Source organism: Temnothorax americanus, unplaced genomic scaffold, assembly GCF_048541705.1.
Source record: "Temnothorax americanus isolate GAGA-0224 unplaced genomic scaffold, ASM4854170v1 Scaffold90, whole genome shotgun sequence".
Taxonomy (NCBI): Eukaryota; Metazoa; Arthropoda; class Insecta; order Hymenoptera; family Formicidae; genus Temnothorax; species Temnothorax americanus.
In genome coordinates, this window is record NW_027509813.1 from 20,785 (window position 1) to 92,002 (window position 71,218).

The following is a 71,218-nucleotide window of genomic DNA, read 5'->3' on the forward strand; positions in this document are numbered from 1 at the left end:
TATATGTGTGCGTAAGTGAAAATGTGCAGTACACATGCTGTAGGTAACCCGTAAAAATAAAAAAAGTGTTAATATTTCGAGACTTACAATAACTTTACTCCAAAATCAACGTCTTGGTACGTCTGTCTTTCAAACACGAGTTATTCCTTAGCGATAAATTCTGCTAAAAACTTTTCTTTCTGTTGCAAAAAGCGTAACTAGGTAGCTGATTGCTTGCGAATTTGTCTGGCACTGATCTATTAATAGGTAAACGTACCTGTTGCGTCAGAGAACTCTCATTTGAGAACGTTTGTTGGAGAACGCTCGAATACTCGCGGCGCGCACCAAAATCGCACTGGTGGAGTTATCAGCGTCGAATGCGGTACATGCATGTGAACTATATACGCTGATCCTATATAGCGGTTTCTCTGTTCAATTCGAGACAGAATGCGGGTTTCGCGTGGATGGGAGATTGTATTGGCAAATAAACAGACGTCACGGAGTCGCCACGATATCACTGATCCGGAACGGGATCAAACCATCGAGGAAAGATTAAAATACTTATATTACTTCGAACTGCGCTCTTTGACTCTTTCAAATAAAAAACTGAGAAACAATGCTTAATATATATTTAGATATACACTACTAAAAAAAAATAGGGAACATTTCTTATATACTAAAAATTGGGCTATTTTCAAACTGCTGAAACTCGGAAAACATTCTTGCAGACAAAAAATTAAAAAAGCTTTATGAAGCTTAAAGTTCCAACTGTAGCGCGCTATTGGTGGTTTTTTAATATTTTTTTATCTTCCTTGTTCCTTGTTCCAACATAGAGTCGCCATATTGATTTACATAAAATGCTCATTGGTCCAGCGGTCTTATGCTATGCTTATGCAGCCTATGCAATTTTGTGTGCGATGGCCTTAAAGGTCAATCCAGATAAACTTGCTTAGGTGCATAAGCATATATGCATAAAGAAATGGATTAGTCTATTTCCTTATGCACATGTATATGGACCAATCAATTTCCTTATGCTTATGTTTATGCGCTATACAAGTTTGTCTGGATAGACCTTTACTATTCAATGTATGCACATACATATAGAATCTATATATATAAGTCACGTCGTCTGTCTGTCTGTCTGTATGTACGCGAACTACTCATTTGTTAGTGGACCAAATTTTTACCAAAAGTATATGAAATAGGAGTAGAATTTCCCGGGGATGAAAATTTCGCGGCCAATTTTTTGCTACCGATTTTCTGGAAACCGATTTTTCTAATTTGTCTAATTTTTCGGGAAATAATTGACCGAATTTAAAAGAATTATATATGAAACAGGGGTAGAATTTTTCGGGGAGTGCTATAAAGTGTATAATTTTTTGTTACCGATCTTTTTGGAAGCCGGTTACAAAATTTTTCCAATTTTTCGGAAATTAATTGACCGAATCTTAAAGAATTATATGAAGTACGGGTAGAATTTCTCGAGGATTGCCATAAAGTGTATAATTTTTTGTTACCGATCTTTCCACCCACCTACGTACGCAACATATGCACCTATGCGCATTTACTCATTTGCGGACCAAATTTTTACCAAAAGTATGTGAAGTAAGGGTAGAATTTCCCGGGGAGTGCCATAATGTGTATAGTTTTTTGCTACCGATTTTCTGAAAACCGGTTTTTTTAATTTTTTCAATTTTTCCGGAAATAATTGACCGAATTTCAAAGAATTGTATATAAAACAGGGGTAGAATTTTCCGGAGAGTGTTATAAAGTGTATAATTTTTCGTTACCAATCTTCTAAAAACCGGTTTTTTTAATTTTTCCAATTTTTCGGGAATTAATTGACCAAATCGCAAAGAATTGTATATGAAGTAAGGGTAGAATTTCTCGGGGATTGCATTAAGTGTATAATTTTTTGTTACCGATTTTTTTGGAAACCGGTTCCAAAATTTTTCCAATTTTTCTGGAAATAATTGACCGAATCTCAAAGAATTGTATATGCTGACACACACATACACGCGCGCACACACTAAATTTTGCTAAAATCACTCCTTAAAGGTGATATAGTTTATATTTTTTACGTGAGTCATTTTATAATAATTGACTATATACATAAGTAGCTGGTTTCACATGTTAAATGTCATCAGATGAAATAAAACCGAATGAAATAGATGTCATCATGGATATGGAAAATGTGATAAGTGAAACAAATGGACATAAAATACAAAGTGTTATCAGTGGTGAAATAAATCAACAGAGTGCATTAGAAAATGGCAACACAAACAGTATAAGTGAAATAAGTAGAAGAGAAATCGAAGAATCTAGAAATGGTAAATACTAAAAATAATATTTATTTCTTTTTTCAGTTTATATATCTCTCTATTCTTTTTTTCTCCCTATTTTAGTAAATATATACTTTTTTCCTTCACCCTATTTTAGTAAATATACTTATACTTATATATATAGATAGATATATTTATAGATATATAAAGATCTATTTATAATTATAGATATCAGCATGGATGAAATGAAACTGAGTAAAACGGAAAATGTGAATGAAACAAATGTATATGAAATACAAAATGGTAATGAAATAGCTAGAAGAGAAAGCAAAGAATTTAGTAATGGTAAATATTAGGAGAAGGGCGAATGGAAGAAGGGCCCGGCACGTCACCGGGCGGCCTCAAGTCGAACTCACGTTTGAAGGAGAAATACGAGCCGGACGTGCCGGTGAGAAACGCAAGACGAAATAGACCTTCGAGAAAGGTTCAGTGTCGATCTATGGGCGAGAGCGTAGTCGAAGTTCCGCTAACACGGAAACGCAAAATCTGCTTCTTGGTACGATTAAGGAAAGCGACTTAAATAAAACGACAAACGTATGGTCTCGAAAAGATTATCCACACGAGACTGCTTCTCGGTCCGTTACGGATTAGCCCATGAACAAGAATGAAGCTACATACAAGGTGCAGCAGCCCGGTAAACGCATGAAATCTAACGCGATCACGACTCTCGAGCTGTGAAGGAGAAACTCCGATCCAGCTACGAAAATTTCGGGTTTAAGTGAAGATAAAACGGGTTTGCAGGAAGTGGTAAAACCTACTTATTTAACACATTTCTAAGTGTTATTCGAGGAAGAAACGAGATAGTTCTTCCATGTGCCTCGACTGGAATTACAGCAACACTTCTAAAAGGAGGAAGAACTTCACTCTCTATTCAAGCTTTCAATTCCAATTGATGATAGTGCTAAATCTAATATCAGAAGAAATTCTCAAGCTGCACAAGAACTGATCATTGCCAAACTAATCATATGGGATGAGGTGAGCATGACTGTTGGACATGCTTTAAGCGGTTGATAAACTTTTAAGAGATTTAATGAAGAATCCTCGACCATTTGGAAGAAAATTTAGCCCCGAACTTTGAAAGAAAATACACAATATATGATATTAAATTTTTGTCAACTTCGTTACATTTTAACTAACTCTTTAGAACATCCTTAAATAATTTCTATTTGAATCGCAACTTTGTCTAAACGTTAGACGATTGACTTCAATCAAACTTTTGTTAACTTAATCGATTCAATGGACAGAATTATCTACATCAACAACAAGATTTCTAACTCTATATGATTCATCATTGTTAAACTGGATTTTTTTCTCCACGTGTCAAACAATAAATTAATATCTACAGTCTTATTAGGCATCCTTATGATCATTATGTTATACTGAATCTAATACCAGAAAAAACTTCTATTGTTTAAACGCTGTTTACTAGAGTGTTCATTATTATAAACGCGTTTATATGTTTATTTTTTATTTCTCTCAAAAATAAAAGTTATTTTCAAAAAACTTTTAATACGATATACCTAATAATTTTGGCCAAAGCTGTATATTAATTCTATTTTAACAAAATGATAAACGTGTTATTTAATAAATTAATCATTGATTAAATTAATCATAATTTGATCAAAGTGTTAATTGTTGACCCAGACAGCACCATGTCCAAAATCGGAACATAAGACGTCTTTTGGCCATCTTTCAGTAAGATATCGCTTTTGGACAAGTGTGCTGTATGGAAAGTGTTAATTCGTGGATTTTGTGGATTATAAAAATGCGGTATCATATATCATATTTTTACTTACGGACATAGCGATGAATAATTCTTCGCCTGTAAGCTTTACATTTCCAGGTAGATAACGCAATTACGATAACAGATATTTATGATAAGATGTTATATCCTTTTTTACTAAAATTAAAGTGATATTTATTATCATTCTAAGAGAACTGATAAAGATAGATAATAAATGAGAGATAACAATAATATATAATGTCGATAATAAAATAAGAATAAATTACTCTTAAATGCCAATTTAGAAAATTTTAACTTCAACAGATATCTACGATCGTTAATTTTCAGTTTTTAATTCAGAACATCATTATAATTGCATATTCCTATTCACAAATTTTAAATTTATGTTTAAAAGATTTGTCATTATTTCGTAGATTGTAAATATATTTTTTTTTTTTTTTTTTTTAGAAAATTTATGGTTAATTAATCTCTCCATCATAGATATAGTATATTTTAATATTTAGTTTAGATTTACTTTTAATTGCATTTGTTTCGGATCAATAACAATCCCACAATGCTCTTGTTAATTTTGTAATTATTATTGAAATTTGTTAATTCTTAGAAAATTCTTTAATTTAAAGAACATTTAGAAATTATTAAAAAACGCTCTTTATCATGTACACATTTTTATTTGTGTAATATTTACACATTGGAATTTCTTACACTTCACGACATTCTCGTAACATATGACATATCAACAATTTGGTCCGACCATTTTCAAATACAAACTGTGTATTTAAAGGACTGGCTCTATTATCGCAAACAATATAATATCACTACCAGTAGGTATAAGTAAGAACAGTAGGTATGTACATACATACATACATACACTTCGTCAAAAAGTTGGAAATGAATATGGCGATTTACACAACTAATAACATTGCGATTGTCATGGTAACTGCATGGTAACTGAGTATGGGATTATAATAAGGTATACAAGGTAATAAGATCATACACGTCTATGGATAACAAGATAATAAGATATATTATATAATATTCTGTTAGCAGGGCGTATTAAAAGAACACAGGAACTGGATACATTTTTATTATGCGTTCTTTGTAACTTGAGAGACAAAACTTTTTTGATACATACGATAGTAAAGATAGTAACAGCGCGAAGAAAAACATGACAGTAGAGACGCGGTAGCGCTTCGAGTATTCTATAGTGACTTTAATTGCAAACATACAAGTACGGAAATTACATCCTCCACATATTCTCAAGAAAGTAGCATTACGAATTAAATCAAATTTTGTACATAAGCTAATGAAACTATAATAAATATTCGTACAGAAGTTCATTTGGATCTACTTACTCGTTTAAAAGTTATTTACCTAAAATTTGTAGCAAAATGTGGTCAGTACGCTGCATAACCCATTTTAGTCTATGAAACTTGGCAACATCGCAGTGAGGCAGTACAGATCGATGTATTGAAAGTGTAAACACTTTGAGTCAATATCGAAATTTTATCGAAATTTTTTACGATATTCAACATTTTTCGGCATTTTGATTCCGCGCTTAAAAGGTGACAGGCAGTAATGTCAACGTAGAAAATAATGCGGTGTTGCCATATTTAAAGCTGACATTAAATGGTATATTTTAGGTTTACATTTTGTTTTAAAATTATTAATTAAATATATATAACTTATTATATATATATATATATATACTCTTATATTAAATATATATTTAAATTATTTGATACCTATATATATATATATATATATATATATATATATATATATATATATATATATTTATATATTTACTATATATATATATATATATATATATATAGTAACCGAAAATCGTTATAAATTATTAGTTTTTTTGTTTTTTGCAGTTGATTTTAGGGCATTTTTAAGACCAAAAGTTTCTGTCGTTTTGATTACAAAAAATATTAATTATAAATATTCCCTTTCTTGAAGACGTTAAAAATCATGTTATTTTACGATAGTTGAACTTCTTATGTAATATAAATTTATTTATTTTGTATTTCAAACGATATATATAAACCTAAGAAATCTGCAGTTTTCAAATTTTAATCACTTTTTGCTGGTATTGTACAACCTAAACATCCTTAAATTGCCCTAGCGATCAAACTATACATCCTATAAAAAAATGAACTAGACAAAATTTGTTCCTCTTTTTGCGACGAACAAAACTGGCGTTTGAATTTTTCCAAAATCTTGATTATTGACGAAAATATGTCAATTTTTAGGTAATTACTGCCTACGCGTCGCGGAGTACCCTAGGCGTGCGCGCTTGCGCTCAATTTTATTGTTAAAACTCTGAAATTGTCTGAACTTGCAAAAACGCGCCTTGTGTTGTACAATTGAGCGCGAGCGCGCACGCCTAAGGTACTCCACGACGCGTAGGCAATAATTACCTAAAAATTGACATATTTTCGTCAATAATCAAGATTTTAGAAAAATTCAAACACCATTTTGTTTGTCGTGAAAAGAGGAACAAATTTTCTCCAGTTCATTTTTTTATAGAATGTACAGTTTGATCGCTAAAGCAATTTAAACAAATAAATTGTTAATAACTTTTTATTGCATCGACTTACAAAAAAACTATTTACAGATTCTTGTTCTACGACCCAAAAAACATAAAATAGTTTGAGCTTAATATAGTACATAAAGGGATAATATAAAATGCTCAGTTATTTTTTATTTTGCTCAGTTAATTAAAAAAATATTAAGTAAAAATAAAATCAATGCTCAATAGATTTTAATGATAATGCTAAGTTAGAAAATGCAAATGCAAAATAAATAAATTTGTTTTGTTATGGGAATAATGCACAGTTAATAAATCTAATTTGCATTGTTATTTGCCCAATCGTTACGTTTATTATTACTCTAGTCATTCGAAAAAATAAGAACTGAATGCAATAAGTTTGGTCGACCGGGCGATTTTATTATCCAACGAATGTTCTTCATAAAACAAAATAACAATACAATTAACCTACAGAAAGACACGGATAATTTGACCGGGGCATATGATATAATAACAGAACATTGAACGTGTCGATCGTGATCAATGTGCCTTTGTCACTCGTTGGTTGCTGACATACTTCTCCCTCGTATACCATTCTTTCTTCGTTAATTTAAAATGTCGATTCCACCGCTTTACAAATCGTTCGAAGATAACCAAGAAGCAAACTGCATATTCTGTAAGTCGTCAACAAATGACGTTGCTTTGTATGGCAATAAATACACTAAGAATGGAATCACCATACATAACTTTTGTTTGGTAAGTTTTTTAACCATTCATTTTGATTTTATGATAATTTTTCCTATTTTTCACATTTGTTTACATTTGTATCAGTTGTTCGCATCGGGATTGCAGCAAAAGGATGAAGCTAATGTTGGAATTGTAGGATATTTGGAGGAGGACGTCAAACGTGAATTGAAGCGAGCTTCAAAATTGGTATGTTTTACAATTATTTTTAAATGCGTTTACTCAATCAAAAATAACTATTTGCAGACTTGCTTCTACTGTAAATTGCGTGGTGCAAGTATTGGATGCTGTAGACGTTCGTCGATTTCACTCAGTGACATCGATCGAGCTTCCGTGTTGCAATAGCAGATGGTATCATAGTCAATGCTTGAGGGATTTGGTAAACAAACAAAATATTCCCAGGTGTCAAGCTTGTGGAGATGAGGATGCATTCAGATAATTTATGCTTTTGAATGGAATTTACATTTCGGAAAGGTGAGTTTGAGTTTTGAAACTTGTGCATATTTTTACATCATATTTCGTCAATTATTCTCATGTTTGTTTCCATTTGCAGATGTTAAAAGACCAGACTGAACAAATCGCCAGTATGATGCCCAGTACGTCCAGTCATGAATCATCTCCAGCATCAACTAGTATTATTGACGACTTCGCAAGTGAAATTAACGATAAAGCATCGTCAGGATGCTCTACTTCAAACAACGTCGATGAGCAAAAGGGGGATGTAGCACCCGAATTAGCACGAAAGAAACGACGTGTTCATAAGTCTTTTGTGCATGTAAACAGTTTTGAGACTGAAACAGATGCCTTAGCTGTCATTCAAGCGGAAAATTGTTGGTCAAAATATTACAAGAGTAAGTCGAATAAAGGCGATCGGCAAATGTTCCGATGCAACAAAGTCAAATTCCGTAGCAAGCAATGTTCGGCGAGCGTGTATTTGTTATTTGATTCGAGAAATCCGACTGTGCATTTGTACCGATCAGTAGGTGAACATGATCACGACGAAAATGTAAATTTTGTCTATGAAATACCGCTCGAAACGAAGGAAGTGATCAAAAATATGTACGAACTTGGCGTGATGAAACCGGCAGTGATTTTGAATAAGTTAATGATGAAGAAAATTGAGCTACCAGACAGAAGAAAATTTGATGCATATTTGAAACAATTGCGCAATGCAAAGTTCGGTGCCGACAAAATAAACTTGATCGACTTGAAAAATTGGCTCCAAGATAATGTGATTGTTCCAATGGATAAAAACATGCCATTTATTGTTGATTTCGAAGTTAGTTTGAATGAAAGAGAGCCATACTTCAGATTCATCGTATCAACGAAATTATTGCTTGCTAACGCCACGAATTCTGAAAGATTACATACAGACGGAACCTATAAATGTGTATGGCAGGGGTACCCGATCTTGCAAATTGGAACAACTGATATGTATCGAAGTTATCATCCATTTGGTGTGGCTGTAACTAACGTTCGAACGAGCTAGCGACTATGCGTTTATTTTTGCGGCGGTGAAAAAAGGGTTGAAAAATTTGTATAACCTTGATTACAATCCGGAAATTCTAATTAGTGACGCTGCAAAGAGCATCCACAATGGTTTCGAGCAAGTGTTTGGTGAACAAGATTTCATAATTATGTGCTGGGTGCATATGCGTCGGGCAGTTGTTGATAACCTAACCAAATATGACATTCGCACAACCAAAGATCAAAAACAACTATTACACGATCTCGATCGACTTCAATTGAGTCAAAGCACTGAAATTTTCAACAAAACTGCCGAATTGTTTGTTGCGAAATAGGAAAAGGTGAGCACCGCATTTACAAACTATTTTGAATCCGAATGGTTGCATAGCCATCGATATTGGTATGAAGGTGTGCGACAACTTACGCCATCGATGGATAATGCGCTTGAATCGGCAAACAAAAGGATTAAAGATGAACACACGTTTAGAGAACGTTATGAATTGAGCCGGTTCCGTACTGTTATATTTGATATGGTGCAAACATGGTCTTTAGCGTATTTTAATGGTAAAGTGGAGGTTCATAATAGTCCCGCAATTACATTGGAACAATGGACTACGGCTTATGCTTGGGCGAAAACGGATTTTCATATGGCAGTCAGCGAAAATGGAGGACGCACATTGTATACAATTCCAGCAGACCCAAAAGTTAATATAATTGGACCAGATGAGGAATGGAACACCTTTGACGAATTTATGTCAAAGAACTTCAAGTACTACAATGTGACTTTTCCGACTCCTTTCACGAAACACAATTGGCTCCAAAAAAAATGTGATTGCAGCGATTTTTTCAAGCTTTACATGTGTCAACACATCCTTGGTATTTCACTTCGTATGAGGTTCGATATCGCACCGGACGAAGCAAAGGCTATACCATTGGGTCAAAAGCGAAAACGTGGTCGTCCTGCTCGAGCAAAAGCGGCGTTGGTTATTCAATAATATGACACGATGTTGACTATTTGATTATATTTTGAAACAGTTTATGTAGACTTTGTTTATGTAGATATTTGATTTTATTTTTACTATCCCTATTTAAACACATCAACCTATTTATTGTAATTTGTTACTTTAAAAAAAAAATCTGAGCAAAATATGATTTTTTATCGAGAAATATTAAATGTTTAACCTATCAAAATAACAATTGGCCTTGCGGATACATATAATTGCTATGAAATTTAACTATTCTACTGATAAATAATTCGACTTAACTGAGCACTATAGAAAATATAACTTGAGCAGAAACAACATTTACTGAGCTAAAATAAGTTTAACTGAGCATTTAAATGACACCCGTACATAAATATAAAGCATACACAGAGAAAAATAAATTTAATAAAAATCCGATAAATATGAAATCTGTGATTATAAAATATATACCTTGTCAAGTTGTGCTCTTTAGTATAAAGGTTGGAAATAATACCTTTCAATTATACGATTCTAACATGAGTGATCTATAAAAATGACACAAAATATTCATACTTGATATATTCCAAAAAATTAATTATATAATATAGATAAAAATATGTAATGTATAAAATAATAAAAATTGTGCAAATTAGAAATTTGCACTTGGCTTCCTCATAGAGGAAGTAATGTCTTAAAATGCTAATACGGCCCTCTGATTGGCTGATGACGCCTTAAGACTATATTTAAGACGATCTTGGATATAAGACCCGATTATGAATACCGGCCTTAAAGAATTATATGAAATAGAAATAGAAAAAAAAACTGAAGAATATATAATAAAAATAAAAATTTTCGGTAAACTTGATTATTTTTTTTAACAGAAATTGGTAACCCCTTTATTATTAACCATTTTTATTAATTCTGTTATATTCTTCAGTCTTTTCTACCCCTATTTCATATATAATTCGTTAAGATTTGGTTGATCAGTTCTGGAGTTGTAGAAATTTCTGTAAATTTGGCACAGACATACATACATACATACACACATACCGACATTTTTTTAATGCAATATTTCGACGTTTTAGAACACACTGAACATATTGACATTAAAAACTCAAAAAACAATCTTTTCTTTGGTTTCTTTACCTTTATTTTATATATAATTTTTTTAAATTTGGTTGATTAGAGACAACTTTATACGCAAAGGTTCATATACGAATTTACGAAAACAAAGCTTCCTCTATGAGGAAGCAAAATAACTTAAGCCATCAACCTCGAAAAAAATACTCAATTGACTTAGCGACCGGACTATTCATGCAGTTTACAAAGACCTTGCTTCATTTCGAATAAGTGTATTAATGTCGAATCTGTACAAATAATTCATTACGGTTCATCAGTCTTGCTTATTCCTGAGGAACGGTCGAGTTTATTGTTCGATTTCCGCTCGAATAGTCACGAAAGGAGGGAGTCTATCTCAAACGAATAAGTCAGTTTCTTCCACTCGCACTCTGATCGTCGATTTCGTTGCTGTCTAATAACTCGCTGATATTTCTGCTCTTGCCACTGCTACCACTAGTACTACTGCCAACGTTGTCGAAACATCGCGATCTACGATTTCCTATATATCTTCGAGAAAAATCTGAATAAAGAATATGATTATAAAAAAACAGACCCCGGACTTTTATTATTGTCATCATCATTATTGTAATATTTGTTTTGTGGATTAAAGAAAACCTGAATTCAATGAAAAGGCCCTGGCTGTATACGGGACGCTAATAGAAGTTGCCGACGAAAGAGAAGATTCAGCTATTGGAGTGCTCGGATATGCATCATCGTCATTAGCATTATTGCTGCTGCTAATAATGCTACTGCAGCTGCGGCTGTTAATTATACAGCCGTTGCTGCTACTATCGGCACTGGAATTGTCGATGTAAGAAATTTCCCGACAATGGGTGATTCGATTTGCGTTCTGATCGAACTACACCCGCATACGACGAAAAACCGATTTCCGTTGTTGTTCGAGTCGATGCTGCGCCTCTATATAATTGTCCTTCTCCGCCTTGGCCCGTTCGATCTGCTCTTATTCTTCCAGTCGCAAACTTGGTTCTAGCTGCAAAAAGCTTTTCCTTGCTACAAAATTCCGTCTCGTAACTTTCCAGTTATCTTTCCAAATGCTTCGAGCTTTCCTCCAACCTATCTCGCTCGCATTTGAAAAAAAGAATTTTACGTGGTTCTTTTGAAAAAAATGGAAATTTTAGATTAGCGTCGCAGTAATTTTAAGTGCCAATTGTCTAAAAAATATTGAATTTTTGATAGTAATAAACTGTATAATTATTCGCTTTGACAAGAAACTCAAATTTGAAGTCTTCTAATTAATTTTATTGGTGTTATGATATATAATTCATATTATTATATATATTACTAATACATTATACACGTAAGTATAATTATATAATAGTGTTGTATTTTAAATAGCACACATGTCTATAAAGACGTACAGACGTTTTTAAAATGTTTGTTAGACACGTATGCCTAAAAGAATTACTAATTCTTTCTATAATATTTCCTTTTACAATGCAAGATTACAGATCGATAAAAAATACCGCGAACAGTATAAAAAACACTTATAACACGTATGCAGCTTATACAATACATGTAATCTCTTTTCTCTAGCAGTATTCATAAAAACAAAAGAGTAAGAGCTCTCCCCCTTCCTTTTCATATGCGTGCGTGCGTGCGTGCGTGCGTGTGTGTGTGTGTGTGTGTGTGTGTGTGTGTGTGTGTGTGTGTGTGTGTGTGTGTGTGTGTGTGTGTGTGTGTGTGTGTGTGTGTGTGTGTGTGTGTGTGTGTGTGTGTGTGTGTGTGTGTGTGTGTCTGTGTGTGTGTGTGTGTGTGTGTGTGTGTGTGTGTGTGTGTGTGTGTGTGTGTGTGTGTGTGTGTGTGTGCGTGCGTGCGTGCGTGCGTGCGTGCGTGCGTGCGTGCGTGCGTGCGTGCGTGCGTGCGTGCGTGCGTGTGCGTGTGCGTGTGCGTGTGCGTGTGCGTGTGCGTGTGCGTGTGCGTGTGCGTGTGCGTGTGCGTGTGCGTGTGCGTGTGCGTGTGCGTGTGCGTGTGCGTGTGCGTGTGCGTGTGCGTGTGCGTGTGCGTGTGCGTGTGCGTGTGCGTGTGCGTGTGCGTGTGCGTGTGCGTGTGCGTGTGCGTGTGCGTGTGCGTGTGTGTGTTTGTGTGCGTGTGCGTGTGCGTGTGCGTGTGCGTGTGCGTGTGCGTGTGAGGGTGCGTGTGCGTGTGCGTGTGCGTGTGTGTGTGTGTGTGTGTGTGTGTGTGTGTGTGTGTGTGTGTGTGTGTGTTATATTCGCACACTTTGTAAAATTGTAAGCAACAACAAAATTTTTTAAACTAATTTACATGTGGATAGTTCGACAACAGTTTATTTGAAATATGTGATCAAAACAATATGTTTTCTTTATGAATCGTATATCCTAGCTGATGGTAATATAATTCTGCACTATCTTTTTATATTTTTATCGCAAATGGAATTGATTAATTTTCTGATGCTCCAAGGAAAGCATCGCACGCTGGGCAGTAATGCTTGTGGACTAGACAAGAATCCATGCAGTAAGGGCACGGTGCACAACACCAGCACCTGGAAAAGAATTAACGTCAGATTTAATCGGACCTTTTTTCGATAAGATTCTCTTATACTATATTTCACAATCTTACCCGAATAAACAGAGGAGCACCGCAATTAGATGTGTCTTCGTGTTCGCTTCCGAGTCTACACGCGTACTTATAGTAGCATGGCAGTGTGGACAGGTCATATGTTGACTTTCATTGCTGAAGGCCGTCCCCGTTACAATTGTATGCACCGTATCTGTGGCCACATTAGACGCGTTAAACTTCAAAAGTATTTATTTTATTGTTAGATGATTAGATATTATGCATATGCACAAATATTGTATGTATAAACTTGTTTTTTATAATATAATTTTTATTGATTATAAGATTATTTTTTCATAATTTTACACTTACGTGGTGGTGATGGCATTGATGGCATTGACGTTGGTGGTGGTTGCGGATAAGGGTATTGTGGTTGCGGATTATATGGTGGTGACGTGTAACTTGGTGGGTGGTCCATTTTTTCCATAAAAATTGCCTACTCTTTCGTTATTATCTATAGTTGCAAAAAAATACAAAATAAGTTATATTTTTATGTAACGTTTAATCATCCGCTTGCATTGTCCGTTCTTCGTATGTAAAATCTAGCATTACATTTATATTACATAATTACATAAGTCGTCGCAAGTTTCACACAAACACAATTGCTATACTACGTATGTTTTACAACCCTTACGTTTCATACACTAAAACATTCTATTGCAATACATAAGATTGTAATGTTGTTGAGCAAAAGTTGAATGGAAATAACAATAAGAGAAATAGATCATATATTGTAAAAAATTTGTGCAACAGACTTTCAGTTGAACTACATAGTTGTTTTGTTATCGGATAAAAATGGACTTACATATAGAAAAACGGATGGCGGTGACTGATACAGATTCAAGAAGCAAAAAAGCGCAATCAGATGATCTTGTAACAATTTTAATATGATATATATATATATATATATATATATATATATATATATATTTGTCGATTTCTTATCTATTTTAAATAAAACAAGGTGGAGGGAGTAAGCGGAATTCGGAGCAAATAACCCAATAAGCAAAGTGTGTTAGCAATTTGCCGACAGGTTCAAGCAGAACATTGGGATAGATTGGTGTTAACTGCATTCTAATTAAAGTGGGACATACACCTAGACAAGTAAAAAAATCTATTTTTCAATTTTTGCATTTTCTTACAGTGTATATAGCTTAAGAATATTTTCTTGGAGTTGCAAGTCGAAATTTAAAAAAATAAAAAATGTACAGCGTTTTAAAGAGATAGGCATTAGAAGAAATCTTTGAATTGACTTTACAGAATTGCAAAATTCTTTTACAGAATTAAAGTACGCACAAAAATCTAGAACAGGACACACGATTTTATATCAGGAACAAAAAAAATTAAAAATTTGAGCACACACAGCTGTCCTAACCTGACGACAATATTTGCTTAAACAATTAGATACTGCAGTTTATATACAAAATGACATAGAGCTGCCCTAGGGTCAACATGTAAGAACAATATCGTACAAATAGAACTAAGATCTAAAGCCTAGAAAAAAAGATTTTCTCTAGTGAAGTTTTTATTATGCAGAGGCACATGCAGGTTGATGTTAAGGCAACACCTGCATGTGCCTCTGCCGGCCTCTGCATAATAAAATTTCATTAGAGATATATTTGGTCTTGTCCAATTGCTGCGCCATGTCTTGCTACACGCAATACTGTTCATCCTATCAAGCTGCATTGCCTCTGCATAATAAAACTTTATTAGAGAAAATTTTTTTTCTAGGCTTTTAATCTTAGTTCTATTTGCACGATATTGTTCCTACATGTCCCTAAGGCAGCTCTATGTCATTTTGTATATACATATATATATTATATAAACTACAGTATTTTTGTTTAAACAAATATTGTCGTCAGGTGACAGCTGTATGTGCTAAGAAATGCCGATAATTACTGCCACTATAGGATCCCCCCCCCCTTATTAATGTCACAATCTTTGTTACAAGGCTTGCTATATGAAATAGATGATTTCATATAAGTCAAAAGAAATTATTTAAATATTGCTTGAAAGTATACTTAAAACTTTAAACGCGTTTTTCTCGAAACCATGTTTTCAAAATCGGTACCCGAAATATCTCGAAAACGATTGGATGGATCGGATTCATTTTTTTTTCCGATTTATTTAATATGAAATTACGCAGTCTTTATCGTAGGATGTTTTTAGGTCTTAGTTTTCTTTTTATAGCCAAAAAGAAACAATTGATTCGCACTTTTATATTTTAAGAGCCACTTTGCAAAAATTGCAAATTTTTAAAATCGGCTATGTAGACTAGATTTATTTATAAATTTTAATAATCTATTGTTTACTTGTTTTAAATAAACATATAGGTTGCTCATAGGGTAATGCAAAGCGTATAACAGCAGTGGATGTATCTGACGCCAACAGCAATATCTGCCGTATTGTTAAATATTTTTAAATAAAAATTTAACATTATATTAATATATGTATACATATAATATACTAGTAAAACCCCGCTTCAATAATCCTAATATTTTCTTCAAAAAAATTTATAAATACAGGGCTATTTTTGATGCGCCCCCTTAATTAAGCTCGGGTCCCGCCAGCGCAGATTGTCGACATAATAATATTGCAGAAACCGAGCGATATTAATCATTCCAAAAATTACATAAATGGAATGTATAATGTAAATAGTTGCAATATGACAAATTCTGCTCGATGCTTGCACGGAAACGTTGGTTAGTTATCTTGTTCGCCAAAAATTCCCAATTTCCCAGCTTTATATGACTCCCAGCGAACGCTGATATAGCATTATCTACACGCACACAATCTTCACCGATTATACATATGTGACCGGATAAAGAGAGAGAGAGAGTGAGGGTGTGTGTGTGGGGGGGGGTGTGGGTGTGTGTGTGTGTCTTTTTTATCACCATTCGCAGTATAATATAACACTTCTCTGGAACTAACCATAAATTTTATAATTTTTTTTCAAAAATTTTTAATTTGATATTAGTGGAACAAATAAAAAATGAAAAAAATGTATTGATCGCTAAAGAAATATTTGTTTTACTATTCCCTAATTCTTTTTTGGACCTGTAATTTAAACATATCCAAATACGTCACTATATTGAAACCTGTGCTGGAGCTTGTTTATTAGATCATTACGCGGAATACAACTCGATTGCGGATCGAGTTACATGCGTATCGTATAATGTGATAAGCTATCATTCTCCCGAAAGAAAAATCTAAATGTATACGGGAGATTTAACGCCTCACAACATGTGAAATATGTACACACGTTATAGACATTAAATTTCTGTTAAAATAGTACGTGGAATGTGATAAAAATAGGAACGTAGAAAATAAAAAATTAAAAGAAACATCTGGTTGGAAAAGCTTCTTGTTCTTTTATTAAAGTTATTATTTTCTTTCTGCTGGATATGAATAATTAATACATGCAGCATTACGTATATGCGAGGATAAATTTAATTAACGCTAGAACCACCACATTTTAGAACTTGACGAATGTCTCATGTGCAAAAGATATTTTTTAAGTAGAAATCCCCTGATTTGAAAGATGTTTTAAAATTTTGAAAAGAAATCTGATATAGGAATAATTATTCTTTATATATATATATATATATATATATATATATATATTTATTCTGTTAGCAATGTAATGTTATTTCTCGCAGTTTAGTTTTTTCATGTCTAACAATAAGTCTACACGAGCGGAGATAAAAAGAATGATAAGAGATACTTTAGAGAAAAAGATCAGTTCCTTAACAATTGCGATGATCATATATTATATAGGCGATAAAACGAATCGCAGATTTGTCCAATGTGCCACTGCTTTTCTAAGATAATATAACTTTTTATCATATATAAGATAAAAATGTTTCGCTCGATGATTCTAAACCGAGATTGTACCATATTAATATTCAACATCACATTTGTTATTGAGACCGTTTATTTTGATAGTTTTCAAAGTTACTTTTGTTTTCATGACTTCATAAACTTGTTTACTCAAATCAATTATAATAACATATGATAATTAATTGGCAGAACTATTTTGCTTTTTCTCAATGCGTACAATGAAGAAGATTTTGCCATTCTTCGCAGTTACGTAAAATTTGCATCGCGGAATGTTTTCGATTCGTAAAAAGTGAACGAGTGGGCACGTGTCCTTCGAATAATCGGTATGATATCATCGATTGAGTAAAATAAGCGTTCGCAACACCTTCAACAAATTGTTGGCCACGTTTCACTAGAGATAACTGATAAGGAAAGTGCCTCGCCTTTAAAAGCGACCATAGACTCGTGGCATGGCAACTTGTTTTTACTTCATATTTTTATATTCTTTATTTTTCTTATCTATTTTCTTTTTCCTTGGTATCGCGTTCTATGAATTTAACAGTTTAAGCGATAGTAATTAAATCGTGCGTGTCGTACGTGATAAATTATATCATTCCCGCTCTTCTTTTTCACTTCCCCCACCTCTCTCTTTTTACCTAAATTAATATTATTTTTTATTAAAATATTAATTAAAATATTTATATATTAGTAAATTCATATTAGAATAAAAATTAATTAACTTTTCACATATGCAAAATTGACACCTATGTACATTAATTAAAATCAGCTGGCATGATATAAAATTGCGATAATATCTGCAGAGATTATCGCAATTTTATATTATTTTATTTTACTCAATTTCCGCTTTGATTAAAATTGACTGTAAGAAAATAAGAATTTCTGTATTCCAGAGCTACATCATTGTAAGTCATTATTGATGGCTTTAAAAAAAAAACATTAAAAAATTAAAACACTATTTCCGCACACTAACTATGTCCGGAAAACATTAAAACACGAATCTTAATGTTTCCCGGGCACAGTTTAGTCAAACGTAAACATAATTTAAAATAAATTTTCGTTAAAAACAATTATTTATTTACAATAAAAACAATTAGAAAGTAAATAATTTGCATCACACTCACATGAAATATTTCTTTAGTATTAATGATTCTAACTACAATGGTTTTAATCACATTAGCGAATCTCTTAACACGCCCGCTATCATACGTCACATATGTGTGACGCATCGATTCTCAGGAGAGAACCATACACGTGTAACATAACTTTATATCGTCATACATGTATGACACGTTATGTAACATGTTTAGTGTATTAGACCAGTTCAGTATATGTGTGCGGAAGTGAAAATGTGTAGCATACTTACCGTGCGTATCTATTAAAAATAAAGTCTATAACGGTACCAATTGTTTTCCAGCGATAGCGAACGTGTTAATTTCGAGACTTACAATAACTTCACTCCAAAATCAACGTCTTGGTATATCTTCCTTTCAAACACAAGCTATTCCTCCGCGACAAATTGTGCCAAAAACTTTTCTTTCTTGAAAGAAACGTAACTAGCTGATCGCTTGCGAATTCGTGCAATTCGCCGGTCTGGCGCCGATCTATTAATAGGTGAGCGTACCTGTTGCGTCAGAGAACAATGGTTTGAGAGCGTTCGTTGGAGAACGCTCGAATACTCGCGGCGCGCACCAAAATCGCACTGGTAGAGTTATCAGCGTCGAATGCGGTACATGTGAATTATACACTGGGCCTATATATTGGTTTCTCTGCTCGAAGGAGTCGAAGGTGGGATTCGCGTATTCGCGTGGATGGGAGAACGTATAGGCAAATAAACGAACAGACGTCACGGAGTCGCACAATGTCGCTGGTCCGGAAATGGGAACGCACAATCGACGAAAGATTGAGATACCTATATATTACTTATTTGAACTTCTCTTTGGCTCTTTTAACTAAAAAACTGAGAAACAATGCTTATTATGTCAGCAATTACGACTTACAATGATGTTCTAGAATACATTATAAAAATTCTTATTTTTTTTTACAGTCAATTATATATATATATATATATATAGTCGAAGTGGAAATTAAGTAAAATAATATCAAAATAAAGTTGCGATAATATCTGCCAGCTGATTTTAACTAATATGTTTTAACTAAGGTGTCAATTTTGCATATGTGAAAAAAGCTTATATATATTTTAGATATATATTTACAAACTTAAATACGATCATCCTGCTCCCTAGGCTCCTCCTACACTGCAATTGACATATTTTGTGCATCGAAGGAAAGAAACAGAAAAAAAATTTCGTGAGATATTTGAAGAATTAAAAACTTAAAAAGCAATGTGATATTGATTATGAAAGGTTAAATAATTTCTATTCGAATCGCAACCTTGTCTTAACGTTAGACGATCGACTTCAATCAAACTTTCATATATTTATAACTTAATCGGTTATCGATTCAATAGGTAGAATTACTTACAAGATTTCTAACTTATAATTCATCGTTGCATGCGAATCTAATTTTTCTTTGCATGTGTCAAACAATAAATTTTAATGTCTATTTGTGTTACCTAACTCTATTTTAACCAAAGATTAAGGTTGCAGGTGTTATGTAATAATATAAATCGTCGCGATTTTTAAATTCTTTTAAATTAATCTATTAAAAATTCTTCTATCTTAAATTAATCGTAATTTGATGAAAGTGTTAATTGCAATTCATGGATTTTGCGGATTTTAAAAATGCGATATCTTATCGTATGTGTTACTTACAAACTTAGCGATGAATAATTTTTCACCTGTAAGATTTACATTTCCAGGTAGACTCAATTACGATAACAGACATTTATGATAAGATATATTTTCTTTCTTTATCGAAAACGAAGTAATTTTCATTATCATTCTAAATCGGAAACTGATAAAGCTAGATAATAAATAACAGATAGCAATAATACTTGATGTCAATAATAAAATAAGAATAAATTACACTTAAATGCCAATTCAGAAAATTGCAACTTCGAAAGATATTTATAGCTGTAAATAATTTCCAGTTTTTATAATTTAGTGTATATAATTATATAATTGCATATTCGTGTTCATAGAGGTTATTATTTCACTATTTGGAATAATAATTACTAAAATTTCACAAATATTTCATACATTCATGTTTGAAAGTATAGATCTGTCATTATTTCGTAAATAATCTTTAATTTTTTAAAGAGAATTTATACCTAGTCAATTAATCTTCAATATAGATATAGTGCCTGCGATTGTTCATTCCCATTGGGAGCTACTGGAAAAATATCTACATATACATATATGTATATATGTATAATATGCGTAACGTAGTGTATTATAGATTTTATTTTTTCAATAGCTCCCAATGTGAAAATAAACGAACACAGGTATTATAATATCATCTCTCAATATATCGATATAATATTATAATGATTCGCTTATATTAATTTTTAATTGCATTTTTTCGAATCAATATTATTTCAGCACAATACTCTTGTTAATTTTGTAATTATTATTAAAATTTAATGTTAATTCTTGGGAAAATCTTTAATTTGAAGAACACATTTAGAAAACATTTAAAAAACACTCTTTATCGTATACATAATTTTATTTGCGTAATATTCATATATTGGAATTTCCTACATTTCACAACATTATCGTAACAGGATTGTGACATGTCAGCAATTTGGTCCGACAATTTCCATCATACACGTATTTAAAGGACTGGCTCTTTCGTCGCAAACGATATAATATTGACAAAAAACAAAAAATTGTTGCAAATTTAAAACTTCCAATTGAATTGATTGATCGATCATGCTTATAATTAGCCACTGTATTTCTTGGCAAATACAACAACAATCGCTGTGATAACAATAAAACGTAACAATAGAAGAAACTTTCGGAATGCAAACAATAACGTTTCTCTATTATTTTATAGTTCGATTTAAACCGAATATTTTAAAATTACATTCTAAAACATGAAAATCTTACATTTTAAAATTCAAAGCCTTTAAAACCCATCTATACTTTTTTCTAGTAAATACTTATAAACTTCAAATGCGATTGTTTCTAATAATTTAATTCCTTTTTATATATATAATTCTTTTTAACTTATTCAATATTCAATTCCTACATATCATGAATCTACACTTATTGTTAGAATTTCTGGATTTTGGAGTACGATATAATTTTTACTGAAAAATTCCTGACGTAAAACATTATCGAGATAAAAAAAAATTTTTTTAAATTTAGAAATTATATGTTATTTCTAAGTATTTTACAAGATATCTGATATTGTTTTCTAAATTATTTTCAGCATAGTTCATAATCTTAAAAAAGATAAAATCACGATTATATATCTCTTGAAACAACAAGTTTCCAGAATACGTATCATTCAGTTATTCTCTTAAACATTCCAGGATCTCTAAATCCATATATAAATTCACTTGCATCTCTTATTAAAAAAGAAATGCAACCCTCGGCAGTTTCAACACTTTCCGACGAAAAGAATTCAACCAGTTCGCAAAGACCTTGCTTCAATTCAAATTAAGAACTGAATTTTTTCGCAGAGGTTGTTTTGGAAGAGGGAGGAGGACGGGATAAATGTATTTTTGTCGAGTCTTTGTCTCGCAATCAGTACAAATAGTTCATTGCGGTTCATCAGTCTTGCTTGTTCCTGAGGAACGGTTACTCCTCGATTTCCGTCCGAGTAGTCTACGGAAGGAGGAAGTCCATCTCGAGCGGGTAAGCCCGTCTCTTCCACTCGCGCCCTGATCGTCGATTTCGTTGCTATCTAACGACTCGCTAACATTTCTGCTCTTACCACTGCTACTACTGGTACTGCTGGCAACGTTGTCGAAACATCGCGATCTACGATCCCCTATCTCTGAGGAAAACCTAAACAAACAATATATAAATATGAAAAACCAAGTGTGACCGAACTTTCATTATCGTCATCATCATTATTGTAATATTTGTTTTTAGCTGAACAAACCCTGAATCCGAAGAAAAGGCTCTGGCTGTATGCGGGACGCTAGAAGTGGCCGACGAAAGGGATGGCTCGGCTATCGGAGTACTCGGATATGCATCATCGTCGTAAGCGCTGTTGCTGCTGCTAGTACTGCTACTGCAGCTGCGGCTGTTAGTACTGCCGTTGCTGCTACTATCGGCACTGGAGTCGTCAATGTAAGAAATTTCCCGATCGGCAATAGACGATTCGATTTGCGGAACGCGAGACGAGCAGGCCGACGACACGGTAGGTCGTAACCAATTACGAAGATCTTGTAAGGGCGTTTGAAGGCACTGCAAGAGATTCCCACTGCAAAGAGCAAAGTTTCTGCGCTTAAAATAACATTTGGTGCGATACGTTCGTCTTCGGACGTTGAATACGAGCGTATTAAGATCCTCATTTTCCGCCGATAAAAATTTTGATATTACCCACTTGTCACGATAATTGTCAATGTTAGCGAAGGTACGTCTAGCGTATATGCAGATGGAACATCGGCGACGATTCCGGCAGGAGGTCGCGTGAAACGTCGCGGCACTCAAATGACGCGTCGCGTGTTTTAATGCAATAGTCTCTCTCGTTAATGCCGCAACGCCTTCTTCCCGACGGCGTCGCTCCGCTCCTAATTCGTCCTGTTCCACCCTCAGTCTCTGCCGCAGAATCTCATTCTAGAGGAAACAATCGAAAAAAAAAACGGAATCTTGATCAATGTTGTATATTATATGTCGAAGGACAGAGGCGCGTATGAGAAAAGCAAACCATTCGCGAATTCCAGAGATGGAGCACACGTGTAAAAATAAAAAAATGAAGTTTTTTTCCGAGATAAAATGACGCAAGACATTACTCAATTTAAACACTCACCTCTCTTTCCAAGGTGTCTCTTTCGATACGGATAATAGTAGCTTGGCGAATAACATCTTGACGCGCTCTCTCGAGATCCCGCCTTGTAACTTCGTTCTGCTCGAGCTGCATCCGTAAGCGACGAAAAGCCGATTCCCGTTGTTGTTCTAGGCGATGCTGAGCCTCCATATAACTGTCCCTCTCGGCCTTGGCCCGTTCGATCTCTTCTTCCAGCCGCAAACTTCTCTCCAGCTGCAAGAAGAGCTCGTCCTCCTTGCCACGAAGTTCCGTCTCGCAGCCTTCCAGTCGTCTTTCCAAATGCCTTCGAGCTTCCTCCAACCTGTCTCGCTCGACCTTTAAAAAAATTATTTCACGTGAGATGATTCTTTTATGTAAAAAAAATGGAAACTTTAGAATAGCGTCGATAAGACGTAGATAATGTGCTAAAATGTCTAAGAAATATCTTTGAAAGTAATATCTTAAATCTCTGATATATGTAGCTTCTTAATTCTTTCATGTCCGATCTTTTTAGAGAAGAACATATCTATATAGTTTAATTATACCTAAAGTACATTCGTAAATCGCGAACAATATAATAAACAATTAGACTTTCATTTCATCCGACTGCAATTGACAAATAATCATCGTGACGATTCGACCATTGGTTTTCGTCCCTTAATCGTCAAGACGTTAATAATCTTTGATACTTATATACATAAGCATCTCATTTTTTAATAATTTAAATTAAATTAAATTATTAAATTTATTGCGAAAAATATTACCTCAGCCAGGGTTCGAGCCTGGAACCTCCCTCATTCTGTGTACGACGCTCTACACGGAATGAGGGAGGGGTTCCAGGTTCCTAATAGTTTAATTATTTTTAAAGATTTTTGGATTTTCTAAATACGCAAAAATGAGATCAAAACATAAAAATGCAAAATAACTTCAACGTGACTTCAAAGTGACAACGTGACAACATTTTAAAATTCTAATAAAAGCTTATATTAAAACGTTCTAAAATTTAAATAAAAAAACTTGTTCTAAGCCTTCAGTGAAATATTGAAGATTTGAAAACTGATCTGATGAGAAAACCGACCATTTGAGGTTTATGAAGTGAAAAGGACATTTTTATAATAGTTATGATTATTTCTGTACTATAATTGGTCAATTCAATAACAATAGGTGTACATTTCTTGCTGCTTTTTATTTTAGTTATGAAATATAACTATATTTTTCTTAGGAACAGAATTTCTGGCACAACTATATGTAAAATGTATATATAAGCTTCGTATCGAATCATTTCAAAATTTTAGATCCGTTAGGCAATTTCCATTTTATAAAAATTCAAGTTGGCCTTTCCGTTAAATATTCCGTTCCAGAAGTGCTTCGGACGATTTTATTCAAGGATTTTGTATAATCGACATCGATGTGCGTTGACGTCGGTGACCCGCGTCTGGCTCGACTTGACGCAATTGCGTGACACCGACCGATGACGCACACTCAGCACTTCCCCCCTGCCGCTTTTAGTTCTGTCTAGCGGTGGCTAGTCAGCCACATTGTAGGTCAACTAGGTAGGTAAAGCGAGACTGGAGAGGTTGATGAGCGCCAGCTATGGCGCACCGAGAATACCAGGCTCGATCTCCTGGCAAGTTTTCTTACAACGAGGAACGGGAAGATGGCAAGCCGGAAATGCCAAAGAGGAAACACGTGTGACCGATTATATATATATATATATATATATATATATATATAGCAAAATGATTATATTTAATATAATAACTGCTTGCGAAGCAATTATAAACCTTTTTAAGTTTTATTTGTCGGTATGAAATATAGCTGAGCGTTAAAAGGCAAAATATAGGTAATAATAAAAGAGCACTTCAAGGTCAAACAGACTTGTGCAACAAATATTCATAAAATCGAATATCAATAAATCTTGCTTTGATGAAAAATTAAAGTCGCAAATTAACTATCAGTCAGTTTCTATCCTCATTAAAATTCCTAACTTATCAGAGAAAATTAACCAACAGAATTGTAATAGAATGTAAGAAAACGGCTAGCGATAAGGCTATATACATAATCACACAATAAAAATTATATTGTTTATTGTGTTTCGTTGGCTTTAGAGAACATTTCCAAAAATTGTATTACTGTTGATCCTTCACTCTTAAACTATATATATCTTGTTTTTTATTGATTCGCATGAACTGTTCAATGCGCCACAACTTGTATGTAACTATAACTGTACAAACTTTCATGCAATTAAATGAACGAGGTGTGGAAGTGTAGAGCACTGGGAAAACAGGATGTTACCAAGAAAAATTACGAGGCACCGACGTCGAAGCTCGTGTGTCAAACCGCAATTTTTTTTTTCGAATCACGCCTCATTTGATCTCACGGGGAAACCTTATCTGGGAAATGAGGTGAAGAATGTCAATCCCAAAGAAAGTCCCGTAATGAAAAGTTGAAGCGGAAAACGAGTCAAAGGATGTGCTACGCGGTCGAAAAAGTGAAATAAAAGTAGATAAGCTAACTGCTATTTTCGTTTGCGATCCCTTTTTAAGTCGAATATATTATACGATTGCTTTTATCATATCGCTAGTAGATCAAGATTAGATAGCTATACTCTTTAAATTTTTCAAACAATTCTACAATATACACATTTAAGATTTTACTTCGGATATTATATTTGAAACCAGAAGGTGAGAAGGGGGCGATTCTATGGCTCCAAATAAGTCAAAATGATAGAATAAATTTTTTTCGAACAAGATCTTGTTTTTAAGAAAAACTTTAAATCTATCACAATCCTTAAACAAATAAGAGAAAAAGGTATTCTTGCATTTGAAGAATTATGAGAACAGAATACGTTAAAAACAATCCATTTTAATTCGCAAGATACAACTCTGTATAAGACAAAACAAAAATTAAAATTCTTGAAGATTGATATCAATCAAAGATTTCGTGAATGCCAGAAACAATAAACAAAATATCAATAAGTCATACATCAAAATATAGGAGGCGCAATAATATAAGATAAACTCGCTAAAAGAATCTCTCACGGAAAAAGTGAATTTTTTTTAATCGATTCTTTTCTCACGTAAGGCTCTTCTCATCGCGGATGTTCTTCCGGTTTCACGAAAACACAATTCGCAGGTAACGCGAATAAGAAAGGAGACTCGATTTCACTGCGCCAGACTGACTCACAATCAAACGGCGAGATAACATCATGGTGCACTTAAGAAATCGCGGAAGAACTAGATGTATCTCGATAATTATCGTCGCGACCCAAATCACATTAACGCTTATATATATAGAATGTGATTTGTCTTCCGCGTTTGATTACAAGGTACAGAGAACTGCACGATTCTCATTTGGCTCCGTCGGATGTTCAGGAGTCTTATACTGTCTCACGTTTTCTTTTCGCGAATTAGAAGATGGAAAACGTGACTGATTTGGCTACGTTGGCTAACTAATTTGTGAGGCTGTCTCATTATTTCTATCGAGAAAATAAAAGAGCAAAGCTCTTGAGCAACGAGTTATTTCGCACAGCATTTTATCTTAAAAGGATTCCGCTACATTCGCGAATGTCTCCATCATGCGTGACACTGATTAATAACAGAATTTCACTTACACTCTTCCTTGTAACGAAAATTAGTTAATTAAAATTTTTAAAATTAAGCAAAAGAAACTTGGCGTTAAATTAAAAAGATTTCTAATTTATGAATCAATTATTTCGCAACAAGCAGATAAGATGCTGTATTATCGCAACTGTTATTATTTTTCATTGTAGAAAAATGAAATGTAGCTTTCATCGTCTATCATAAAATAACACACAAAGTGCCTAAAGCGCTAAGAAACCGATCTCATTGTACAATTGAATTAAAAAAAGAATAAAATTAAATGAAAGAGACGGTAATACATTTAAAATGGATATTAAAGTAGGTTTGTAAGGACGGTAAGAATACGCAAATAAAATTGCGCGAGAACCCATCAAATTATTTCAACAATAGTATTAACAAAATGTACCGTGAGAATAGGCGTATCATGCTGTTCTAACAATGAGCCTGCTATCGCGATTTAACGTGGGAAAGCCCGGTGCAATTTTCCTTTGTATGTTATAAAATAGCACAAAAGCAGCGAAGGAGTGAATGCCATTCATTATAATGAATTGGTATTAATGAAATTCGATAAATCAGAAAAAATACAATATAATTCTATACTGTAATATCTATATTTTTATTTTTTTCTGGAAAAACAAAATCTCGTATAAAAAAATTTTATTTTACATTTTTGACTTATTTTTTCATGCAGAATCATTCCCTTCCCGCTTGTATCACCAATTCTAGCACATGCACTTGTAATATAATTTATAAATATAAAATACACACAGTAAGCAAAAAAAAATTAACGTTGTATCAAATTGTCCGCAAAATGTTAAATTAAATTTTGCGGTAAGATTTTTCGTGAGACAAAAAGAACGCTTTCACATACCTTGATCTCATGATAGCGCTCCTCCAGGTAATAAGCGACACTCTTCGCCTCCTTGTACTTCTCCGCGAGGTCCACATATTTGTCATAATGCCGCTTGAACAGGACATACCTGCAGAAAAGACAAATCGTTAGATAGCAAAAAGCGAGGCAAAAAGATATATAAAAAAAATGAACATTTACAAGATAGGCGATCTTATAAAAAAAGATCTGTAAAAAGAGATCTATTGGACTCTCTCTATGAAATAATATATAACATACGCGGATACGCGTCTCTCGTTATACACGTCGTCGCCGTGCATTGCGATATCAGCCATCTGCGATAGATTCGCGATTTGTTGCCGGCAATTATTATCCAGCGGGAGAAACGAAACCGGATGTACACGCGCTTTTATCCCACTTCGGGCCCTTAGGCCTTCGGATTTCACGTCTCGCGCTCGAAATCGATTTCACCGCGCGTGTCGAGAGAGGCTTCCTCTCCGCTTCTCGCTCGTCCGCTCGTTCGCTCGCTCGCTCACGTTCGCCAGCAAACTGGTCCCCGCGCGAACTTTCGCTTTTACGCGGCCGGGCAGCGTCGTTCGGGCCGATTTGGACTGATTCGTGTACGCCTCGGAGCCAGCCCCAGCCAGCGTTCCGGTCGTAGGCGCGCACACATTTCTTCCGGCAGCCGACGAGCGAGACTGGGACCGAACTGGCTGGCACCGCGACGCTCATCTCGGACCCTCGACGAGAGTTGCGAAGCGCAAAAGTCACCTGGGTCTCCGGAAATACGAAGCTCGCATCAAGGCTGCGGCGCGCATTCGATAGTCGATGACATAATCATTAGAGACTATTATATTCCAGACACATTTATTTTTCAAGCCTGACATATATTTTTAGAACACACCCATATGTACTAATTACTTTCGGTACTTTGGTCCTCGTTACTACTTCGCATCACGAAATAATAAAGGAGCGATCAAAATAATTCATTTGATTTATCTCGTTGAGTAACCGCGATTCCCGGAAGCCACTCCCGATCGTTTAGAAAAGAAACGACGCTTGTTTTCGTTTCTTGATTGCGTAGATAAGCAGATCGTAATGATTTCCTTGTGGCACCAAGGCCATCCAACGTCGCAGCGTTGAGTAATCGGCAATATTCTATTCTTAACTATTTAACTTGACAAAAGTACGCAACTGTGAAAGTAAAAGATCATTAGTGACAAATATCCTTGAATACCTACATATGTATATGTATATGTACCAATCGACTTTAACGAAGATTCATTCGTAACAAGAACACGATAATAAACATTCGATCTATATCTTCGCATAATTACTAGGAAATTTATAATTACCATCACTGTGTCTAAAAAGGATCTTATCTTCATCGAAGATGTTTCGCGGGAAAAATTTCTATAACTTATCTCGATTATTATTCCTCTATAATAATTCTATGTTATCCTTCTCGGGCTCCACAAAATACAAATGTAGTGCAATCGCAATACTTCTGTCTTGGCTTGTTTTTATAATATACTATTTTTATATTATATTATTTTTATTTTATATTATTTTATATTATTGATTATTGTTATTTATTTTTATGATTATATTAAAAAGTTATTTTAACGTAATAAGTAAAATAACGAAGAATAAAAAATATTATATAGCTCAAGTACGTAGATAGCATTCTGCTTAAAGAAAATTAAAACATTGGTATTTCGATATAGTAATATCTTCAACTATATACAAGTAGGTATTCTCTCTCCTAAAAATTTAGATAAGTTGAATAGGGGGGATAGTGTAAGAGCATTGATAAGCCTGAGGTGTGGTAACATGAAGGAGGGAAATAAATATTGGTTAAGAGAAAACGGTATATATAATTTGCGGGCAAGGGCAAGATTGTATGAGTCATTACGTGGAAAAGTGTTATGAGACTAAGGATTGGTTTAAGAAGTTATATAGGTAGGTATAAAGAAGAAATATTGAAGAAAATATGCAACGATTGTGTTGAGGAGATTATGGAGGGAGAGAGAAGTCATTAGAACAAAGAGAAATAGGTCGTAATAAGAATAAAGGAAGTATGTACACAGAGAGAATTTTCTCTTAGAATTTACCCTGAAAATCAATGGTAGTTGTAAGACAACATATTATTAAGTATTTTATACGAGCTATTCTGATTAATAACTACCATAATAAAAAATATTAATATCTACTATAATAAAATATAAAATATGTTTGAAAATATAATTGTTAATTTTTATTACGTTATTTGTAAAAAATGTTTTTTGTATGTTTCAAAAATTCCTTGGTTGCCAAGTTTGTAGTGAATTTAACGGTAAAATATAACGAAAAATTATCTCCGTGTATAGTATGGATGGTATGAGTGTTAAGAAAAAAATGTAAACCAAGTCCACTTCTCGGTGATATATGATACATATATGAGTACCCTCCCTCCTTAAATGAATTATTCTCCACTGACCTGTACAGATCGTTCTCGGTGACGATGTCGCGAATGGAGTCCTCCGGATCGACAGGGACTCCCACCGTTCTGGATGACGACGAGAGAATGCGCCGCGACGGGCCGGCGATACCGGCGCTGTCGACAGCCTCGTCGTAGATACCCGAGTCCCGGAGGGCACTGGCCGCGATTAGATCATCCTCGGACGCCGTGGCCGGTAGATCGACGCACGGACTGGGTGATCTGGAAATCGCGCCCAGCAGATCCTCACTACGCGAATGACGCATCTCCCTCGCGCCATATCTGTCGGCTCTGCGTTCCATCTATATCGGTTTCCTAGCGGAAGGTGCGGCCGCAAGGAAGTGCCACCCTCGGCGGCGATACTCCCATCCGGACGATCCCACCTCGTGTTGAACGATCCTTTCCGATCGCTGACGCTTGAAACCTTCGCTTCCAATCCCGTCAGCTGATTCGTTGAATCGTTGCGCGAGATATATTCCGTTGGAATGCACCCTCCTAATTCGTTAAATTTGTACGCACTTTGATACTATTGAGTATCACTCCATTTAAGTACTTAAATAATTGAAGTACTCCGGTAATGAATATTCTCTTTCCCCGTGTCGATGATTCTTTGATGAAAGTGGTCTACAAGTATAGCTGAGCCTTGTAATTTCTTCATCAAGCAACTTTGTGTAGGGCGAAAGAAATCGGCTGATGCCTGTTATTCGCATAAATGTGTGAAATTTCAATCGATATTACTGAGATTTCTCGCGCACTCGGTTCCTCTTCAGTTCCCGTCGACCTCGATATTTTCCTTTTCTGTCGCCTCCTTTACGCGTAAGACGGAGTTTCCTCAATGCAAGCGCTTCCTCGTTTTATGGAATTTCACTCTGGGGAAAATTCTCTCAATATAATATGTTTCGATATTAGATCGCGATTCACGATCGTAAATCCTTACACGAATTTCTCTCGTGAAACCGAAACGCCTTCGCTTCGCATTAATTCGAGATACTTTTGCGCGTTTGATATCGCAAATGCGTTTACGTTTGCAATTTATAGCGTAGCTCAGCGGGCAGTGACGAGAGTTTCGTAACTCATAATTCTCAATTCTTCGCTCGCATACAGACACGTTGTAGCTTGGCCGCGCTCTCTCTCTCTCTCTCTCTCTCTCTCTCTCTCTCTCTCTCTCTCTCTCTCTCTCTCTCTCTCTCTCTCTCTCTCTCTCTCTCTCTATCTATCTCTCTCGCAATTGCGCCAGGTAAAAATCGTGAAAATAAACAGGATCGCGGCGCTTCTTCTACCAGCTTCTCGCTCTCTTACCTCCTTCGCGGAGGTAACGGACCCGAGACTCCAGGATACTCCGTTACGTCGGCGCGTTAAAACGCTCTCCACTTCCTAAAACGAGTGGACTTTTATATAGCCTTTAAACGAACGAACAAATCCACTTCGAATCAAATTTTTTTTTTTTACAGTTCTCTTTCGAATCTTCGGACGTAAATTTTAATGCTACGGTATTTCGATTAAAGCGGGACAAGAGTGGCAATGTAGAATTATTGCTGTCACAAGTTGAAAATTTCCGTGAAAATCGTCGATCCTCCTTCGGAGCGATACGTATAAAGGACGGCACAGAATTAAGCGAATGTTTTTATTATTTTTCAGCATCACCTCCAAAGCTCTCGTTACCTTCTACATTTCCAGGAACAACATATGTAAACAAGGAGCATCATTTCCCTCGAGCGTAACGTTTTAGAAAGAGCCATGAGAGTGGGGCACGACGCGTGTTCTACCGCGAGCAGCATCCGTCGAGGACGATTCCTCTGACGTGCGTTTTTTCCAAAACGCGTCGGGGCGTCACGTCACAAAACGCGTCCGGCGTTAAGTATACGCACGCACGCACGTGTCAACGTCTATCCACCTCGACATTCGGCGAGCGTACACGCCGTACACTCACCTCCAAGGACGCGGCGGCCGAACGTCCCCGAGGTCGATCGCACGCGATCGATGCGCGCACGATGATCCTCGGTCCTCGACACCGTCGTCAGGCGGCCATCTTCGTCGAGCGCACCACCACGGCCGCGCGAGCGAGCGATTCGGAGCTGCGGACTCTCCTCTCTCTCTCTCTCTCTCTCTCTCTCTCCGCTCGTCTCGGAGATCCACCGAAAAGCAATACAGCAAATTCTACCTACGGACCATGCGCGACCGATAATTCACTCCGCCACACGTCCCATCGACCGCGGGGCCACTGCGCGCCGCTTCGCTCGCCGCTCCGTTCTGCTCCGTTCTGCTCCGTTCCGTCACGCGCGCCGCGCTCCGCGCTCTTCGAGTGAATTAACCGCCGATCGGACACGGACGACCGGGACAATAACTGCCTCAACTGCCGCGCAGCCCGCCGCTGCCGGTTTGTCGGACGGGATCCTTTTTTCGCGCTCTCGCCATTGCACCTTTCCCGCCAGCAGAGCGTCCATAGGCCGCCGAGCGGGTCTTTCTCCTTGAAAAGGGGATCGAGCCATCGCTAGCGGGAGGGGGCGTTTAAATTCATATACCGCTCTGTTCCGCTCGTAGTGGCTCGTATAGGTAGAGGGGATCGTCTTGCGTGGATCCTGCGGTTGCGATTCATATGGGCAAGTTAAGTCCTGATGACATTTACTCCAGCTTACTTCGGACTTCGGATGATGATAAATCAGATAGCAAAGAGAATTGAAAAAGAATTATTTTTGAATTCTTGAATTATAAAATGAATTCTATTTCCGTACCATTTCTGCTCTAAAAAGACTACAAGTTCAAAAATAATTTATTTCTATATTACCAATTCCAAGTCCTTTTTCAGATATTAAAAGAATTATTTTTCTACTCCATAAGAATTTGCAATAAATTCGAAATTATGTTTAGATACTATTCCAATGAAGCTTTATCTAAGCATTATTTTGTATGTGACAAAGAATAAGATAGAATCCTTCATTATTTATCCAAAAAAAGGATTTATCAAAAATTTTCTGATCTATAAGTTTCTGCATCAAAAAGAATATAATAAATATGTACAGTAAATCCATAAAGCCAGTAAAAAATATACGTATTTTTAAAATAAAAAATATTAGGGCCAAGTGTCTCACAAGCTCACCTTCTATCTTATTAGCGTGTAAGGATTTCTGCTTACGAAAAGGTAAGTACTGGCGCATGCAGTCACGTCTCGGCAGCGCGCGTTACTAATTAGGAATGTTCAGTGTAAAACTCGGGGCAGATGGCGCCATGGCGTCCGGTCTTGTCATGGCGGCGTCACCAACACTTAACTCAATATACATGTATGGTTGATGTATCTGTGAGCCTATCTGTGATATGCTTCGCGGCTAGTTCGATTCATCAAAAATGTCGAAAGAAGATTATTACGGCAAATTAAGTATTAAAAAATTGAAGGAGCTGCTGCGAGAAAGAGGTGCATTATTACATGGAAAGAAAAAAGAATTAGTGGACAGGTTAGTATATTAGGTATAATTGTATATATGGACAGATTACAAAATGTGTGCTTTATCACTTAACAGTAAAGGCTATTCTACAATTGCGTAAGCGTGGTCGTAAGTGGTTGTAAGAGTGTTGTACGGCGTGGTTGTAGAGCGGTACTGCGGTTGTAAAGCGTGTTGTGGAAGATGGTTGAACTTCATCTTTCACGACTACGCCAGATGTGAACGTAAGAGCCAACCAATCAGAGTGCTGTTACGCGTCATCACGCCGCGCGCTGCCATAATTGTTTTTGTCGAAACAGTAAATACACGTGATCCCGAACCGAAGACCGCTATAAAGATCTCAAGAGTCAAGTTATAACATTCTTTCTCGGCATCCGAAAAGTATTCTTTTTTTCTATTGTAGTGTTTTTGGTACGTGTTCATCATGGAATACGAAGGAAAGTGCTCAGTACGAGGAAGATGAAACTTTTTTAAACTTATTATCGTGTAGAGAATTGATTGGGCTGGTGAGAAGCAACGAATTATTATGGAAAAAACGATGCATTTCACACAAAGATCAACAAATGAAAAGTTTGTGCTGGACGAGTATCGGAAGTGCCTTGACCTCTGTACTTTCCACTGCACTCTGATTGGTTGCTGTAATCAAGTTTACAACGTATCGTTACTTTATTGTAGACTGAACCGTTGTACAACATTCACGACTACTACTACTCCTACTCCTACAACCTTACGCTTACGCAATTGTAGAATAGCCTTAAGTTGTATTTAGATTAATTTTTAGATTAAAATATATTTTTATAACTTTTTAGATTAATATAAATGCGTCTAGTCCTGTACCTGCTTTTATACATAAATCATTTACATGCCTTTTTGCAAAGGTTTACATAAGTTTTTATGCAATATATATTTCAATATAAAATAGGATAATATTCAAGATGTTATATTAATATTTATATTTTGCAGGTTTCAAAAAGATATGGGTTCAGCTGTAGGTTTATATAATAATGGATATTTAACGTACATCCGATATTGTGTTCCTGGTAATTATTTATCACAATATTATCAATTTTAAATATTACTCAAATTTTTATTTTAAAAAGCTTGAATTGACATGATAACATTAGTATACAATTATATTATTACAGGTAATATATATTTTGTAAAAGGGCAATGCAGGGCTGAAATGCGAAAGCATGTACATACAATACGAAGTTAATGCCAGTATTAGTTTTGATGGAGAGATTCAAGAAACCAGCTGTGAATGTACAGTCGGACATTCAAAAACCGCCCACTGTAAGCATGTAACAGTATTATTACTGGCTATGAATGATGTATGTTTGAACAGGACAGTAATCTTAGAACAGACATCAACAGAAAAATTGCAAACTTTTCACCAGCCAACAAAGGAATACACTGGATCACCGATGAAAGTAAAGCTTTTTCAACGAAGAACACTAATCCCAGAGTATAATTTAGATAATAAAGACTATGCAATATGGTACAAAAACTATTACAGAAATTTATTTATTGCTCGTGGATATAAAAACTCGATGTCAATTAAAATGATCTTAGAACCTGCGAATCCATATGCAATAGAGTGGGATCATTGCTATTCAACGTACAATGCCAAAAATTCCTTGCTTAAATCTCTTTATCTACTAGATGTTTCTGAAGAACAAGTACAATAAATAGAACAAGAAACTCGTGGCCAAAGTAATAATAAAGCATGGCATGAATATAGGTGTCATAGAATAACAGCGAGTAATTTTTATGCTTGTTGCAATGAAACATTAAGTAAAAAAGGCGGTGAGACTTTAGCTCAATCAATTTTAAATCCAAGGTCTTTCACATCAAAAGCAACATCCCATGGGAAAATATATGAAGATGTTGCAGTAAATTTATTTAATGAATCTCGTCTCAAAATGAGCGCTAAATATACAAGAGTGTGGACTATTTATTTTACCTTCTCGTCCATATATTGGAGGTAGCCCAGATCGCCTATACTTGCCCTATGTGATAGAAGTGAAATGTCCATATGCCAGTAAGAATCTTCCAATAAATGAAATAACTGTACCGTACTTAGAGAGAGATGAAAATAATTTTTTAACATTACGGAAGAATCATTCGTACTATTATCAAATTCAAGGACAGTTGCTGGTTACTGGAAGATTATATTGTGATTTATTGATATATATACCTTTAAAAAGTTAGTGCAAATATCAATTGAGAAAGACGATAAGTTATTTATATCGGAAATGCTTTTCAAGTTAACTAATTTATATGAAACATACCTTATATATAAACCTGCAATATTTGAAAAATATATTTATAAAAATTATGACAAGTTATTTTAATAAGTGTGTATAAGTATTACATCTTTATATCTTGTGATAAACTCGTTCTGCGATTATAAATTTTAAGGTAAATTCTAAGATATATATAAATGAAAGTAATATATATTGAAAAGTTGAAATGTGGTAAAACTTGTTCTATTGTTGTAAACTTTAAGATAAGATTTTTGAATAAAACGTGAATACTAAAATAAGTAAAGAAAAGTTAAAATGCAATAAAACTCATTTTGTGGCATAACTGTATAAAATAATGTAAAATGCCAGTATTTTTAAGAAGGAATAAATTGATGAGAAGTTTATATAATTTATAAAATAGTTTAAGTTTGTATTAAGTACATTATAGAAATCAAAACTGTTCTATTTAAAAATAAACAAAATTTTATTACCAATACATATATCTTGTATTTATTCTCACACCTATCGCATAATATTTTCTTTAAAATTGCACAACATAACACATACTTCAACTAATTCTGTAGCCAATGGAATGTAGTTGTGATTCAGTCTACTTGAAAGAATTTTGTACGTCTTGAGTAATCCAATACTTTTTTCAAGATGGACTCGATGTTTTGATAATAGACGGTCTTTCATAACTGTTTGGTGAGGTAGATATCCTTTACCTTTTGTAAAAGTAGGTGTAGCAACAGTAATATTGTGTGGTGCAAAAATGTCTTGTACTACAAACCCTCGATCAGCCAGAATTAAATCACCAGAATCGCACTTTTTCATCAAATCACTCCGTTCGATAATCTGTCTATCGCTAGTTGAACCTCCATATGCTGGAGAATGGTATGAAATTAAACCACCCGGAGTAGAGCCAATGACAGTTTTAACAGTAGGACCATTTTTGTATGTGCTGAATGATGATTGCTGTAAACGTGGATTATGTGGCTTGTCAACTCGAATTTCAGTTCCATCAATGATAACTCTTGTGGAGGGATAGTATCGTTTAAAACTTTCTGGCATGTAATAGTAGACTAGTTGTCTACTAGGCCATATATCAATTAAAGACCATTGCTTTGCCATAAAAGTTATCCATGTGTGAAAGATGTTTCCTACAGCTAGTCTAGGAATAGAAAAGTGCTCTGACAGTTCAATATCGCAGCAATTTCTTCTTAATTTCCACAACACCAGAAACAATTGATTTGGCACTGATATATTTCCTACATGTCCTCTTACGTAGTTTAAATAATACACTGCTGGTCCTAGGGAGTATAACACTGTCATAAATTTGTCATAGTTTTCTAATCCGGTGAAATGTAACAATAATTCTGGATTATTTTTAAACTGTTCAATACTATAACGAGAAGCTGAATCTGTTTGAGTCGCAGTTGTTGCAGGACTGCAAGGTTCTTTATCATTACACTGTTCAGTATCGTTCGTTGAACAGTTTTCATTTTGCACGTAATCGCAACTAATACTTTCTTCATAAACATTTATATTACTTGTCAAAAACTCCATTTCAGCACAATTATAAACTTCCACAGAAATATGAGTTTCTTCATTTAAAGGTGTTGATACATTTTTATCCGTAAAAAATCCAGTTGTATCAGAGTTTTGACCTTGCTGGAGACTATCATCTTGTACATTGTTTGACGCTTCAGATATGACTGGTGTAAAGTCTTCTGTATTATCCCTCTCATTTTCTTTTTCTTTCACATTAACATGTTCTTGAAATTTACTCTGCCAAGAAAAAATAGAAGGAACAGTCCCATGTCGTAAACGTGTAGACTGAAGCTCGTATCCCGCAAATTCACATAAAACATAAAATTGACTTGGTTAGATGGCGCGTGTGTGAATGATAGCGGTGAAAGTGCGTTGTGCGATTTTAGATTTGTTTCTGGGTTTAAAGATTAGTATGTGGCAAATAGGGATAATGGAAAGATAGGGTGTAAGTAGGAGATGCGATGAGAATGAAGGGATATAAGGGGATCCTAAAGCCGTATGTAATACCGGCTTTTTTTCTTAGCACTAATCTTTTAATTGGCTTTATAGAAATGCAAAATTCTTGTCTAGAATTAAAGTACGCATCAAAATCTAGGTCATGGTGGTCGAATTTATATCGAAAACGAGAAAAAATTAATATTTTTGTTAATTTTGGTATACGTGACGACAATATTTGCTTTGTGTACAAAAATTTCACAATAAATATCCACAAAAATATGACCTAGAGACAACATTTAAGAACAATATCGTGCAATTAGATCTAAGATTGAAAGCCTAGAAAAAAAGATTAGTTTAAGAGGATCTTAAAGTGAAGGCTGAACTTCCTCGGTATAATGTCAACATTGCTAATCCTGTTTTCTATGTCATATATCTATCTCTGTCGACGCAAAGATTTCCCGAGCGCTCCTGGTGGCCAAATCCCGAAGTAGCGTAAATGAGACAGATGTAAGACTAGACCGGGACATATGTTATTGTTTATATTTTATTTGTCGAAAATGTCGAAGATTCTTTCCGTTGTGGACCCTATGAATGCTACTAAAAGTTTTGTGCGTCCAATGCGTGAGGGCGAGCAAGTATTAGAGAGTGGTTTAGTTGTGTCAGTGGGACTAAAAGAAAGGAAAGACTGTGTGTTACACATTCAGGCTCTCGTCTTGAGAACCTCAGGTCTTACTACTCAACATCCTTATTTAGTTGAAGTTTGGGTGAATTTGGAAGAAGAATATGGTTCGCGATTGTTAAAAGACCAGTCTGTAGAATGTGAATGTCCAGCTGGGCAATCCAAAAAATGTAAACATGTTGTAGCTGTTCTTATCTTTACCTGACAAGGTTAGTCTTCTCAATAAGTATCTTATTGTTTTGCCTTTTTATTTTCAGTATTAAGCACCGATTTCACTATAAGAAAAATATATTTATAATGCATTTTTTCCAAAGTGGAGGAAGCAGAATTAGTAGATTTAAGTTGCACAGACATCGAACAACAGTGGGGAGCTTTTAAAACTTCCACGTTGAAGGAGTATGAAGCAAAACGTCTGACAGATTTATGTCATGTTGACTCACAAAAGATGTTTATGTGTCTGCTATGCCTGAGGTCACTAAAGATATGGAGAAGAAATGGGCTGAAAGACTATGTCGTTGTAAGCCCCAATAAAATTGAGAAAGTGGACAGTTAAAATACTACTGATTAATTAATTTAAATTAATATCAAATTTTCTGTACTTTATGTCTTTTGAATGAATTAACTGCGAATTTTTTAACTGTAAATTAAACATTTTTGGTTCTTTTTTATAATCATGTGTGATACAAGTAATACAAATTGAATCTTAGAAATTAGTATACAGAGTAAATGTTAGTACCGTTGATTTATTTACTGTACTGAATTTTGTCATGAAATATAATAAACTGATCAGATGAAGATGTATTTTATAATTGTAAATTTTTTAATGACCATTAAAATTAGGGATAGAAAATAATATAAGCATTAATGATATTAATGTTTTCTTTTTTTCTATAGAAAATGATAAACATTAATAGTATTAATAATATTTTTATTTATTCTCTTATTTTTTTCTGATTGTACTGTAGGTACGCCGGTTTGCCCATCTTCAAAGTTCTCTCCCATTTTTTCTTTAGTTCTTTGCTTTTTGGAAAGAAATGTAAACTAATTGCTGGTGAAAAATACGTAGAACATTGAGGAACACAACAATAATTTGTGACTCTCCTCTTCTTTTCAGGAGGAGAGCAATTTTTTTCGTTTGTATGCTCCATTTCTACTGTAAACTTGCACAAACTGTCTCATTTACGCTAGTTTGCGATCCGGCCGCCAGGCGCGCTGGGGAGAATCTTTGCGTCGCCAATAACAAAAGGCATCTGTCCTTGTTTCAATTGCTGCGCCATCTCTCGCTACACGCAATGTCAACTTGAATGTGCTTTTGCACATATAAAAGTTTATTTAAACTAATTTTTTTTCTAGGCTTTCAATCTGTTCGGCGTATCGCCTTGTAAATAGCATAGTTATAAGTAGGGATAATGGAAAAATAGGGTGTAAGTAGGGGATGCGATGAGAATGAAGGGAGATAGTAGGATGCAAGTAGAGGAAAGTAGTATAGAAGTGTTTAGCGAACGTGGTAGGAAGAGGTTATGGTGACGAATCAGTTAGGCGGAAAAGGCGGTAAAGGTAAAGGAAATGTAGGTAAAGTAGGGAAGGTTTCGATCGATGATTGTAAAGAAGATTGTATGGTAAATGATTAGCTAAGGAGCCTTCGGCCGTAAATTAAGTATAGGTTAAGAAGATAGTTGAAAAGATGACAGGTTGAACTCAGAACACATGTAAAGCTTAGTTTGGGACAAATTTTAGACTAGGAAATATAGGATCAAGAATAAGAATAATAAAGAGAAAGAGGAGATAAAGGATAGAAAACAGAGGAGAGAACAAGAGGTAGGTGAATAAAGCGCTGTTATAGAAGAGGCTATACGAAACAAGGGAGGATTAAATGTGAAGAGGATTATTGAAGAAGGAAGAAGAAAAAGCAGTCGAAAATCTCAAGTTCCGGGTCAATGGAGACGGGAAGAAGGAAGGTGAAATAAAGCTAGGACACAAGGATGGGCGGACCTAGAGGTGTTCCAGGAAATGGAAAGTAAAAGAAGATAAGCATAGTTGAGGAAAGGTTAAGCCAACGATGAAGAAGAGATGAGATAAAAAGAAGAAAGGTATAGGAAAGCTATTGGCGTATTCCTGGAACAAAGATTGGCGAAACTTGTCTGCGTTGTAGGAAAGGAAAGGTAAAAGAAGATGGAAATAGGAAAATTAGGACACGCAAGTCTTGGTGAGATATGGAATGGAAGAAAAAGAAGAGGAAATGCGGAAGGAGAGAAAAATTAGGAGGTATGAACATTACAGTTTAAAGGACGCAGCAGTTTTTTGGAAATATTAGAATCTTTGGATGACACGGAGGCGAATCCAGGTATATTAATTATGCAACAGTAGATAGGAGACATGGGAAGATAACTAAAGAACGCGCATGCGAGGAGGAAATAAATGTTGCTTCGGGGGGAACGAGAGAAGAAGAGCTGGGAGGCATTTTACCAGGAGTGAAGGAGGAGCAGTGTCGAGAAATTTGGCAAATAAGGAAGAGGAATGGAGCGATCCGAGGGCACAGAAGTGATTCGAGTTAAATTAGGTATGAATTCAAAAGATCAGGAAGATGAAGAAGATAAAAAAGAAGAGGAGGTAGGTGCATATAGGGAGGTGTGATGAGTTTGGAAAAGCTGGGGACATAGGATAACATTAGTTAGGTAGCAAGAGATTTGTTATTAGGCAAGTTTATTATGATGAGAGAGTTGCGTTAATATTTGAAGGTAAAGGTAAATAATTATTAATATATTAAGATGTGATTGAAAAACAGGAAAATAGTTGTAATATTAAGGTAAAGGTAGGGATAAAGAAAAAGAGAGAATTAGGTTTTGGATTATAAAGTTTAAAGAGAATATGCATTGATTTAGAATTCAAGTTTTATAAGTTTTAGTTTTAGGATGTAAGGAATGTTATTTTAGAGACAAAGCGAGGTATGAGTCTAAAGGAGATTTAGGAAAAATTTAGAAATAAAAGAAGTATAGGAAATATTAGTTGTTGCGCGTTGCGGTAAGAAGGTATGTGTGTGTGTATAGGTGAATAATGTCCGTTTCTTGGCTTGATATTGCTGAAGCGGATTAGTTCAAGTATTACTGCATGAGTTTAGGGTGTGAGTTTAACGTGCAAATTATGGGTTTAGGCGTGTAGGGTTTAAGGGGTGGTTTTTCTAGAAGAATTTAAAAAGTATGGAATAAGGAATTAACAGTGTCACGCGTTAAGTTAAAAAAGTTGGTATGAGTGTGTTTAAGGTATATTGTAAACCAAGTCCATTTCATGGCTTTGTATAGCTGAAATTAAATAAACGTATACTGCCTTTTCCTGCCTGCTCTATCGCTTGCTCTCCACCGTTTTGCTTGCTTGCACGAGTTTTACCATCGCATGCCGAACGAGACCCACGGAGCGGCCAAGTCAGGGGACAGGACGAGGATTGGCGAAATCACGGGGACGACGGCCGACACGGTGAGTCGCTTCGCTTAATATTTCGTAGCATGCGTTTCTGCTTCCGCGTTAGTCGTGATTGTCATTTGATAGTCATGAGGGGAACCTCCCTCTGGTCCTTCGAGTATCGCAAATCTTGCCTCCGGGGCGAAACTATCCCCGTTAACAATCTTAGATCTAATTGCACGATATTGTTCTTAAATGTTGTCCCTAGGTCATGCTGGTCTAATTTTGTGGATATTTATTGTGGAATTTTTGTACACAAAGCAAATATTGTCGTCACGTATACCAAAAATTAACAAAAATATTAATTTTTTCTCGTTTTCGATATAAATTCGACCACCATGACCTAGATTTTGATGCGTACTTTAATTCTAAACAAGAATTTTGCATTTCTATAAAGCCCACGGTCTTACATACAGGTCTCTCAACTCGATAGAATTTCAGTAGTGGGGGTGACTCCAATATCGAAGTCATTTCTTGTGGTGTCGCTGCTATCGAGGGATGTCGATTTGACACGCGATTTGAAATACGTAACCTGGTTGTCATTGCGTTAAATATAGTTCGTCACAGTGCACGCGTTCTATAATTTGACGTAATGACAAAACCGTGCATTGTACCCAAATGCAAAACAGACTTTAAAAGCATTCACGATCGACACGTGAAATTTTAAGGTATATAGGCAGTTAGTTTCTATAAAATTTATCTTGGTCTGCACGAAATTATTTTTGTACGCAAAATACGATAAAAATATATTGTAAATATATTGTAAATATATTTTTATCAATTTATACAATATATGTATATTATTAAATTTTAAATTATATAAATACATATATACAATTTCTACAATATAATTGCGATATATCTATACTATTATTATAAAGCAACAGAGTTTGCATTTTTTTTGTCTGCTATGATCTCGGAAACCAATGGACCGAATTTTTACCAAACGTATATAAAATAGGGGTAGAATTTCTCGGGGAGTGCTATAGGATGTATAGTTTTTTGTTATCGATCTTCTGGAAACCGGTTTTTCTAATTTTTTTCAATTTTTCAGGAAATAATTGGCCGAATCTCAAAGAATTATAGATCAAGCAGGGGCAGAATTTTTCGGGGAGTGCTATATAAAGTGTATAATTTTTCGTTACCGATCTTTTTGGAAGCCGGTATACGGAAATTTTTTCAATTTTTCGGGAATTTATTGACCGAATCTTAAAGAAGTAGTGGTAGAATTTTACGGGGAGTGCTATGATGTGTACAGTTTTTGTTACCGATCTTTTTGGAAACCGGTTTTTTTAATTTTTTCAATTTTTAGGGAAATAATTGATTGAATCTCAAAAAATTATACATGAAAAAAGAATATAATTTCCCGGGGAGTGCTATAAAGTGTACTATTTTTTGTTACCAATCTTTTTAGAAACCGGTTCGGAATGACCGAATCTCAAAGAATTGTACATAAAGTAGGGGTTGAATTTCCCGGGGTGTGCCATAAAGTATATAATTTTTTGTTACCGATTTTTTAAAAACCAGTTTTTTTAATTTTTTCAATTTTTCGGGAAATAAGGAGGGAGGGGGAGGGGGAGGGAGGGAAAGAAAGAGAGACTATTTGCGTGTCTTAATACACATGTTCTCCGGGGCGAAGCCCGGCGAGGCATGCTAGTATATATATTGTCACGACTTTTTCACTCCCGGACCGCTCCGGGACGTGTGCCGGATCAAAAGGAGTAAGGAGAGCGGGATGACGGGCCTCTCCGACGATTCCCTCGCACCTCCGACACTTCGCGAAACGAATTTACCGTTGGGCGCCAGACGCGTCAACGCGCGTCCGCGAAATCGCAAAAGAAAGCCAACACGAGACGCAAAACGAGACGTGCGGATGTGCGAGGAATCGGCTAGCTCGACCTAAGGGCTGGGGCGGGGGTGATGAAGGGCGGCGCGATATTCGGCGGGGTGACACGCCGTAAATAAGGTTCCGAACTCAGGCAATTAATAAATCAAAATAACATTTATTCGGTAGGAATTTGCGCGTGAAACGATAAAGACCGATTCGGCTTCGGTCGGTCAGGCAAATCATATAATCCGTCGCGCGAGCGCCAGAGAGGAAACAAAAAGAAAGAATGATCGCGCGCCGGACACCAGAATAAACGATAAGTACGCGTTATCGTATAATAAACGCGCAGAAGGCGTTGCGATTAGATCAGAGGGGTACATACAGTATGACAAAACTTACAATTAATAGGGAACATCAACAGTAAACACGAAATAATCACGGAAATAGAAAATGAGATCTCGCAGGAAAGATCGCGAAAGGGCGATACCTCACGCTCGGAGCGCGTGAACGCAACGCCGGCAGTCGCGCGAGAATTCTGTCGCCAATTATCTTAAGCCTAACGCAAGTATGAATCGTGGCGTAAGCCACGTCCCAACGTAATGAGGACCGAACGCAACACAATAACGCGAGATCAATTTCGGCGCGATCGCAAGGAGACGCGGAAAACTATAACAAACGCGAAAATACAGACTTAATCTAACGCGGAAAATGACCAAAGGTAGCGCCAGTCATTCGGGCCACGACAATACTGTCCTCAGTGATTTCCGAACGCGAACACGAGGTGCCGAGGCAATCGGCGTAGCGCGAAATACTGGAAGAAACGCGAGGAACATGTGCGGGATTACCGCGAGCAATAATAACACGCAATCACCGAACAACGCATCCGAACATAACTACCCTAACACGCACGATTCTCTGAGGCAATTAGCCACTTACAGACGGCCGATTAACGCGAATGATGTGCCGACGCATGTGAAATTCCACAAGAGCAATGTTTGGTAATTTGATACGCCGTGAACACGGAAGGCGCGAGGCACAACCACGAGCGCGGACATTATGCGAAACGGGCGCGCAGTAACAGATTTCGCCACGAATCTATCGCGATCTCCAGAGGCTCGCAATCGCGTCTTTACCTCAATTCCGCGGCCACGATACCATCCCGAGGCCCTTCGCTCTCGCTGTCGATCGCCATTCGATACGCGGTCTCAAGGGACCGCACGCGTCGCGATATTACAACGTTATCCCGGACGAGAGCGTGCACCGGAGGGCGGCGTCGTGGCGTTACATTTCGCGATTAATTACTGCGGGCAACCTCACCGATGTGGTGTCTCCTCGTGGGGCTCCTCGCCGTCACCTCGTACGGAGGATCGTCGCAGCGTAACAGATTTTCCCGGCTCGGGGCGGCTATCGCGTAGTTTAAGAGAACGTTCAGACTCGCCGACGGACGACCAGAGAGCAGTGATGGAAAGGAGAGTGTCTCGCTAGATTCGCTCGATAACGGAATCGATGCGGCACCCCCTTCCGTAGGGGCGTGCCAACCAATCGAGAGCGAGCTTGCAAGCTCGCGCGATATTCTAACGCAGGATCGTCGTAAGGTGGATCCTTCGGGGGCGCGCAACGGTCCCTCGGCGGCGTAGCGACTTCTTCAATTTGTCCCTGGGCAGCGGACTGGACTTTGTTCTGGCCGGTGTGCCTCCGGTTGCCCTCGGGGCGGTCATCAGTCACCCCGCGGGCCGGTATTCTGTGGAGGCAGATTGCTGAGGCCGGGTTTTCCCCGGTACCTGGGACCCCGCTATCGGCGGCCTTGTCCATCGCTGCCAATTTCGCCGCACGCCTGCCGCGTTGCTCTCGCCGCCCGTGATCCCTGTAGTTTCCGCTCTCGCCACCCCTCCTCGGTCCTTGGTCCTCCCGGACCCCTTTCGTTATCGGTACTCCCTCGAAGATTCGCTGTGGTGTGGGTGAGGCGCCGCGCGCATTATAATTACACATGAAAATAAAAGAATAGTCAAAACGCGGAAACGATATCGACTTTTTGGCCTCTGGAGATCTCGTCGTTGCCTCTCTGGCTCGTCCCTGGACGCAAATTTCCGCGCCTTGTGACGGCGGCGGGGCGCTGTCACGAAGCGGCGGGCCGCAACGTAACAATATATATATATAATATATATATGTACATCATAATTATATTGTAGAAATTGTATATATGTATTTATATGATTTAAAATTATATATATTATATAATTTATTTATTTATTGTAAATGTATTATAAAAATTGTGGATTCTTAGATTACAATATAATACGTATGCGCTATGCGCTACTATTGCTCTCTCGCTCGCACAGCACATCCCTCGATTGCAGCGACCTCATACTTTTCGGCTTTGCCAAGCGAACCATCCCCATTATACGAGTTGAGAGACCTGAAGACCGTGATAAAGCCAATTAAAAGATTAGTGCTAAGAAAAAAAGCCGGTATTACAGACGGCTTTAGGATCCCCTTAAATAAACTTTTATATGTGCAAAAGCACATTCAGGTTTACATTACGTGTAGCGAGAGATGGCGCAGCAATCGAAACAAGGACAGATGCCTCTCATTAGACAAGGACAAATATAGATATATGACATAGAAAACAGGATTAGCAATGTTGACATTACCGACGTCGAGGAAGTTCAGCCTTCACTTTAGGATCCTCTTAATATCAAAAGTGGGGGTGCTGCCTTCACATATTACGCTAGCACCCCCACTCTTCCGAAAAACACGTATAGTACCGTAAACAAAAAAACAAGTATACCATATTTTTTGCTTATTTTTTGCTCTAAAATAGTGCAAAGAGATACCAAAAATATTGAATATTTATAAATAAATTTATAATAATAAAGTAACCGCATAACAGCAAAATTACTGAAAATAAAAAGTTAACTGTATAAGTTTAACATTAAACTGTTTCTCTAACCAAACACATTACTTTGGAATTTATTGCTCTTTGTTAAAATTAACAAAGTCAACCAAGAGTGTGGTCACGATAAGAGTAAAGTATAATGTTAAAAAAATTATTTACCGTATTGATTTTGGTATTAAATTGATTTTATAATTTATTGCTCTCAAAATATGTAGTCTGAAATTTATTGCTCGTTGTTTAACTCAACAAATTCGATCAACAGTGCGGCGGTGCTAGGTGCACGACAAGAGTAAAGTATTTAAAAAATTATTTGCTGTGTTAATTTTGGTAATATTAAATTGATTATATTCATTGCTCTCAAAATATTGTTGCGCTCGCCGAGTCCGCGTTCGCGTCTTACCGCTCGCACTCTCACTCACTCGCGCAACCGGCACTCGCGGTCAATGAGACGACACAATGTAAGAAAAGGAAAGACTCGTTTATTAGAGCAAACGGATTGAAACACAGAATCGAGCTGTCACGTCTGCTCGGAGACGGAGACTCAGAACAAACCAACAACAAATCGTAGTAAATCGATCTCAAAATCGATATCAATAAACAGCTGGTCGTCAGGGACGATCTTCGACTTTCGTTCGTGCAACGGGTGTCTCAGCGCGGGCGCAACAATATGAAGTCTGAAATTTAGTGCTCATTGTTGAATTTAACAAATTCCAATGGTGGAATTTGTTAAGTTAAACGAGGAGCAATAAATTTCAGACTTCAAATTTCAAGAGCAATAATTATATAATAAATTTAGTACCAAAACCAATACAGCAAACAATTTAACGTAAGATGTACCTATGTTTTTCAAATATTTGTAACCCGCGGGGTGAAGACCGGGCACGGTGTGCCCATATTTGTAATCGTTTGAACATGTAATATTAGGAAGTCCGCGAACGGACTAAGGGTGCATCCCGATGGAGAAGAAATAGCGGAACGGAACAGTAACGGAAAAGAGATATGGTGGGGGGTTAACCAATCAGAGTAGTTCCGTTTCAATTCCGTTCCGTTATTTAGTGAGTGGGTTCCCCATGGCACGGAGCTGTTACGGAACGGAAAAGAAACGGAAAAATTTCTAACCTATTCTGTCGAAAGTTCGCAAATAAGTGCAGTGGATCGATTGCTTTGCAACATTTTTATTTTTGCAAATAAAGAGCAATATGTCGTCATCGGTAAGTATTACATGTGAAAATAAAATATATATGTTAAAATCCTATGCTAATTAACCGAATATGATATATTTCATTAATTTCCAGAAATTCAAATGTGGATATGTTCAAAGCGTCCTGTTCAAAGAGCAACAGCATTAATTCCTTCCACATCAACAAGTGACAACTTCAACGTAGATGATGATCTTATTCCCATCATCAATGACAATCCTACGTCACTGTCTCCAGTCTCTCCGGCGTTATTGCTGTTATTCTCACTCTCGACGTGTGTTTCTAAAGAATCTAAATAATAACAGATTTAGTTTTACAACAAATTTATATATCATTTACATATTCTAACCATTAGTTATATTGAATATATATTGCCTCTCTTGTACACAAATATACGTACCATTTATAAAGAGATTTCGATCTTTATCCATTATTAAATTCGTATGATTTGCTAAGCAAGGATGTGAAAGTTTTCCGTCTTCATCAAACCAAACAATCCAGCGGCAATATCCACATTTGAATTTCTGGAAATTAATAAAATATATCACATTCACTTAATTAGCATAGGATTTTAACATATATATTTTATTTTCACATGTAATACCTACCGATGACGACATATTGCTCTTTATTTGCAAAAATAAAAATGTTGCAAAGCAATCGATCCACTGCACTTATTTGCGAACTTTCGACAGAATAGGTTAGAAATTTTTCCGTTTCTTTTCCGTTCCGTAACAGCTCCGTGCCATGGGGAACCCACTCACTAAATAACGGAACGGAATTGAAACGGAACTACTCTGATTGGTTAACCCCCCACCATATCTCTTTTCCGTTACTGTTCCGTTCCGCTATTTCTTCTCCATCGGGATGCACCCTAAAGGTGCGAATTCATGGGACGCTCGTTTCAGCGTATCGCGAAATCACGTGATTTCGCGCTGACGCTAGCGTCAAGCAAAGAAAGCTGGATTTTCTCAGCTTTAGCGTCAAAGCCAAAGCAGCGCGAAGACGCCGAAATTTTGACGCTGTTTTCCTTTTCATGAATCAAGAGACACGGTAGTGTCTCGCGCCAAGTACACGCGGAGCGAGACCGACCGTGACTCTTTTACGCGACGCGACGGGTTGCGAGTACCCGAGATGTTGAAATCTCGATAACGAGTGAACGGATCAAGTTCTAAGTAGGCTTGATCGATAGCTTGGGGTCCAATTAGGGGGGGGTTTCTCTCATAATATTCCGCTACGTGCCCTACGAGCGGAGATATTGCGACGCAAAGTCCAAATGTGAAAATTTATTTTTAAGATACTACTAACGCCGACGTCTGATATGATGACGTCATAATCAGAAACGTTACTTTCACTTTTCGACGCTGGCGGCGCAGGTATCGCTAGTTTCGATATCGCGCGCGTATTTCGAAATTAGGTCGATAGACTTATCGGTCAGAAGGAAGATTTCTATTTAGGTAAATTAGGTATATATATAAATAATATATATTGAGTTAACGGAAAAGAAGATTCTCTACGCTTGGCAGAAAATGCCGCTAGGGAATTTTTAAGTCGATTCTTATGAATTAAGCTTGAATGCGATGTCTAGGTATCCCAGGTTGCCGATGACGAGGTCCAGATAGTGCGCTTCATAGTTTTTGGTGTCCAGGTGTAATCGTACGTTGAATTCGATGTCTAGGTGTCCCAGGTTGCCAATGACGAGGTCCACATAGTGCGCTTCGTAGTTTTTGGTGTCCAGGTGTAATAATACGTTGAATGCGATGTCTAGGTGTTCCAGGTTGCCGATGATGATGTCTAGATAGTGAGTTCCGTAGTTTTCGGTGTCTACGTGTATTTATACCTTGAATTCGATGTTTAGGTGTCCCAGGTTGCTGATGACGAGTTCCAGATATCGCGCTCCGTAGTTTTCGGTGTCTAGGTGTAATAATACTTCGAATTCGATGTTCACGTGTCCCAGGTTGCCGATGACGAGATCCAGATAGTGCGCTTCATAGTTTTCGGGGTCCAGGTGTAATCGTACGTTGAATTCGATGTATAGGTGTCCCAGGTTGCTGATGACGAGTTCCAGATATCGCGCTCCGTAGTTTTCGGTGTCTAGGTGTAATAATACTTCGAATTCGATGTTCACGTGTCCCAGGTTGCCGATGACGAGATCCAGATAGTGCGCTTCATAGTTTTTGGTGTCCAGGTGTAATCGTACGTTGAATTCGATGTCTAGGTGTCCCAGGTTGCCGATGACAAGGTCTACATAGTGCGCTTCGTAGTTTTCGGTGTCCAGGTGTAATAATACGTTGAATGCGATGTCTAGGTGTTCCAGGTTGCCGATGATGAAATTTAGATAGTGAGTTCCGTAGTTTTAGGTGTCTACGTGTATTTATACCTTGAATTCTATGTTTAGGTGTCCCAGGTTGCTGATGACGAGGTCCAGATATCGCGCTCCGTAGTTTTCGGTGTCTAGGTGTAATAATACTTCGAATTCGATGTTTACGTGTCCCAGGTTGCCGATGACGAGATCCAGATAGTGCGCTCCGTAGTTTTCGGTGTCCAGGTGTAATCGTACGTTGAATTCGATGTATAGGTGTCCCAGGTTGCCGATGACAAGGTCCACATAGTGCGCTCCGTAGTTTTCGGTGTCTACGTGTATTAATACCTTGGATTCGATGTCCACGTGTCCCAGGTTGCCGATGACGGGATCCAGATAGTGCGCTTCATAGTTTTCGGTGTCCAGGTGTAATCGTACGTTGAATTCGATGTCTAGGTGTCCCAGGTTGCCGATGACAAGGTCCACATAGTGCGCTCCGTAGTTTTCGGTGTCTACGTGTATTAATACCTTGAATTCGATGTCCACGTGTCCCAGGTTGCCGATGACGGGACCCAGATAGTGCGCTTCATAGTTTTCGGTGTCCAGGTGTAATCGTACGTTGAATTCGATGTCTAGGTGTCCCAGGTTGCCGATGACAAGGTCCACATAGTGCGCTTCGTAGTTTTCGGTGTCCAGGTGTAATAATACGTTGAATGCGATGTCTAGGTGTTCCAGGTTGCCGATGATGAAATTTAGATAGTGAGTTCCGTAGTTTTAGGTGTCTACGTGTATTTATACCTTGAATTCTATGTTTAGGTGTCCCAGGTTGCTGATGACGAGGTCCAGATATCGCGCTCCGTAGTTTTCGGTGTCTAGGTGTAATAATACTTCGAATTCGATGTTTACGTGTCCCAGGTTGCCGATGACGAGATCCAGATAGTGCGCTTCATAGTTTTCGGGGTCCAGGTGTAATCGTACGTTGAATTCGATGTATAGGTGTCCCAGGTTGCCGATGACAAGGTCCACATAGTGCGCTCCGTAGTTTTCGGTGTCTACGTGTATTAATACCTTGGATTCGATGTCCACGTGTCCCAGGTTGCCGATGACGGAATCCAGATAGTGCGCTTCATAGTTTTCGGTGTCCAGGTGTAATCGTGCGTTGAATTCGATGTATAGGTGTCCCAGGTTGCCAATGACGAGGTCCACATAGTGCGCTTTGTAGTTTTCGGTATCCAGGTGTAATAATACGTTGAATGCGATGTCTAAGTGTTCCAGGTTGAAGATGACAAAGTCCACATAGTGCGCTTCATAGTTTTCGGTGTCCAGGTGTAAGAATACGTTGAATTCGATGTCTACGTGTCTCAGGTTGCCGATGACGAGGTCCACATAGTGCGCTTCGTAGTTTTCGGTGTCCAGGTGTAATAATACGTTGAATGCGATGTCTAAGTGTTCCAGGTTCCAGGTTGCCGATGACACTTTCTAGATAGTGAGCTCCGTAGTTTTCGGTGTCTACGTGTATTAATACCTTGAATTCGATGTTTAGGTGTCCCAGGTTGCTGATGACGAGGTCCAGATAGCGCGCTCGGTAGTTTTTGGTGTCTAGGTGTAATAATACCTCGAATTCGATGTCTACGTGTTCCAGGTTGCCGATGACGAGGTCCACATAATGCGCTTCATAGTTTTTGGTGTCTAGGTGTATTAATAACTTTAAATCTGAATGGGTGCGTTCAGCCGATACTCCGCTAGCCTAGTAATTGTGAGCAGTCGCTCGTTTTCGCTCGTTTCCTCTCCTTTTAATCCATTAGGTCAAAAGAAGGGAAACGAGCGAAAACGAGCGTCTGCTCACGATTGCTAGGCTAGCGGAGTATCGGCTGAACGCACCCAATGTAGGACACGTAGATATCGAATTCGAGGTATTAATACATGTAGACACTGAAAACTACGAAGCGCACTATGTGGACCTCGTCATCGGCAACTTGGAACACGTGGCCATCGAATTCAAGGTATTAATACACCTGTACACCGAAAACTATAGAGCGCACTATGTGGACCTCGTCATCGGCAACCTGGGACACCTAGACATTGAATTCAAGCTTGATTCATAAGAATCGACTTAAAATTTCCCTAGCGGCAGAATTAGAATTATGTCATGACATAATAAAAATCGCTAAATTAAAATTATGTTTATAGACATAATAAAAATTGGACAAAAATTATGTCTAGACATAATAAAAATTGGATGAATTAAAATTATGTCTGACGTAAAAATAATTATCAAAAATATCGATACCTGAAGATATCGGTACATATACAGTTGCGAACAACATTCAGTAAGACACGCAAATAAAAATAAATAAAGAATTTTACAGTTAACGACTTATTAACATTAATCATGTTTTATTGCGATTATGTTTTATGTTGAAATTGAAAAATATATACAAGGTGTACAACTAAAAGGGTTACAGATTATTATTTAAAAAAAAACTAAGCAAAAAATTAAATTGTTGTTTTCTTTAGAAATAATAGTCGGTAACACTTTTAGCTTCATACCTTGTATTATATACTGTTTATAAAATTATAAGATATATTGTTTATAAGATTAAGATGCGTAACACTACAAAAAGGCGTGATATCCGTACAAAATTACCTTTTTAAAAAAAAGGTAAAAAAGAGCGCCAAGTACACGCATAGTAGTGTATATGTATTATGTTGTTACCCTGTTATGTTGTTACCTCGAAAAAAACAAAGTGGTAGTATTATACCTCCAAATAGCTTTATCCTGTACATACTGTTTATAAAATGCGTAATATACTACAAAAAGGCGTGATATCCGCACAAAATTACCTTTTTTAAAAAAAGGTAAAAAAAGGCGCCAAGTACACGTATAGTAGTGTATATGTTGTTACCTAAAAAAAAATGAAAGTGGTAGTATTATACCTCGAAAAAACCTAAGTAACAAGTGGTAGATTTTTATATCTCGAAAAATCTCGAAAAAATCTAAGCAGTAGTATCTTTATTTCCCAAAAATTATAACCCAAGTGATACACGTCACAAAATTATGTTACCTTATCAAAAAGAAGGGTCGCGCTTCAAGTGATCTATTACAATTACAAAAAAGAAATGATATCTCTTTAAATTAGAGCGCCAATTACAGAGAGAACATGTATATTGCCTCAAAAAAATAATTGTTGCACTACTTTGAAAAACCTTTACATTGTGTCAATTAGAAAAGAATGTATAATAACAATTTTATAAGATTAAAAAATTTTATTTAAATTTAACAAGGGAATACAAGATATTTAAATACAAAGTTATTTACATGTGTATTTTTTAATGGCCACAAAGAATTACAGAAGTAACAGTACAAAATAAAAATATTTTATTAAAATACATAAATTTTTCTTGTAAAAAAACTTGGCGCTGCTAGACCTCGAAATTTTAAATAAATAAATAAACTTATTCTATACTTAATTATAAGCCGCATTATCCGCCGTCCGCGTAGTCACGCACACCCATATCACTCACTCCCACATCCACGCTGATAATCATTTAATATTACTCCCATTGTATTCTTCTCTGAATTATTTTTATTTATTGTTGTCCTTATTTATTTAAAAGGTCTAGCAGCGCCAAGTATTTTACAAGAAAAATTTATGTATTTTAATAAAATATTTTTATTTTGTACTGTTACTTCTGTAATTCTTTGTGGCCATTAAAAAATACACATGTAAATAACTTTGTATTTAAATATCTTGTATTCCCTTGTTAAATTTAAATAAAATTTTTTAATCTTATAAAATTGTTATTATACATTCTTTTCTAATTGACACAATGTAAAGGTTTTTCAAAGTAGTGCAACAATTATTTTTTTGAGGCAATATACATGTTCTCTCTGTAATTGGCGCTCTATTTCAATTGACGCCGACGTCACGTGTGGTCATGCGACCTTCTTGCCGCTGAAAATGAGCGTCGAGCGTCGGCATGAAAAGGCACCTTAATTGTGTAAGAAATCGAAAGAGGTCCACCCGATAGGTGGCCCCACATGTCTCACGCGAGCGGAGCGGTTGCTACGATGGTTAGAGGTACTGGCCACCGCCGCCAACGCGTGATTGGAGAGTGTGTGTGATTGGTCGGTTGGCGATGACGAAAGTTGTTTACGCGAAATGTGTAATGGTCGTACAAGTCCGAACGTGCTCGAGTCGAGTCGAGACGAGTCGAGTGAGCAAGAAGCTTCGAGAGAGTTCTGAGAAAGTCTCCGAGGTGATCGGACGTGCGTCGGAGGGCTCGTGCCTTTGTAATCGTATCCCGGCGTATCGATTCGTAACTCGTAAGTCCGTGCAATGGACTTCGCGGAGATGTAAAAGTGAAATACATATTAAATTAACGTTAGCCATCCTTGTCTTCTTTTCCCCTCAACACCACCCTCGTTTTCCTTCGTAATAAGCGGAATCATAAAACCCGCGTCACGTATTCGAGGTCGTCCTGCAAATTCCTTCGTGAATACCGGTGAATGATAATTATCAAAAGAAACGATAATTATCCAAACGAACAACATTACAATTGTAAGCCAGTCCGAACGTAAGGTAGAGCGCTTCCGGCATTCTCTGTCTTCGCCGAATGTGTCTCGGCGAAGGACCAGCTTCTCTCTATCATCCAAATCATCCGAAGCCTGTCCGGACGAGAAGGTAGAGCGTAGAGCGCCTCCGGCATTCTCTGTCTTCGCCGAGTGTGTCTCGGCCGACGACCCGCTTCAGCCGCGTTACCCACGCTTCGCGATTCATATCGCCGCCGCGCTTCGCGCCATTTTTCCGCGCTCCGGGCCGCGTCGATCGGGAAACCGGCACTACCCGGACCGATACCTACCACCACGCGATTCGACCCACGAGGCTAACGAAAAGCGCCGGCTTCGCCCTGCACATACCGCGGGTTGCCCCGCGCCGCCCGCGACCAAACCAACGACACCTCACACGCACAGGTAACCGTCGGAAACCGCGCGGGCACACGCGAGCGAAGCTCGCCCAAGCGGTGCACACGTATTGACCCGTTGTAAATGTCGCGAGTGTATATTGTGAAAGAATAAACTACTATTTTCTGTTAACCGAGACACGCCAGACACGCCTTCATTTCGCTAACCTCGCCACCCGTCTGCTTCTCCGCACCTCCTTCGAACCCAGGCCCGCCGCGAGCTAGATCCGCGCTTCGAAGTCAGGTTATTTTATATTAAAAAAATTTTTCAAATGTATATATATAAAACAATTATGTTTTTAAATCTTAAATTTAAATTAACGTTTTTCGAACAAATTTTTTGTCAAATGTCAAAAAACATGTTTAGCAAGTTTTTTTTTTTTTTCTTTTTTTTTCCCCCCATATCGCAGCATTGTTGAGCGAGCCTTGTACTGTGCTATAGGTGAAGATGGTATCCCGCGGATATTGTAATTTTGCTTTTTGCCAGAGGTTTGCTTATATTAACGCCAGTAAAATTTTCTTATGAATTGGCCTCCGTTATGCACTGCCTAGTGGTGTCGTTACAAACGAGTACGGAAAGATACGCTACGACACATCTTTCTTAAATTAATGTTAAATAAACGTTAAATATTTTTTCAAATTATTATTGCAAATAAATTAATAAATAATAATAATGTATAAAATAAATATTAAATTGATGTCAAATAAATGTTAAATAAATGTTTCTTAAAATTTTTATTGCAAATGAAAAATTTATATAATATAAATATTAAATTAATATTAAATAAATGCTAATAAATACTTTTTCAAATAATTATTACAAATAAATAATTAATGTAAAAGAAATATTAAATTAATATATTAAATATCAATGTTAAATAAATGTTTTTTTTTTAAATTAATTATTGCAAACGAATAATTAATGAATTAAACAGTGAGTTAATGAGTTAATGAGTGAATTAATGAGCTTGAAAACTGTTTAGACAATTTTTTACTAAAAATATATTATTTTAGGTCAAAAAATTTACATCTTATTATTTTTACTTATTAACAAAAATATTTATATATACATATATAAACTATCAAATTAAATTTATTTTTGTATTAATAAACTGCATAGATACTAAACTGGTATAAACGTTTTTGAAAGGTGCACCATAAGACGCACCATAGTTAGTTTGAAAATGGCGGACGTTGTCCAAACTCCAAAACTCTGACTTAAATAACACCTGTTGCAGTAAATGTCATACTAATATGGTGATTCGTTGAAAAAATGCTTTTTCATCTGTCCTCTGTATTCCAAAAAAGAGATTTTTACTTGTGTATATATATGCATTTTGTTTCTACAAAAAGGAAATTGAACTGTGATGAAGCGAAGAAATCTCAAAGACCTTAAAATTGACGATAGAAGAATCAAAGAGGTTAATTCGCAGTTCCTTTCAATTGTTGGTGTTAAACAAAAAGAAACGGTATTATGTGTCTATTGGGACAAGATATCCAAGAAAGAAGAAGCTAAGAAAAATTTTCTAGATTAGTGTTATAATATGATCATCAGCATTGGGTAAATCTGAAGGAGAGCTCCCTCGATCCTCACCGATTACGCTGAAATCAGGCTCAATCGACGCGTTTTTGCACAAAACAAACGAATCTGGCAGAAAAAAGCCCCGCTCTTCCCCGCGAAGCGAGATATTAACTGTTAAAATTGACGACTATCAAGTTATGAGACCTTGTCATACCGACGCGATGTAGCGACTGGTATATAAGCGACCACGAATATGTCAACGCTCATCCAATATCTGTAACATAAATAACGAAAATCACAACTTCTATAAAGCAGGGCATACACACGTGTGTAGTGCCCTGCTTTAACGAAAAACAACTTCTATACACACGTGTGTGTAGTGCCCTGCTTTAACGAAAATCACAACTTCTATAAAGCAGGACATATTAGACCGTCGTGAGACAGGTTAGTTTTACCCTACTGATGACCAGTCATTGCGATAGTAATCCTGCTCAGTACGAGAGGAACCGCAGGTTCGGACATTTGGTTCACGCACTCGGTCGAGCGGCCGGTGGTGCGAAGCTACCATCCGTGGGATTATGCCTGAACGCCTCTAAGGCCGTATCCTCTCTAGTCAAAGGTGGCAATGATATCTCGAGGAGTCTCGTGAGTCGAAAGGCTCAAAACAATGTGACACATTACTAGGCGGCCGGTCCCCTTCAACGGGGGACACCCGGTCGTCGCACGAGCCCGATTTGCCGTACGGCGCCTCTGCCCGTCGTCGGGATCTCACCGCTTACGACGGCACGGCGTCTAACGGTCGAACATGAGTTTCGCGAGTTCGATGTCGAGACTCGGAATCGTCCTACATAGGTTAGTTGACGCGCTTTAAACACTTAAATACTTTTAAAGCGTCACCAATCTATACGCCGAAAGAATATATATCATTTCGAATTATGTTAACACTTCTGACTTACCAACCAAACAGTTGTCACGTGATCGGCTGCATGCGCGTGCGGCCACTGAGCATGCGCACATGGCCGCAGGGCATGTCCGTACTCGCTACATTGCGTCGGTATGACAGGTCTCATAACCTGATAGTCGTCAACTTTAACCGTTAATATCTCGCTTCGCGCGACAGAGCGGGGCTTTTTCTGCCAGATTCGTTTGTTTTGTGCAAAAACACGTCGATTAAGCCTAAATTCAGCGAAATTGGTGAGGAGGGAGCTCTCCTTCAGATTTACCCCAGATTCGTTTTGTGCAAAAACGCGTCGATTAAGCCTAAATTCAGCGAAATTGGTGAGGAGGGAGCTCTCCTTCAGATTTACCAATATTTATTTGGTATTTATTTAGAATAGCTACTGCACCTCAAATATCGATGAAATTAGGCTTAATCGATTCGTTTTTGCATAAAACGAAAGAATCTGGCAGAAAAATGCGGCGGTCTGCCCTGCGAAGCGAGATATTTAGCGTTAAAGTTGACGACTCTCAGGTTTCAAACCTGTCATACCGACGCGATGTAGCGACTGTGGTAGCAAAAGAAACATGCCCCGCGGCCACATGCGCATGCTCCGTGTCCGCACGCGCATGCAAAAGTGCGCGAATTTGAAACGTATGCATACTTATAATGCATAAATATAAATATGTATTTTTTTATATACGAACTATTCTCTGCTTTAACAAATTATTTGTTAAATAATTTGTTAAAGCAGAGAATAGTTGGTATATGGAAAGTACATATTTATATTTACAATGAATAGTTGGTATATAAATATGTACTTTTCATATACCAACTATTCTCTGCTTTAACAAACTATTTGTTAAATAATTTGTTAAAGCAGAGAATAGTTGGTATATGGAAAGTACATATTTATATTTACAATGAATAGTTGGTATATAAATATGTACTTTTCATATACCAACTATTCTCTGCTTTAACAAACTATTTGTTAAATAATTTGTTAAAGCAGAGAATAGTTGGGGTATGAAAAGTACATATTTATATGTACAATGAATAGTTGGTATATAAATATGTACTTTTCGTATACCAACTATTCTCTGCTTTACAAATTATTTCTGCTACAGATATTATGCGTCGAAGTTAACGAAACAGAAATAATTTGTTAAAGCAGAGAATAGTTGGTATATGAAAAGTACATATTTATATACCAACTATTCATTGTACATATAAATATGTACTTTTTATACCCCAACTATTCTCTGCTTTAACAAATTATTTAACAAATAATTTGTTAAAGCAGAGAATAGTTCGTATATAAAAAGTACATATTTATATTTATGCATTATAAGTATGCATACGTTTCAAATTCGCGCACTTTTGCATGCGCGTGCGGACACGGAGCATGCGCATGTGGCCACAGAGCTGACAGAGCATGCGCATGTGGCCGCGGGGCATGTTCATGTCGCTACCATGGTATAAATACAAGGGTATGCTCATCCCGTGGACACCCACTGCGCAGTCAAAGTGTGACGTCACACTCGGCTAGAATCTGATTGGACCCATTGGACCACAATTAAATATGGCCCTGGTGCTTGTCGTTTAGATCCGGAGAAACGTGATTGTGGACATTAAGTATGCAATGTCCTGTTCCGTGAAAGGTTGTGGCAATTATTATCGAAAAACAAAATTGCTTGACGGAAACAGCATAAAATATTTTTCGTTTCCGAAAGATTTTACGATCGCAGCTAAGTGGCTTGCAGCATGCGGAAAACAAAACGTTAACCTCAACGTTAACATTAAAAAAAGTAAGATTTTATATTTCTTGTAAATGTACAAATATAATGAAGTGAACTGCATATAATTTTGTGTTTAGGTATGATATGTTCCCAACACTTCGATGCATCATGCTTTGTACAGCCGTCGAAAGAAAAGTCCCTTTTCTATGCTCAAAAAAGACTGACAAAATTGAGACCAGATGCAATTCCTACGTTGCGTTTAATGTGTGACGCGCCGCAAATGGAAGCTGTTCGTTATAATAAAAGATCATTGCCATTAATTGATACGTCGGATATGTCAGAATTAATATGCAATGACACATCAACTTCGAAATTAACATGCAATGACACATCAACTTCGGAATCAACATGCAATGACACATCAACTTCGGAATCAACATGCAACGATACAGTGCTATTTGCCACATTTGGCGATGATATACCTGTGTCAAAAGAAATCCAGTCGATCAATACTATAACAGCGTTACCATCTACATCAAAGGATGTAACTGCTCTCTTGAAGATACTGTGAGTTACAAACTAACATTTAGAAATTTTTCAGGTCATTATATGAAAGAATAATGTTGGTTTTTATTGTTTACTTTCAGTAATAGTGTTCAAGAGCAATTAGCAGCAACACAAAAGAATTTGCTTATGTACAAAGAGAAAGAGAAGAAAGGCGACGAAAATGCGGAAACAAAAATATACCAGATACTCGGAAAAATATTTACTCCGGGGCAAATACGGATGTTACTAAACCCGTCTAAGAAACGTATATCATGGTCTCCAGAAGATATAGCAAGTGCTATATCGTTACGATCTATCAGTCCGAAGGCATATCGCTATTTAAGGAATGTTTTGCAGATACCGCTCCCTGGTCCATCAACGCTCAGAAGGTGGGCAAGTTCTATCAAAGCAGAAACAGGTGTTATATCGTGTGTGCTCGAGTGCATGAAACAGAAAGGGAAATGCTTAAAAGACTCTGAAAAACTGGTAGTAGTAACATTCGATGAGGTCTATTTATCTAATAAAATTGCTATAGATCGCAAATGTAAGCAAGTCGTTGGACCTCACAAGACGTGTCAATGTATCATGGTACGAAGCTTGTTTTCCAATTGGAAGCAGCCAGTGTATTACAACTTTGATGAACCTATGTCTAAGAGCACGCTTTTGCACGTTATTTCGGAAATGTATAATATAGGCTATACGGTTATTGCTGTGACGAGTGATATGGGTTCGGGTAATATGGGATTGTGGTCAGAAATGGGAATAGGAATTGCACCTAAAAAATGTTACTTTCAGCATCCTGTTTGTATTGAACTCAAAGTTTTCGTATTTGCAGATATGCCCCATCTCGTTAAGCTGGCGCGTAATCATTTCCTCGATAAGGACTTCAACGTTAACGGAGTAATTTTAAGTAAAAAAAAGTTTAGAACGGTTGTTAGCTATTAATATTAAGGATTTGAAAGTGGCGTACAAAATATCTCAGTACCATTTAGACCTGCAAGGTACTGAGCGACAAAAAGTACTCCCAGCTGTGCAGCTACTGTCTGCCACTACCGCTGCTTCATTACGATGGTGTGGACAAAAAGGTTTTCTCGAAAATGTAGAGTGGGTGGAAACAGCACGTATGATCAAATTGTTGAATGACTGGTTTGATATATTCAACTCAAAATCGATGTACGGCAACCATTCAGGAAAAAATGCATATGGCAAGAACTTAGAGGAACAAAATGCAACACTTCACGAAATGACGTCTTTCATGTACGAACTAAGAGTAGGAAATCACAAAAGTTTAATGTTATTTCAGAAAGGGTTCATCGTGAGCAGTAATTCTTTGGAACAATTATTACCGTATTTAATTGAGAAGTATTCCACGGCTAATATTGAATATGTCATAACAAATCGGTTAAACCAAGATGTATTAGAAAATTTTTTTTCTTTTATAAGATCGAATGGTGGTGGTGCGAATGATCAACCAACAGCCTTAGATTTTAAGTATAGAGTAAAACGCTATATATTAGGAAAATTTTCTACGACTATTTTCTGCAAAAATACAAATGTCACAGAAAGCGAACGAAATGTATCCTGTTTAATATCTCCGCTTAACGATAATAATTGTGAAGAGTATATTTTAAGTAATATGTTAGCGCCGTACACAAACGAAGACAAAACAACCGATCTTCATATCGAAGAAGAATTCTTAACAGAAAATGAAATTAATAATAATAAGGAAAATCGCGTTCCATGCTTTAATTCAGCAACATATATTCCTACTTTAGAAGAAGAACAAATACTAAAATCATTAGATGAAATGGAAATTGTCGACAATATTGAGGATCAAGGTTTATTATATATAGCTGGCTATGTAGCATATAGATTCAAAAGTAAACACGACACACTAGGTATTAAAACATGCGAGCTACCAATTGTCAATGATCTAGATTGGTTACAATTTATTTCCCGAGGAAAATGCATGTACCCATCGTCTGATCTTTTAAAAGCTGCACATATTATGAACACAGAATTCTCCAAGTGTCACGGTTCAAAGCTTAGTAAAGACAAATTCATCTTCAAGAAACTTACGGATAAAATAGAAATTGCATTAAAACCTATCGAACTGCCAAGAGCGGTCTTGCTATGTCTTGTTAGGACAAGAACCTACATTAGGGTACGCGAAATTAATCGAACCATTGCTGTACAAAATAGATTTAAGAATAAGAAAAAGAAGTTAACCAAATTTACGAATAATAAATCTTTTTCATAGCATCTTTATATATGTTGTTATTATTATTGTTGTCATTTAATCCCTATAAAGTGATATGAGGAGGAAAGCTGTCAAACAAAGTAAAAAAAATATTAACATTTTTATATATTTGTTTTGTAAAATTTTCTATATTTATTAAGTTTATAATGTTTATTTATATTATATTTTATTACAGAGTATTTATTAATTCATAAACTATTACTTTACAACAGATTTTTTCCCTGCAAACTTGAAATTAAAATAATATATCTGACGAGAATGCCGCTAACATAAGCTGTTTGGAAACAGCAGTTTTAAATTTACCGCTTATCTGTGACGTCACACTTCGACAATTCTGATTGGTCGCGTGCGCAAGAGCATACCCTTGTATTTATACCATGGTCGCTACCACAGTCGCTACATCTCGTCGGTATGACAGGTTTCATAACCTGAGAGTCGTCAACTTTAACGTTAAATATCTCGCTTCGTTGGGCCGTTGGGCAGACCGCCGCATTTTTCTGCCAGATTCTTTCGTTTTATGCAAAAACGAATCGATTAAGCCTAATTTCATCGATATTTGAGGTGCAGTAGCTATTCTAAATAAATACCATTTATTTTCTAGAATATCTATCTTCTACAATTACACAAGAAACGTACAACGTGATGGAGGATTCTACGAAATGTGAGGATACTGAACTTAGCAATACAACTCCTGCATGTTCCCAAGTGAATCAAACATGTTCCGATACAAAGTCTTTAGTAGATAGCAAGAATACACAGGCTCGAGTTGTCCGTGGTACTAAAAAGTTCAAAAATGACAACGATCCTAGTAACGTCGAGAAAAAGGGTATGTTGACAATGTTGACATATAATTACATAATAAATATTCTAACTGTTGATATATAATATTAAAATTGAACAATAAAACTTTTTCGTTTAAACGTAGATGCAAAAGAGGAAGAAACAGCAGAAGTTAAAGTGAAATCTCTCAAACGTTCCTGTGAATTATGGTCTATGGAGGATAAGAATACCTTTTTTAAAGCTCTTAACGAATATGGCAAAGATTTTGATGCGCTGCAAAGCTACTTTCTCAGTCAAGGCAAAAAGCGAGGTCTCTCGGACGTCATGATAAAAAACAAAGAGCAAATTCGACATTTTTATTACAGAACGTGGCTGAAGATATCGAAACATCTTAAATTTTCAGAAGGTTGTTAAATTATTTGTATTAACATTTATATTAATATAAATACATTATGACTCTATACGGAACATAATATAATTCTTTTATATTTAGATGTCAAAAAAACATCCCAGGAATTATATGGACTAATAAATTATGGTGAACTCAGAAGAAAATTACCTCGTATTCATGAGAAAGTTCACTTGAGATTGAACGAATTGGTATATTGGGGATCTACACAAGTCAGGCTTAGAGGAAAAACCATGAGAATTAAAACACCAATATGTAGAGCGCTTAGAAAGTTAAACCAGTTAGAAGGTACCTTAAATTTTTAATATATTTAAGAAATAACAAATAATACTACTGCGTTACATTAATTGTAATACAGAATATTTGAAGATAGAATTAATTTTTTTTAAATATATCTACATATAGTTCCATATATTTATATACTTGTGGTGTATACATAGTCTTATTATTTGCGATAGATAGTCACATGTAGAAGTATTGACACATTTTTTTGATAAAAATCAATTAACACCGAACTTTAGAATCTGCCTGTTTTATTTCAGATTGGCAGGAAGAAATTAAATTACCGTCTAGGATAACGATAGAATTGCGACCGCGTAACAACATGGCATGGTGGCAAGTACAAGCAGCGTCCATGAATCCAAGAGTTCGTACGTTACTCCCCATACAGAGACGCCTCTCAAGTTTATTAATATTTTTGCAACAGCGATGGCGGCTCGCAAAATATACCACGGTATTCTTATATCTACTTATTACAACATTTTTAGCTCTTCCTCATGTCGTCATTGTATATATTTTCTTCTCGTTCGTTATCGTGTATATTTTCAACTGTACATATCGGAATTTTTGTTGATTTGGATATTTTATAGTAATTTTTAAATATTATTCATAGTGTCCCACAATGGAAAATCTTGTTGCTAACGATGTAAAAGATACTTGTTTATTACGAGTTGCTCCACCAGAAGGATGCAAAATCGCTTTACCAATGGTTAATCTCGGAGAATATCTAACTAGCAATAGCGTTAACTTGAATTCGTACGAAAAGCGTCTTGGTCTGAAGAGCTCAAGAGAAGACTTGTTGGGATCTGTCCAATATTTAAAAGGAGTAGGAAAAAAAGGCATTAAGCGATATAAATCGGATAAAAAGGTCGTCAACCGCACTGATGAAAATTGTACGATGCCAGATATCAGTAGCGACATGGATCTCTTAGAAACAGGAAGCGGTATATCTGAAAAAACAGCAATAATAAATAATACAGAAAAACCGTCACTAGAATGTCATTCAGAACCCAATAGATTTCCTGGTAGAGAGACTATTGATAGAATTCGAAAGGGTTGGAACGTTGAAGAAGCAAATACGATTACTGTAGGCGATCTTTTCCTAATGGTGCGCGACATTACACGTATTACTATGTATATATAGAATATACACATTACGTTTAATCTTATTAGCCATCAAAACAAGTAAAATCATAATTTGCTTATACATTTATATCTCATTAGAGATATCTTATTAGAGATATCTTCTAATTTTCTAAGTTTAACAGTTTGGTCGTGAATCAAAGATTGTACTTGAATACTGGTGGGATTGGTTACCTAATGAACAATATACAACTGATTCAGCATCATCGGGCATCATGCGTGACAACAATTTATGTTTGGTTTTACAAAAGTTATTGTCATTGGCCAAACATAATTATGATACAAATAAGGTTATTCATGACAAAATCTTGCTAATTTTGATGTAGAGAGCTCAGTCGGATTTTGAGACAAGTCAGTTTTTTCTAACGCTATAAAATATCTCGATTTAGGTGTACGATAACACATCAGGAAGTAACGAAACAATAATCTCGTCTCGAGTTCCATCTATTAAAGAATCTACATTCAGAAGGCCTCTTATCCCACAAACGTATCACAAGATTGGTGCAGCCGACGCATTTAAGACACAACTTGATGTAAGTTTTGTTTCATTTTTTTTTTCACTACATATGTACGAAAATTAAATTATGCTTTATAAAATATATCTGATATTGATGTTACGGTGAAAATCTACTACTTACAGAAGTTTAAAACACGCTTTTGTAAACGAGGTAGAACAGTAAGACAGAAAAGTCTTGTTATACAAAGGGTACTGCCTATTGTATCTGCGCCGAATATGTCATCAGAAAATTTGACAACTGACGCTAGTAAGATCGTCAGTGGATCTTCATTATGTCAAATGCAAACTGATAAAACAACGGTAAATGCGAACGAAGCTCAAGACAAAACTTTCTTAGACGTTTTAGAGACTAGCGGAGAGGTAAAGAACTCCAATTCAATTATTACTAGTGCTACTCAAATTCTTAAAGAAGGCGAACATCAATGGTTAAATAGCGAGGTAATTAATAATCAGTATAAATATACGCAATATATATTTTTTGTGTGAAAAATTGATACCGATAAAACGAATTGAATTTTAGGTTGCAGATTTTTCATTGAGCAGTTTCTTAGGACAGCTTGAATCGCCTATGAAAGGCTCACAAAGAAGTCAAGCGGGTGAACAGATTATAGAAGATACTCGTCCGTCTTCCGATGTAAATATAAATATATGTATAAATAATCTCACAAGGCTTAAATGATTAGAAATCAATAAATAAAAAAGAGAAGACATAATAGGATGTTTGTGTCGTCATCTTTAATTAAATTAATACTTGACGTTTCGGTCTGTCATCAGACCATCTTCGGTGTGATTTGTTTTTTATCTTTTGATTATCGGCGTTTTGTGTCTTCTTAATTTATCACTGAAGATGTGGTCTAATGACAGACCGAAACGTATGTCAAGTATTAATTTAATTAAAGATTACGACATAAACATCCTGTTGTGTGATCCCTCCGTGCTCTCTTAAAAATATATAGAATTATGTTAAATATTATTTTTTCATATTTTATACACTTTATTAGAGCCTGTTCTATGATGATATTTCAGGTTGTGTCGCATATGCAATGTCTTATGGGGGAAAACAGTGTGGACTACATGGCAAAATTTGCAAATCTCGCATCGCAAATAGCTTCCGATGAAAATAAAAAATAGGTAAATCGAGGAAGTATTAATAGAATTAAATAATTTATATATTTCCATATTTGTGTGATATATACGAACGATCGGCCGTCCTTTATTCATTTATCTGTATTTATTACGTTTTTGCAAACACGCATACAATTCTAAAAATGATAAATTTGAAACTGAACTGTATACATACATATATAACATAATATTGTAAATACGCAAGATACACGATAAATACGATAGATAAACGAATAGTATAACACCACTACTTCCGCTCTACCGTTATATCTCGTTGGTTCCTTTTCCTGAAAAGAAACCGCCGTACATTATCTTGGCGATAACAATCACCGACACGTATCACCATAAAAACTGGTCTGTATAATTGTTTTATATCAATGTTTTCTTTATGTCGACATTACCTCCTAATATTTAATTATTTGAGAAAAAAATGAGAAAAGAAAAACTACAATAAGATAACAATAATTATTAATAACACAGAACGTGTACGACACCATACAAATGATAAACGCATAAATTCTTGCTGAATTTTACGCTATTATTTTTTACGAAGTATAATTAGGCAAAGAGAGATTTTCTAGACCGGAGAACAAGTTTTATTAAAAAGAGACGACTGTATACATTTTTCTGTTTTTCTTTTTATGTTGTGCTTTTTAAGCACATCGAATCTATGAAAGTATATTTCGGACCCGCGTCTCTTATATTTACGTTGATACTATATTATTGTTATTAACGTCGCGTATACTTTAATGAGCTGATAATGAGTGGAACGTCCCCGCCGCAAAAAACGTACGTGTTCTTGGAAGCGGAGCCTACGGACTTTTCCCTGGCGAGTTGCGAAATATACATCAAAATGATTCATAGCGCTTACGTCCGCACGACTACTACCACACGCATTCACCTAGGATTCGTGTTAACTACAGGTGTAATTATCCGTAGACGTAAGCAACGTGTTCTCTCGTGGATATCTTTCCTCCAAGCGGATCGATTATACAGCCAAGCTGGATATTTCCAATTAATCGTACATAATCATCCCGATTAAATAAAATAATGAGTTTTTCCTCGTTAATAGTCTCGCTTGATATGTGTACGATGCGTCTGGAAGTACGAGCAACTTGTCGATCCAAAGATCATAAAAGAAATAAAAAGAATTGTATTTCATTAAATAAATTAAAGGAATGTAATAATTATAATAATAATAATAAATAATGTAATAATAAAAGAGATGTAAGGAATTATATTTCATGAAATAATAATAAAAGTAATATAATGATAAAAGAAATATAAGGAATTATATTCAATTTATATTAATAATACAAGAAAATTTCTATCATAAATTTTCACTCTCAGTTGGCGTAACTTTTTGATATTATTTTTTGTAGGAATAACATTGACGCGTGTACTTGACACCTTGTTTACCTTTTCTTTTAAATAAGTTTTTATAGATTAATAACATCATGAAATTACTTGTCGATCACTTTACGTCGCAGTTGTATTATATAGATACTCAACGATATATGATGTGCTGCAGAGAACAATATGTGAGAACGTCCATCGTTCACAACTTTACCGGGCCTTCGCGTATTTTCGTAAAACTTATGTTGTTACGAATTACGTAGCGCTGGTCGCCTTGCAAAAAATCGTAAATCAACAGTGCGAAGAAACAAATATACTGCGTCGCAAGGAAGATCGCGGCTGTACCGACGTGTTCATATATTCCACAGCGTGTGTGCATCACCACGTACTATAAATAAACTCTGGCATAGGCGTCTACCGCGCGAGATATATACAAAATACGTATATTATTGTTTCCAAATTTCATATTACCGTCTCGCTTATTCGCACTCCATTTAAATTTTAAATCACTTCCCTGATACATATGTCTAAAAAATGTCTTAAAGATGTCTTTACCAACGTCTTTTCAGACATACGTGCTGTCTAGGTAGTCAAATTTAAAACGATTTGCCTCGACCGAAATATATTCTTTCTAGAAGAAATTTTTATCTCTCGCAAATGAGCGACGTATTTCAACACATTTCGTCTTTAATTTTATTTAATCGAACGATCGAATGAAATAACAGCGTGAAAAAAAAGAGCGCGACTCGCTTTCGAAAAGATCGACGCCAATGAGACGTAAGTAATCATTGCGTCAGCTATCGCGCCTCGACGCGCGCGGCGGCGGTGATTGGCCGCGGCTGCGGAGCGGGAAATCCCCGTTGAAACCTGCTCCGCGACCGCGGCCGTCCCGCTGCAGTCTCGCACACGTCTTCTTCGTCATTCCCCGTCGAGCCGAATTAAGACCTCGTGTTCAGTCGTATGGGAGAGACGCGCGGTGGAACGTCGTCGTCGTCGCCTGTATATATATATATATATCGATATCGAGATAACGAGTGCTACGCGTCAACGTACACAACGATATATCGTATTTTTAATCAAATTACCGAATAAAATTAATTTTTAAATTGATTCTCGAGACGAGATATGATTTCTTCACGCGCAATGTCGGCACGTTTCTCGTGAATTGCCGCGCGCTCGGTTTCCGCATGTGCAATTTATCGCCGCTACGCAAATACATAATAATAATAAACATTTCATAATAAAGCGAGCGACAGTTCTTTGCTCTGGCATTGTTGTATGAGGGAATTATAAGGTGAGAGCCGGTGCTGTTATCGCAAAAATGGACTCGTTTAATAGCTACGATAATAGGAACCTGTCGGAGGTGAGTTTAATAAGAACGCAATTTGGCGTCTCGTGTATTTTTCTAAAAGCGAGCGCCACGAACCGCTCGCGTGATCGCGCGCCGTCTCTTCTCTCTCCTCTCCGTTTCGCTCGCTTTTTTCCTCTCGCATTTCTTTTATCTTTTATCGCGTTTATCCGCCGTTTATTATTCGTAATAGTTCTCCATATTATCTTCTTTGATATTATCTGTTTAGGACTTGAATTTACACTCTAAAACTTATCGCTAACAAAGTAGACAAAATATAGATACGGTTCGCGCGCTCGGGTTAAAAGGATTGCAATTTTTCGGCAGAATTATCCGGATAATCTGAATCTTCTCAGACAGCACGTATGTTGGGACATAAAACGTCTTAAAGATGTATTTAAGGCGTCTCACGTCCCGATTTTTGGACATGCATGCTGTCTAGGTTAACATCCGTTGAATCCACAAATTCCAAGCCATTATAATATGGATCTTTTGTTTACAATCATATAAAAGAATAACCGATTGTGTATACACCTAAACCTTAATCGAACATCTTGTATATTATGCAAAAAGATCGCTTTATGCGTTTTACAATCATAGACAAAAATAAATACAACATATACTGAGAGAATGAAAGCAAGAAAAAACAAAGAAAAGGAATTATCAACCAATTTATGTGTACATACGATAGGCAGCTTCTTTTGGCTATGACCATATATTTTGCGTGGTACAAAACTCTCTCTTTCTCTCGGAATCAGTGTCGAGACAGCAGTTAAATAAGTTTTAGCTAATAAACTTAGCAATTAGCAGTTTTGTTTCTAGTCTGCTTCTCGCACCGGATAGATCCAATTCAAACAAACAAATTCACAGACCGAAGTAGATTTGATTCTTCATATATTACCCAGTGAACACAATGTCCCAAATTGGGACATAAGACGTCTTAAAGACGCCATGTGCCCCCGATTTGCGACATGGGTGTTGTCTGGATAATAAAATCAACTTCCCGGATATCCGAACTTGAGCAAGCAGACCGTTCGACAAATTAATTATCGGGATATTCGATTATTATTAGAGTCAAATCATATTTATACTATTTACAGCCCTAATCTCGAATGCCGGCGAATCGCAATCGCTTTCTCAATTCCAAGTGTGTACATAAATTGTAATATATTAGACGTCTCGCGAATACACCATCCGTTGAATTTGTAATTTAGAAAAATTCAATTTCCTATTTGTCTTAAGAATTGTCAGTCTGTTGACACACAGATAACGCGGGACAGATAATACTAATTTATCGATTTCAATTTTCTTTTGAGTCTCCTTTTTTTTAGATATAGCGCTCCGCTCATGTTAAATCGTGGTATTAAATTTTAAATCCTAATGTGATTGCAGATGTATCCGTCGTTTATTAATTTACACGAAGATGAGAATGACCATCACTTGCTCTTGGATATGGATTCTTTCGACCAGGTCGTCAAACAAAGCAATTTCTTAGCGAGCCGCGGTTGCGAACCAGTCAAGAAGAAATGTTCGCTCGGTAATGCATAAAAAAGAAGTAGAAGAAAAATATCAATTTTTATTAAGGGAGAGGATTCGCGAGTTACAAAATTATAGGGCGAAACTATCTATCTTTAAATTTTCTTTTTATTTTGTCATCGCTGAATCGGACGTGTTCGAATCATCTTCTTTTGTTGGTTTTTCCATATGACTGACTGCATTTTGATCGATGGTTTTTTCTAAAGCTTCTTTTGAATTTTAATTACGGTGTGAGAAAGGTCAGTGTTTTTATATTGCTGTTATATTGATTCCTCACGCACGTCACTTTTGAAAACCGAGAACTAAATCATAATCCATTCATATCTTCGAAAAGATATTTAAAAATTTATAAAAATTGACTTCTCAAGAGAAAAGTGCATAAAAGTTAAAAGACATGATTTTACATGAGATCGTTTCACTTTAATGCTACTTGGCGTCTCGACCAAACCCCTTGCAATAATTCATCCTCTTTTTTCTTGTCTTTACATTTCAAATCAAAACTAAAAATAGAGGATGTAACTAGGTGACAAATGAAATAAAGATTATTTTTAGTTACTTCTTGATCAGCTTCTAACTATTCGAACC

General features: G+C 36.4%; 5 protein-coding genes and 4 long non-coding RNA genes across 21 annotated transcripts in view; 4 read left to right on the plus strand and 5 right to left on the minus strand.

Moving 5' to 3' along the window:
* Positions 1–12,500: 12,500 nt before the first annotated feature.
* LOC143908274 (lipopolysaccharide-induced tumor necrosis factor-alpha factor homolog) lies at positions 12,501–19,107 on the minus strand. Of its 2 annotated transcripts, none has more exons than XM_077425791.1 (4): positions 18,950–19,107; positions 13,801–13,942; positions 13,492–13,642; positions 12,501–13,414 (listed from the first exon to the last, which is right to left on the minus strand). In XM_077425791.1, the coding sequence occupies exons 2-4, from the start codon at positions 13,913–13,915 to the stop codon at positions 13,312–13,314; spliced, it is 369 nt and encodes a 122-aa protein (XP_077281917.1). In that variant the 5' UTR covers positions 13,916–13,942; positions 18,950–19,107; the 3' UTR covers positions 12,501–13,311. The 2 variants fall into 2 exon arrangements, with proteins under 2 accessions (XP_077281917.1, XP_077281918.1); XM_077425792.1 differs by lacking the exon at positions 18,950–19,107 and adding an exon at positions 18,692–18,921.
* A 1,826-nt stretch (positions 19,108–20,933) lies between these two features.
* Positions 20,934–32,639, minus strand: LOC143908271 (uncharacterized). Of its 6 annotated transcripts, none has more exons than XM_077425783.1 (8): positions 32,070–32,639; positions 31,439–31,513; positions 30,140–31,008; positions 27,682–27,790; positions 23,212–23,544; positions 22,786–23,018; positions 22,339–22,662; positions 20,934–22,241 (listed from the first exon to the last, which is right to left on the minus strand). In XM_077425783.1, the coding sequence occupies exons 3-8, from the start codon at positions 30,439–30,441 to the stop codon at positions 21,992–21,994; spliced, it is 1,551 nt and encodes a 516-aa protein (XP_077281909.1). In that variant the 5' UTR covers positions 30,442–31,008; positions 31,439–31,513; positions 32,070–32,639; the 3' UTR covers positions 20,934–21,991. The 6 variants fall into 6 exon arrangements, with proteins under 6 accessions (XP_077281909.1, XP_077281907.1, XP_077281911.1 ...); XM_077425781.1 differs by having other exon boundaries at positions 31,802–32,639; XM_077425785.1 differs by lacking the exon at positions 31,439–31,513 and having other exon boundaries at positions 32,305–32,639.
* Positions 32,640–33,007: 368 nt separating this feature from the next.
* LOC143908275 (uncharacterized) lies at positions 33,008–36,220 on the plus strand. 3 transcript variants are annotated; one of them, XR_013260091.1, is made up of 4 exons: positions 33,008–33,588; positions 34,540–34,616; positions 34,722–34,869; positions 34,951–36,220. It is a non-coding gene; the product is annotated as an uncharacterized LOC143908275 (long non-coding RNA). The 3 variants fall into 3 exon arrangements; XR_013260090.1 differs by having other exon boundaries at positions 34,941–36,219; XR_013260089.1 differs by having other exon boundaries at positions 34,722–36,218.
* An 11,696-nt stretch (positions 36,221–47,916) lies between these two features.
* LOC143908260 (uncharacterized) lies at positions 47,917–48,905 on the minus strand. Its single transcript, XR_013260088.1, has 3 exons — positions 48,478–48,905; positions 48,270–48,393; positions 47,917–48,160 (listed from the first exon to the last, which is right to left on the minus strand). It is a non-coding gene; the product is annotated as an uncharacterized LOC143908260 (long non-coding RNA).
* Positions 48,906–56,401: 7,496 nt separating this feature from the next.
* Crm (cramped chromatin regulator) lies at positions 56,402–66,643 on the plus strand. 3 transcript variants are annotated; one of them, XM_077425778.1, is made up of 11 exons: positions 56,402–56,605; positions 62,742–62,966; positions 63,066–63,326; positions 63,414–63,617; positions 63,872–64,062; positions 64,222–64,716; positions 64,877–65,041; positions 65,141–65,284; positions 65,392–65,706; positions 65,789–65,902; positions 66,295–66,643. In XM_077425778.1, the coding sequence occupies exons 2-11, from the start codon at positions 62,783–62,785 to the stop codon at positions 66,397–66,399; spliced, it is 2,178 nt and encodes a 725-aa protein (XP_077281904.1). In that variant the 5' UTR covers positions 56,402–56,605; positions 62,742–62,782; the 3' UTR covers positions 66,400–66,643. The 3 variants fall into 3 exon arrangements, with proteins under 3 accessions (XP_077281904.1, XP_077281903.1, XP_077281906.1); XM_077425777.1 differs by lacking the exon at positions 56,402–56,605 and adding an exon at positions 57,696–57,852; XM_077425780.1 differs by lacking the exon at positions 56,402–56,605 and adding an exon at positions 57,922–57,936.
* Positions 56,411–57,225, minus strand: LOC143908277 (uncharacterized). Of its 2 annotated transcripts, XR_013260094.1 has the most exons (3): positions 57,029–57,225; positions 56,731–56,932; positions 56,411–56,648 (listed from the first exon to the last, which is right to left on the minus strand). It is a non-coding gene; the product is annotated as an uncharacterized LOC143908277 (long non-coding RNA). The 2 variants fall into 2 exon arrangements; XR_013260093.1 differs by having other exon boundaries at positions 56,731–57,225.
* Positions 59,062–60,709, plus strand: LOC143908273 (uncharacterized). Its single transcript, XM_077425790.1, has 4 exons — positions 59,062–59,403; positions 59,472–59,901; positions 59,982–60,269; positions 60,416–60,709. The coding sequence occupies exons 1-4, from the start codon at positions 59,238–59,240 to the stop codon at positions 60,426–60,428; spliced, it is 897 nt and encodes a 298-aa protein (XP_077281916.1). The 5' UTR covers positions 59,062–59,237; the 3' UTR covers positions 60,429–60,709.
* A 415-nt stretch (positions 66,644–67,058) lies between the features above and the next one.
* LOC143908276 (uncharacterized) lies at positions 67,059–68,557 on the minus strand. Its single transcript, XR_013260092.1, has 2 exons — positions 67,813–68,557; positions 67,059–67,491 (listed from the first exon to the last, which is right to left on the minus strand). It is a non-coding gene; the product is annotated as an uncharacterized LOC143908276 (long non-coding RNA).
* Positions 68,558–68,712: 155 nt separating this feature from the next.
* LOC143908272 (ETS-related transcription factor Elf-5) overlaps positions 68,713–71,218 on the plus strand; it is a 5,290-nt gene continuing 2,784 nt past the window's right edge. The window contains exons 1-2 of one of the 2 annotated variants that reach the window (XM_077425787.1): positions 68,713–69,112; positions 70,490–70,634. In XM_077425787.1, the coding sequence (XP_077281913.1) occupies positions 69,071–69,112; positions 70,490–70,634 (187 nt within the window). In that variant the 5' untranslated portion in view covers positions 68,713–69,070. The remainder of the gene's footprint in view (positions 69,113–70,489; positions 70,635–71,218) is intronic. The other variant, XM_077425788.1, reaches the window with a different exon arrangement.

Bases quoted from the DNA above. Each gene is read 5' to 3' on its own strand.
- LOC143908271 (XM_077425785.1), bottom strand. From the start codon at position 30,441: ATGGAACGCAGAGCCGACAGATATGGCGCGAGGGAGATGCGTCATTCG. The intron at 23,545-27,681 runs GTATGTGAAAGC...ATTTTTTTAAAG, and splicing joins AGCGCTATCATGAGATCAAG to GTCGAGCGAGACAGGTTGGA. The intron at 22,242-22,338 runs GTTTGTTCAGCT...TTGTTTGTTTAG, and splicing joins GCCTTTTCTTCGGATTCAGG to GTTTTCCTCAGAGATAGGGG.
- Crm (XM_077425778.1), top strand. From the start codon at position 62,783: ATGGAGGATTCTACGAAATGTGAGGATACTGAACTTAGCAATACAACT. The intron at 64,063-64,221 runs GTATTCTTATAT...TATTATTCATAG, and splicing joins GGCTCGCAAAATATACCACG to TGTCCCACAATGGAAAATCT. The intron at 65,707-65,788 runs GTAATTAATAAT...ATTGAATTTTAG, and splicing joins ATCAATGGTTAAATAGCGAG to GTTGCAGATTTTTCATTGAG.
- LOC143908273 (XM_077425790.1), top strand. From the start codon at position 59,238: ATGTCCTGTTCCGTGAAAGGTTGTGGCAATTATTATCGAAAAACAAAA. The intron at 59,404-59,471 runs GTAAGATTTTAT...TTTTGTGTTTAG, and splicing joins CAACGTTAACATTAAAAAAA to GTATGATATGTTCCCAACAC. The intron at 59,902-59,981 runs GTGAGTTACAAA...GTTTACTTTCAG, and splicing joins ACTGCTCTCTTGAAGATACT to TAATAGTGTTCAAGAGCAAT.
- LOC143908274 (XM_077425791.1), bottom strand. From the start codon at position 13,915: ATGGAAAAAATGGACCACCCACCAAGTTACACGTCACCACCATATAAT. The intron at 13,643-13,800 runs GTAAGTGTAAAA...ATGTGGCCACAG, and splicing joins ATCAATGCCATCACCACCAC to ATACGGTGCATACAATTGTA. The intron at 13,415-13,491 runs GTAAGATTGTGA...ATTCTTTTCCAG, and splicing joins GTGCTCCTCTGTTTATTCGG to GTGCTGGTGTTGTGCACCGT.